At 33.1% G+C, this 71,656-nt stretch overlaps 6 protein-coding genes and 1 long non-coding RNA gene across 10 annotated transcripts; 4 read left to right on the forward strand and 3 right to left on the reverse strand.

The window, feature by feature from the left end:
* Positions 1-23,374: 23,374 nt before the first annotated feature.
* Positions 23,375-27,205, reverse strand: LOC107936606 (thymidylate kinase). Of its 4 annotated transcripts, XM_041117558.1 has the most exons (6): positions 27,136-27,203; positions 26,436-26,496; positions 25,987-26,346; positions 25,720-25,831; positions 25,573-25,632; positions 23,375-23,808 (listed from the first exon to the last, which is right to left on the reverse strand). In XM_041117558.1, the coding sequence occupies exons 3-6, from the start codon at positions 26,259-26,261 to the stop codon at positions 23,602-23,604; spliced, it is 654 nt and encodes a 217-aa protein (XP_040973492.1). In that variant the 5' UTR covers positions 26,262-26,346; positions 26,436-26,496; positions 27,136-27,203; the 3' UTR covers positions 23,375-23,601. The 4 variants fall into 4 exon arrangements, with proteins under 4 accessions (XP_040973492.1, XP_040973491.1, XP_040973493.1 ...); XM_041117557.1 differs by lacking the exon at positions 26,436-26,496 and having other exon boundaries at positions 27,136-27,205; XM_041117559.1 differs by lacking the exon at positions 26,436-26,496 and having other exon boundaries at positions 25,987-26,377; positions 27,136-27,202.
* A 565-nt stretch (positions 27,206-27,770) lies between these two features.
* LOC107936628 (ELL-associated factor 1) lies at positions 27,771-29,483 on the forward strand. The gene is made up of 2 exons (XM_016869385.2): positions 27,771-27,997; positions 28,550-29,483. Exons 1-2 carry the CDS (start codon positions 27,871-27,873, stop codon positions 29,377-29,379), a joined length of 957 nt encoding a protein of 318 aa, XP_016724874.1. The 5' UTR covers positions 27,771-27,870; the 3' UTR covers positions 29,380-29,483.
* Positions 29,440-32,671, reverse strand: LOC107936630 (ATP-dependent Clp protease proteolytic subunit 3, chloroplastic). Its single transcript, XM_016869386.2, has 5 exons — positions 32,301-32,671; positions 31,341-31,455; positions 30,675-30,850; positions 29,941-30,036; positions 29,440-29,856 (listed from the first exon to the last, which is right to left on the reverse strand). Exons 1-5 carry the CDS (start codon positions 32,568-32,570, stop codon positions 29,593-29,595), a joined length of 921 nt encoding a protein of 306 aa, XP_016724875.2. The 5' UTR covers positions 32,571-32,671; the 3' UTR covers positions 29,440-29,592.
* A 1,234-nt stretch (positions 32,672-33,905) lies between these two features.
* Positions 33,906-41,430, forward strand: LOC107936617 (methionyl-tRNA formyltransferase). Its single transcript, XM_041117561.1, has 13 exons — positions 33,906-34,026; positions 37,669-37,893; positions 37,977-38,039; positions 38,673-38,807; positions 39,082-39,184; positions 39,250-39,320; positions 39,409-39,513; positions 39,597-39,630; positions 39,711-39,811; positions 40,401-40,460; positions 40,525-40,731; positions 40,811-40,931; positions 41,028-41,430. The coding sequence occupies exons 2-12, from the start codon at positions 37,759-37,761 to the stop codon at positions 40,898-40,900; spliced, it is 1,104 nt and encodes a 367-aa protein (XP_040973495.1). The 5' UTR covers positions 33,906-34,026; positions 37,669-37,758; the 3' UTR covers positions 40,901-40,931; positions 41,028-41,430.
* A 3,822-nt stretch (positions 41,431-45,252) lies between these two features.
* LOC107936619 (heavy metal-associated isoprenylated plant protein 21) lies at positions 45,253-46,682 on the forward strand. The gene is made up of 3 exons (XM_016869376.2): positions 45,253-45,476; positions 45,587-45,662; positions 46,243-46,682. The coding sequence occupies exons 1-3, from the start codon at positions 45,402-45,404 to the stop codon at positions 46,539-46,541; spliced, it is 450 nt and encodes a 149-aa protein (XP_016724865.1). The 5' UTR covers positions 45,253-45,401; the 3' UTR covers positions 46,542-46,682.
* A 1,560-nt stretch (positions 46,683-48,242) lies between these two features.
* Positions 48,243-49,415, forward strand: LOC107936616 (heavy metal-associated isoprenylated plant protein 21). Its single transcript, XM_016869374.2, has 3 exons — positions 48,243-48,758; positions 48,846-48,921; positions 49,007-49,415. The coding sequence occupies exons 1-3, from the start codon at positions 48,561-48,563 to the stop codon at positions 49,303-49,305; spliced, it is 573 nt and encodes a 190-aa protein (XP_016724863.2). The 5' UTR covers positions 48,243-48,560; the 3' UTR covers positions 49,306-49,415.
* A 15,678-nt stretch (positions 49,416-65,093) lies between these two features.
* On the reverse strand, positions 65,094-66,243 carry LOC107936613 (uncharacterized). The gene is made up of 2 exons (XR_001694435.2): positions 65,626-66,243; positions 65,094-65,361 (listed from the first exon to the last, which is right to left on the reverse strand). It is a non-coding gene; the product is annotated as an uncharacterized lncRNA (long non-coding RNA).
* Between the last annotated feature and the right edge of the window lie 5,413 nt (positions 66,244-71,656).

Genomic DNA, 71,656 nt, shown 5'->3' on the forward strand with positions numbered 1-71,656 from the left:
GATCGCGTGATTTTGTGATAGGTTTTAAATATTTATAATTAATTGTTCTTAAAACTAACTATTATCGCGATGTAGGCAAGTGTACCTATCGAACAGTAGTATAGTTTTAGAAAGACCGGATTGTAGAACCCAAAGAAACTAAAAGTACTAGTAATGACTGTCTTTTTATTATCTAGCCTAAGAATAAATAGGTTTTGTTTTACCTAAATAATTATCTAAACTAATAATTCACAGATAATAGAATTGGGGAATTGCTTTTGGGAAAATCGATTGAATTAAGACAATACCTAAGGAAAAATCCACCTAGACTGTACTTGTTATTCTGGCTCCGAATCGGACGATTTATTCATTTAACTTGTTCTGTAGAGATCCCTAAGTTATTTTATTATCCCTATTCAAGACTAATAACGTCTAATCCCTAGATTGAATAATTGAGACCTTTTTCTAATTAACACCTTAGGGTTGCATTAACTCGATCTATTGGTCCCCTTATTAGGTTTCACCCTAATCCGGCAAAATTTTGTCACCCTATGTCTAGGCGCGCAATCAACTCCGCTTAATTATGAAAAATGTACTCTTAGACAGGGTCTATTCCTCCTCTGAATAAGAGCTTATCTTGAATCAGTATCCTAGGATATCAAAACAAGAATTAAGAACACATAATTAAGAACAAGTTAAATATTTATCATACAATTCAGAAAATAATAACAAGATTCGTCTTAGGTTTCATTCCTCTTAGGTACTTAGGGGATTTAGTTCATAACTAAATAAGAAAACATCTCAGAATAATAAAGAATACAAAACATAAAGAAAACCCAAAACTCCTGAAGGGGAAATTGAGGAGAGATCTTCAGTCTTGATGATGAATCCGGCTTCTGAGATGGATCAATCGGCTTCCTTGGAGTAATTCCTTACTCCCTATTCTGTGTCTCCCCTTTCTTCCTCCTCTAGGGTGTATTTATAGGCTTTGGAATGCCTAAGAGCCCTCAAAATTAGCCTTTTCTGAATTGGAATCAACTTGGGCTCGGTAGGGACACGCCCTTGCGTGATTACTTCAGGCCGTGCTTGATCCTGCCAAATTGACACGACCGTGTGGTATGCCCGTGTGAGGAGGTCCAGGCCATGTTAATTTCGTACTTTGGCCCATTTTCTCCGTTTTTGGCCCGTTTCTCATTCCTTTCGCTCTCCTACGCTCTTTTAAGTATAAAACATGAAATTAAAGCATTAGGAGTATCGAATTCACCAATTCTAATGGGACATCATCCATAAAATGAGTTAAACATGGGGTAAAAATATGTATAATTTACGGTTTATCAAATACCCCTGCACTTAAGCATTTGCTTGTCCTCAAGCAAAATTCTTAACTCATAATCAAAATAAATTCTTCTCAATTTATAATTTCTATCAATAATATATCAAAATAATCCATAGGTAATCATACATTGAGAATTCAACTAAAAGAACATATCATACATTGAGAATTCAACTAAAAGAACATAAAAGTTTCAAGCATTCCAAGTTGAGTATTTAATCATGCAAACATAGGTGTCTCCCTTCATCTAAGTAATTACCATTGATTCAAAATATCACAGAGTTTCACAACCTCACTACAGATTCACTCAAATCACTCGAGGTGTTTAAGGAAAATAAATGAAACAGTCAATAGTCAATAATGAAAAGTCATTACCATAAGCTTGCATGAAAATCAAATCTCCATCACTATAAATTGAGATGAAACATCAATCAAAAGGTCTTTAGAAGGTTGTAACGAGGCTTGGTTAGGGGGTGTGGTCACAAGCTGAAAAAAAGGGTTAGAATCGAGATTGAATTGAAAAATTTCCTAACTAGAAAAAAAAAGGTTAATCATCACTTGCGTACAACAGGGCTTCTTCTCAGTATATGGAATTAGTAATGTGTATATGTGTATACATTGTTTTTTTTAAGAACAAGTTAAATAACATAGACTAAATATTACAAACAAGACATAGCTAAGCAATTTATTCAACTCGAATCTCGACAAAAATAGGGATCACAATAATTGAGTGAATTTCAACAAAAATGGGTTAATGATTAATATTAAGGGTAATACAAGAAATGGCTTGTTAGAATCAAAGGGGTTTATTAGGGGTTAATCGTGGAGGTAGGCTTTTCATGGCATGAGTGGGGTAATCCTAAGTGTCTTAATCATTTTGACATATCAAATCAAATGGTGTGGTCTTGACATGCATAATCAAGCAAGTTCTAGAATAACAGTTCGATATTGACGCACTCAAAGCAATAATAAAAGTGAGCATGAAAGAATTAATAGATGCTCAAAAGGCTCAAAAATCTCACAAAAATTATGGTTTTTTGATGTTTGAAACTTGTGAATTCTAACTCAAAGTAATACCTAACTTTGGGGAAACAACCTAATATTTTAAATTCTTAAAAATCAACTTATCATGCTTGATTCTCTAATGTCTTAAGGTTTAAACAATCAATGCATAAATCCCTATGTTTTAATTCAAGATATATCAATCATCGTCATAAATCAATCAAAATTTATCCTAAATATGATATGAGAGCTTTCCAAGAGAACAAGGCAGTCATTCAAGGATTTTTCTGATAATGAAATAAATATCCCCCTACACTTAAGATGTACATTGCCCTCAATGTACAAAGATAGATATTAGAATATAAAAATAAGATAGGGAGAGAAGTGAAACTTCCTGTGTTGAAAATGGATGAAATTCTTAGATTAGCGAGAGTGAGTTACTGGAAAAACAACTAGAGGACAAACATGATTCTGAAGGATAAAAGTATAATTGGGGGAATAATGTGATAGTAATCATAAAGATAAGTCATTTTAAAAACAAAAGAATCTTCAAAAATAAATAAAATAAAATCGATAATCTAAATTTTTTTTCCAAGTGGCACGGCCGGTTCACACGCCCATGTGGATCGTGTCCCGCCCGTGTTTGTCGCGAAGTGAGATATCGTCATACGGCCTCCGGGCACGCTCGTGTGTCTAGGCCGTGTGGCTACATGATCATGTTACACGACCGTGTGTGATGTGATTCGCTTCTCCCACGGTCGTGTAGCTCTGTGCACGCCCGTGTTATTTTGACAGTGTTGTCCACGGGTGATAGACACGGGCATGTCTCACGCCCGTGCTATTTTAATAGGTTAACCCACGATTTTTCCATACGGGCGTGTCGCACGCTCGTGTTGTTTTGGAAAGTTAAACCACGACCATGTCACACGACCGTGGCGTTTTATCGTAGCCCGTGTAGGGGAAATCTTTTACCCTGTTTTCGCACGACCGTGTGATAGGCTGTGTGGACTTGGGAACCTGTGCGTTGAAGACTCTGTTAGTGACTTAGATGTTTAAAAATTGAAATTTAAATAATTTAAAATAGTTAGTACTCGGGTTGCCTCCCGAGAAGCGCTTGTTTATAGTCTAAGCTCGACTGTTACCTTGTTGGTTTATTCAGGGCGGTTTGTGGAGTTGTAGCTCCTCTCCATCGTCTTTAAAATTCTCATCGTTATAAAGTTTGAGACGATGTCCATTTACTTTAAAAGTACCATGTGATGGGTGACTTACCTCTATTGTGCCATATGGCAGAACAAATTAAATTACGAAAGGTCCTGACCATCGTGATTTAAGTTTCCCAAGAAATAGTTTGAGTCTTGAGTTGTATAGAAGGACAAGATCTCCAACTTCAAATTGTTTTTGTTGCTTTAAACGATTGTCATAGCTTTGCTTTGTTGCTTCTTTGTATATGCGTGAGTTTTTGTATGCATTGGCTCGCCACTCATCAACTTCGTTCAGCTGCATCAACCTATTTTTTTCTACAAGTTCGGGATCAAGGTTTAGAAATTTAATAGCCCAAAAAGCTTTATGCTCTAGTTCGAATGGTAGATGAAAACTTTTTCCATAAACAAGTCTGTACGGTGATGTCCCTATCAGGGTCTTCAAAGCAGTTCTATAAGCCCATAAGGCATCATCTACTTTCATTACCTAATCTTTTCTGTTTGATTCTACTGTTTTTTCAAGGATCCGTTTGATTTCTCGGTTTGCCACTTCAACTTGTCCATTAGTTTGAGGGTGGTATGGGGTGGTTGTTCTATGATGAACTCTATATTTCTTAAGAGTTTTTTCAAATTGGGTATTACAAAAATGAGTGCCCCTGTCACTGATAATTGCTCTAGGCATTTCGAATCTCGAGAAGAGTTTCTTAAGGAAACGTACTACCATTCTAGCATCATTAGTAGGTAGAGCTTGGGCTTCTACCCATTTGGACATATAATCAACTGCTACTAAAATGTATTTATTCCCAAATGAACTGGGGAATGGGCCTATGAAATCGATACCCCAAACGTCAAATATTTCACATGAAAGCATATAATTTTGAGGCATTTCATCACGTTTAGATATGTTACCTGTCCGTTGGCATTTGTCACATGAAGTAACGTACCTGTTAGCGTCTTTGAATAACGAGAGCCAGTAAAAACCTGATTCAAGTATTTTATGTGTGGTCTTAGTTCCACTATAGTGTCCTCCAATTGGCCCTGAGTGGCAATATTCCAGTATTTTTGATGTTTCGAATCTTGTAACGCATCTTCTAATGACTTGATCTGCACATCTGCGAAAAAGAAAGGGTTCGTCCCAAAAGTAGTTTTTCACATCATTAAAGAATCGCTTCTTTTGCTGGTGTGTTAACCCTTTTGAAATAATGTTAACAGCTAAAAAATTTGCGATGTCTACAAACCAAGGTACCTCAGAGTCAGATATAGCGAAAAATTGTTCTTCAGGAAACGAATCATTTATTCAACTTCATCTAGTTCCTTGGTATTAGAGTTCTCAAGCCTGAACAGATGATCAGCCGCGAGATTTTCAGCTCCTTTCTTATCTTGAATTTCCAAGTAAATTCCTGCAAAAGGTAGCGAAGGGCAGAATGGTTAGTGTAAACAACGACTTTAAACAATATGAGATATGATCAAAATTTATCGAATGCAAAAACTACAGCTAGTAATTCTTTCTCTGTAGTAGTATAATTCTTTTGCGCAGCTGTCAAAGTTTTGCTAGCATAATAGATAGGTTGAAAATGCTTATCTCTTTGCTGTCCCAATACTGCACCAACTGCAAAGTCACTCGCATCACACATTAATTCAAATGGTAAGTTCCAATCAGGTGCAATTATAATTGGAGCGTTAATTAATTTATCCTTTAAAGTATTAAAGGCTTCTAAGCACTCCCGATTGAAATTAAAAGGTATATCTTTTTCTAGAAATTTAGTCAAAGGCTTAGCTATTTTAGAAAAATCCTTAATAAATCTTCTATAAAAACCAGCATGTCCTAAAAAGCTTCTAATAGCCTTAACCGAACTAGGAGGGGGTAACTTTTCGATTGTTTCTATTTTAGATTTGTCCACCTCAATCCCTTTACTAGAAATTTTATACCCTAATACAATACATTCTTGAACCATAAAGTGACATTTCTCCCAGTTAAACACAAGATTCGTTTCCTCACATCTTATTAAATCTCATTTTAAATTTTTAAGGCAGAGATGGAAAGAGTTACCAAATACCAAGAAATCTTCCATAAATACTTCCATGATATCTTCCACTAGTTCGTCAAAGATGGCCATCTTACAGAGCTGAAAAGTGGCAAGAGCATTACATAATCCAAAAGGCATTCTATGGTAAGCGAACGTACCATATGGGCATATGAATGTCGTCTTTTTTTTATCTTCAGGAGCTATTGGGATTTGGAAGTAACCAGAGAGTCCGTTTAGAAAGCAGTAGTACATGTGCCCGGATAGTCTTTCCAACATTTGGTCAATGAATGGGAAGGGAAAGTGATCTTTTCTTGTGGCATCATTCAATTTCCTATAGTCAATGCAAACTCTCCATCCTGTGACTGTCCTTGTTGGGATTAATTCATTCTTCTCGTTGGTCACTACCGTCATGCTTCCTTTCTTAGGGACAGCTTACACTGAACTTACCCAAGAACTGTCAGAAATAGGATAAATAATTCTAGCATCTAGAAGTTTAATTACCTCGGCTTTAACAACTTTCTTCATGTTGGGGTTCAGTCATCTTTGAGCTTGCACACACGGTTTATATTCATCTTCCATCAAAATTTTGTGGCCGCAAAAGGAAGGGCTGATTCCTTTAATGTCAGAAATTTTCCAAGCTATGGCCTTTTTATGTTCTTTTAATACTTGGATTAATTCCTCTTTCTCCTTGGGTTGCAAGTTAGAAGCAAAAATAACTGGTAATGTAGAATTATTTCCAATGAATACGTATTCCAAGTGGTTTGGTAATTGTTTAAGTTCCAGTTTGGGAGGTTCCTCAATAGAGTGTTTTTGCTTAAGTTCATCGTTTATCTTAATGCCCTCATATTCTACTTGTCTTGACGAATGCTCATTAGGTTCATCATTTGTCTCCTTTTCTTGAGCTGCATACAGTTTCGTCGTCTCCTTCTATACAATTTCCTGAAAAGAGTCTTGAATAATATGATCAATAGAGTCAATAAAATAACATGAATCATCCTGTTCCCTAGAGAACCTCATAGCATAATAAATTTTAAAGATAATCTTCTCGTCACCTACTATAAGTACCAATTTACCGTCACCTATATCAATTACAGCCCTAGCAGTGGCTAAAAATAGGCACCCTAAAATTAAAGGTACTTCCACATCTTCATCCATGTCAAGCACAACAAAACCAACAAGAAATATAAATTTATCTATTTTCACAAGTACGTCTTCTATAATACCCCTAAGGTATTTAACAGATCTATCGGCTAATTGAATACTCATCCTAGTAGGTTTAGGTTCCCCAGACCAAGTTGTTTGAACATTTTATATGGCATCAAATTAATGCTAGCGCCTAAATCAGCTAGTGCTTTCTCAACATTCAGGCTACCAATTAAGCAAAGGATAGTAAAACTTTCTGGATCTTTCAGTTTGGTTGGCAGCTTATTTTGGAGTATGGCTGAGCATTCCTCGTTGAGTTCTACTGTAGATAAGTCCTCGAACTTCCTTTTATTTGTTAGAAGCTCCTTCAAAAATTTTGCATATGTAGGCATTTGCGAGATGGCTTCAACAAAAGGTAAGTTGATATGTAATTACTTAAAAAGTTCAAGAAACTTACCGAATTGTGCATTAATACGATCTTTTTTCAATTTTTCTGGGTAGGGAACTGGTGGTTTATATTCCTTCGACACTGGTTTGTCACTATTTTCGAGTTTTTCTTCCCTCCTTTCGCTTACCACGACTTCTTGTGCTAGCTTTTTTTTAGATTCCGTTAACACTTTCCCACTCCTTAGTGTAACTACTTTTACATGCTTTTTTGGTTTGGTGTTACTAAGTAAACTTCCGAGTGGTCTTTCTGAAATCAGTTTGGACACCTGGCCTATCTGAGTTTCAAGCCATTAGATTGATGCTTTTTGATTTTTAAGTGTCGTTTCAGTGCTCTGAAAGTAAGTTTCTGATACCGAGATAAATTTTTTGAGCATCTTTTCAAGGTTCGGTTTCTTTTCCTGTTGATAGGGTGGCTATTGGTAGCCCAGAGGTGGTCGCTGATTTCCTTGGCCTCCCATGAGAAATTTTGGTGGTTCCTCCAACCTGAATTATAAGTGTTACTATATGGATTGTTTTGAGGTCGAGGATTATTATCCATGTAATTTAATTACTCGTTATCCATGTTGTGGCTATAAGGCTGGTATTCCAAATGGCTTGTTCCACCTCCACTTGCTTCGTATTGCATTACTGGGTGAACCTGTGAAGAACTAAGAAAACCATCAATTTTCTAATTCAAAAGTTCTACCTGATTAGAGAGCATGGTGACCGGATCGACGTTATAAACACCGGCTATTTTAGTTGGCTTTGTCCTCATGACTTGCCACTGATAGTTATTCAATGACATCTCCTCTATGAACTCATAAGCATCTTCAGGTGTTTTATTATTGATGTTTCCACCAGCAGCTGCGTCAACCATTTGTCGAGTCGAAGGATTCAGGCCATTATGGAACGTTTGAACCTGGAGCCAAAGCGGTATCCCATGGTGAGGGCACCTTCTCAAAAGGTTATTGTATCTCTCACATGCATTGTAGAGTGTTTCTAAATCAATCTGCACAAAAGAAGAGATATCATTACGTAATTTAGCCGTTTTAGTTGACGAAAAATATTTTAGTAAAAATTTTTCGGTCATTTGTTCCCAAGTAGTAATTGACCCTCGTGGTAACGAGTTCAACCACTGTTTAGCTTTGTTCCTCAATGAGAAAGGGAATAACCGAAGATGAATGACATCATCAGAAACGCCATTAATTTTAAATGTATCGCATAGTTCCGAAAAGTTTACTAAGTGAGTGTTGGGATATTCATCCTGCAAACCATCAAACTGAAAAAACTGTTGTATCATTTGAATTGTGTTAGGTTTCAGTTTAAAAGTATTTGCAGCTACTGCAGGTCTAACTATGCTTGATTCAGTTCTTGTTAAAGAAGGTTTAGCATAATCATATATAGTGCGTGGAGCAGGATTTTGATTAGCCGCAATTGCAGGAGGTACCTGATTGTCTTGGTTTTCAGCCATCTCTTTGATTGGGGGTTGAGTATTATCTTCTTGCTCGTTCTTTGTGTATCTTAGGCTTTGCCTTATTTCTCTTTGGTTTCTGCGAACTGTATGATCGTGATAAACGCTAAATTATACATATCTATACCCCAAATACTTAGCATATTTATGGATGTTTATTACTAGATTTGTGGATTTTGGTGCTCTTAATCTGGTTATTTCATGTTTTGTACACAGGAAAGCACCAAGACTCAAAAGGAGCAAAAAACAAGCTAAAAAGAGAAAAAACGGACCAAATCGAGAAAATGACACGGCCTAAGCTTTGCCACACGGGGGTGTCGACCGAGGTTTTCACGATTCAGATGGCCTAACCATTGAGCTCACACAGCCGTGTGCAATTCAACGGATCGAACACGGCCTAGTAATCACGTCACACTGCCGTGGCACACGGGCGTGTCCCTTTTTCCAAAAAGTTGTATTTTACACGGAAAATGATACTTAGGGAGTAAGAAAACTAATCCAAAGCCTATATAAACACCATAAGTATGACCTAGAGACGGGGGCTTCTTCCAGAACTTTTCTGGAACATAGAACCGCACGCCGGGAATTACTTGAAGGAAGCCAAACGATCCATCTCAAAAGCCGGAGCTACTCCAAGACTGAAGATCTCTCTTAGATTCTTTCAGGGGTTTTAGAGTTTTCTTTATGTTTTGTTATTTTCATACTTCTGAAATGTACTCTTATTTTATCTAAGGGGGATAAAACCTATGATGGATCTTGTTATTATTATGTGAACTATATGATAAATACTTGATTTGTTCTTAATTATGTGTTCTTAATGCTTGAGTTAATATTCTGGGTATTAATTCATGATTTGATGTGCTTATGCAGAGGAGGAATAGACCTTGCCTAAGAGTAGATTTGGCATAATTAAGCGGAGTTAATCGGGCGCCTAGAAATAGGGTTACGAGATCTTTTTCGTATTAGGATAAAACCTAATAAGGGGATCTATAGATCGAGTTAATACAACCTTAGAGTGTTAATTAGAGAAAAGTCTCGGTTATTCAATCTAGGGGTTAGATGTTATTAGTCTTGAATAGGGATAATAACTTAACTTAGGGATCTCTACGGAACAAGTCAAGTGAATAAATCGTCCGGTTCAGAGTCAAATAACAAGTGAACTCTAGGTGGATTCTTCCTTGGGTGTCATCTTTATTAATTTCTTCTCTTCAAGTCTTTTTCCAAACTCTCTCTTCGCTTTAATTGAATTAGTTACTTAGTTTTAATAATTAGTTAATTAAAACAACTCCTTTTATTCCTAGGTTAGATAATAAAAAGATAGTTATTACTAGTACTTTTGGTTCCCTTGGGTACGATATCCCAGTCTTGCCATTGCTATACTATTGTTCGATAGGTGCGCTTGCCTTTTCGTCATGATAATAGTTAGTTTAGGTTTGATCTTTATAAATATTTATTACTTGTTACGAATCACTGCGATCAGATCGATTTCTTCGTAAAAAAGTAGTGGTCCTGACGGGTTTCTTCTAGTTATAAACTATAAAAAACCTGCCAGAAGAAAGAAAAAGAAAATTAGTAAATTAGAATAAAATTAAAAATAAAAGTACATCGCAAGAAAAATAATGGCTAAAGTAATAAAAATTGAGTGTTATTAATATTTTAATTTCCCGGCAACGGCGCCAAAAACTTGATCGCGTGATTTCGTGATAGGTTTTAAATATTTATAATTAGTCATTCTTGAAACTAACTATTATCACGATGTAGGCAAGTGTACCTATCGAACAGTAGTATAGTTTTAGCAAGACCGAATTGTCGAACCCAAAAGAACTAAAAGTACTAGTAATGACTGCCTTTTTATTATCTAGCCTAAGAATAAAGAGGTTTTCTTTTAACTAACTAATTATCTAAACTAAGAATTCATAGAGAATAGAGTTGGGGATTACTTTTGGGAAAATCGATTGCATTAAGACAATACCAAAGGAAAAATCCACCTAGACTGTACTTGTTATTCTGGCTCCGAATCGGACGATTTATTCATTTAACTTGTTCCATAGAGATCCCTAAGTTATGTTATTATCCCTATTCAAGACTAATAACATCTAATCCCTAGATTGAATAATTGAGACCTTTCTCTAATTAACACCCTAGGGTTGCATTAACTCGATCCATGGATACCCTTATTAGGTTTCACCCTAATCCGGCAAAATCTTGTCACCCCTATGTCTAGGCGTGCAATCAACTCTGCTTAATTATGACAAGTGTACTCTTAGACAGGGTCTATTCCTCCTCTGAATAAGAGCTTATCTTGAATCAGTATCCTAGGATATCAAAACAAGAATTAAGAACACATAATTAAGAACAAGTTAAATATTTATCATACAATTCAGAAAATAATAACAAGATTCGTCTTAGGTTTCATTCCCCTTAGGTACTTAGGGGATTTAGTTCATAACTAAATAAGAAAACATCTCAGAATAATAAAAAATACAAAACATAAAGAAAACCCAAAACTCCTGAAGGGGAAATTGAGGAGAGATCTTCAGTCTTGATGATGAATCCGGCTTCTGAGATGGATCAATCGGCTTCCTTGGAGTAATTCCTTACTCCCTATTCTGTGTCTCCTCTTTCTTCCTCTTCTAGGGTGTATTTATAGGCTTTGGAATGCCTAAGAGCCCTCAAAATTAGCCTTTTCCGAATTGGACTCAACTTGGGCTCGGTAGAGACACGCCCTTGTGCGATTACTTTAGGCCGTGCTTGATCCTGCCAAATTGACACAACCGTGTGGTATGCCCATGTGAGGAGGTCCAGGCCATGTTAATTTCATACTTTGGCCCATTTTCTCCATTTTTGGCCCGTTTCTCGTTCCTTTCACTCTCCTATGCTCTCCTAAGTATAAAACATGAAATTAAAGCATTAGGAGTATCAAATTAACCAATTCTAATGGGAAATCATCCATAAAATGCGTTAAACATGGGGTAAAAATATGTATAATTTACGGTTTATCGTTATTCTTCATTATATTATTAAATAAAATATTAATCATGTCCTAATCATTATTGTTATTATTATAATCAATCCCTGTCGCATTATTACGATCTCAACTACCTACTTATTATTTTTTCAGGATCATTTCGATTTTTCTTCTCTTTATTCACGTAGCCATTTTATTTTTATTTTAATCATTATGATATTTTTCCTTAGGTTTAGACACATTTATTTGTTTCCTCATTATGCTCAATTGCGTATCATATTAAATGGTGAGCCCGTTTTTTATACGACTTATGAGAAATAATTAAAATTAAGACAATGTTTGTTATTTTCAGAATTAGAAGAGTCGTGTTCCTAACTTACGGAATATGACTTCCTCTTAAAACCGAAATAGTTGAATATCTATTTCAAAAATTAAAAAAAAGGAGATTTAAGTAATAATCAAATAGAGTTTATTCTCGTTTTCAAGAATTCAAAGTATCATGTCCTAACTTACGGGGCAAGGCCTTTCTTCTCGATCAACATGAAATAAGCCCTTTTCGTGAAAATAATTTTAGTTAAGCAAGTGATGCCTTAATACGAAAAGGGATCGTGTTTTAATCTCTCTTCAAATTTTCAATTCTCGATGTTTGGACGTCAAGTAATCAATTAGGTACGAATTTTGGGCGTAACGAGGGTGCTAATCCTTCCTTATGTGTAACTGACTGCCAAACTCATTTTCTGGACTTTTGAAGACAAAAAATCATTGTTTTAGTGAATCAAACCTTTTATTAAAACAATCAAATTACGAGGTGATTCGATCATACCTCATTAAAAAAAAGATTGGTGGCGACTCCTATTTTCGTTTTTTAATAAAAAGTATTTTTAAAAAAAAGGTTTCGATACATAATATACACAAATAGAGCATAAAATATGACCATTAAATTGTTAAAATATTAATACCATAAAAAATTAGGAAGAAGTGTTAAACTACTTAAATTTTACAAGTTTAAATTAACTATTTATAGTTTGAATGAGCTGAATAAAATTTGGCCTAACTTAACTTGAAAGAAGAGCTAGATAGCCTTGGTCGCTTTAAAAATTTAGAAAAATTTTAATTAATTTCTCGAAATTTAATGCTTCTACTTCGTATCTTCAACAATTATATATAATATTTAATGTGATATATAAATCCAACCTAAATCCCACAAAATGAGAGTAGTGTGCAAGTGTGGAATGGGCTTTCAAGACATGCAAGCCTTTAATGTAACACTCCTTCCAAAACAAGCATGGAAACATACATACATACAAAAGCTATTAAATTTTATTGAAGCAAACAGAAAGGTTACAAACTTAAGTGATAGAACCAAGGAAACTACATGCACTAATAAAACAACTTGGATTAAGCCTAAATATGAAGTAATAAACCCTAAGGAGAATAATCTATTTTGGCAAATCAATTTGGATTAAACCCGGACTTGCAAGCCTTTAATGTAACACTCCTTCCAAAGCAAGCATGGATACATACATACATACATACAAAAGCTATTAAATTTTATTGAAGCAGACAAAAAGGTTACAAACTTAAGTGATAGAACCAAGGAACTACATGCACTAATAAAACAACTTGGATTAAGCCTAAATATGAAGTAATAAACCCTAAGAAGAATAATCTATTTTGGCAAATCAATTTGGATTAAACCCAGATATGAACCATTGACCTAACTGCAAAACATGAAACAAGGTGACGCCAGTTGATATTGGAAAGCTTAATAAAACAAGTACCACAATAGCAATACCGAAACTTGGCCTAACATTCACCAACAAGTTTTGCAAAACCCCCATTGCTTCACAAACATCCTCATTATAATGAAGGTAATATTGCTTCTCCCATTCCATCCATTCCGAAGGCAACTCAAAACCCTCCGAAATCTTTGTATCTTTAATCCGCATTCGTAGCACGATCATGTTTTCGTCGACGAGCTTACCGACATAATCCGGTCCATTGCTTTTATTATTGATACCTCCAGTTGAAGCTACGATGAAGGTTCCTGACTTTTCCGGTACTTCGGGCCATGCCGAAGAGGTCTTTGATTGAAGTTAAGAAGGTTATAAGATGAAAAACTTGTTGATTCCATGGTTTCAAGAAGTAGCGCTTAATATGATGGTTTCAGAAGCAGTAATATGATGAAAAAATTTATAGGGTTTTAGCAGGCTTATAGTAGTAGGAAATGACAAGGAACTTCGCAGCAAAACCGTGTTAACCGTGTGGTATTCCACCGTGTGATTTTCAGTTCAATTGACTTTTAACTTTAGCTTACGACAATATGTTGGGATGTAATGACAAAAGAAAAATTGATATCATTTACTGTGAATAGGGAAAATAATTATAAGGGATATGATTAGCGGCAAAATTAGGAAATTTTTATGATGGCTAAAATTAAGTTATAAATTTTTATATGTAATTTTATCATTGAATTAGTTAATAATTTTTAAAAAGTTAAATTAAATTCAGAGCAAATTTATACTCTTATGCATTTTAAAGGGAAAAGATATTTAATTTATTATTATTATTTTTTTGGACCCCACCTGCACCTCCAAATATGGTTGAAAAAAATCCAACTGAATTTTGTTTAAAAGATAAGAAATATAATTGAATATATGATTCCTAGAAAAATTTTAAAAATATAAATTGGTTCATGCATGCATTTAGCTATATTATAGTTGAAAATGTCTCCTCTATGAACATTAAAATTTGCGGCCACTTTGCGTAATCATTATTTTTGATCTAAAACTCGCAAATGTTGATATCCTAACTTTAAATAATGCCTTCTGTTTTCCATTCATTGAATTGCGTCAATTTAATTCACATCTATGCAGCATTTGGAAGTCTACTTTCATTTAATTATTTTATATTGTTTAAATGTACTTTTACATAAATTAAATATGTGTTAAAATAATATTCATTCATTATACACAATTTACAATATAATTCATCTTATATTGCATTGACAAAATATTTCTTAAAATGAGATTATTTACAGATCGAATTATTTATCGAAATCCGAAAATTCATTTGATATTTTACGAGGATTTCACTTTAATCTCTAGTTTCCCTTTTTTTTTTAAGTAATACTAGTCTAGTGGGAGAGAAAAAAAAATCATAAAGTACTTAAAAGAAAAAATACACTTAATCTAAGCACTCGGTTATGAAACAATAATGCTAAAAGGGTATATAAATCCTTGAATTTTAATAAAAACATCAATTAAACCCCTTCATGAAAATATGTATAATTAAGTCTTTAAACTCTCAAATTATTTCAATTAAATTCTTTAACCATCATTTTCTGTTTTTTATTATTATAATGCTGATGTCAAATTAATATTTTCACCAAAGTTAAAAAGGCTTATAGACCTTTTAATAAGAAAATAACGATTGGGCCTAAGTAATATTATTTTCGTGAATTGAAAATTTTGAACGGTGGTGGGCAAATTCTTTGTTAAGATTTTATTATATTCTGATTAAAATCCATTAACAATTAATATTTGGTGATATAAAGTTTTGAAATGATAAAAAGAGGATAGATTCATTGTTTTGATGAGCAAACATTGTTCCAATTACTATTAAAATCATCTTGATAGGACGTTTTTTGATTTATTCAAGGATTAGGGATGTGGTATGGTCCAATTTGATTTTAGCTAAAGTAAAAAAGTTATCTTTTGCTACATATAAAAGCAATTCAATGAACAACCCATCTCCCTTTCCAATCAACTATATCTTAGCATAACAAAACTAGGAATGGTAATTCGGATACCAATATTTTGTTTTATATATTTGAATAATATTTAAATTTCAATTTTAAAATTACTATTTGAATATATTGGGGCCAAACCTAATTTTATTATTATATTAATTTGTAATTTCATAAAAATTTTATTATCTTGGGTGGCTAAAGTACAATTTTACTATTATATTAAGTTGTAATATCATAGAATTTTTAAGGGGCTACAAAGCATATTTACCATTAGGGGGCGAGGCTATTGACTGCCTCTTTCTCTATGCTCTTTGTGGATATCTGAATCCACTGGTTATAAAATACTTATAAATTTTTTTTTGAATATAAAATAAAGAATTTTGGTGTATTTGAATTTGAATTTTTACGGATTTGAATATCTCAAAGTAATTGAAATAGGCTACTTTGCGAATTTGAATGTTGGCAGGCAAAGTTAGAAAACTGCTCTAGGGGCTAAAGTTGAATCCCACATTTGGAGAGGTAAAGTGTAATTTTACCATTATTCTAACTTGTAATTTCATAAGCTTCTAAGAGGTTACAAGACAAATGAGAGCTTAAAATGCAATTTTACCATTATATTAACTTGTAGTTTATACTAGCTGTTAAGAGAGCCTTTAGGAATTAATAAGTGTATTTTAAGTGGTGTTAAAAAATAATAGGTATTTTACCTATAGGGATAATTTAAGTATTAGTATATAATAAGGGCAATTTAGGTATTTTATAAAAAATTAATTAAATAAATTTTAAATTTTATTTAATCTATATCTATATCTATGTAATAATATATAATCTTCAATATATATATATAAAACCAACTCCCTCTTTAGCCATTAAGAATTAACAGGCATTTTAAGTCTTAAACATTAAAAATAAACCCAACTCCCCCTTAGCTATTAGGAATTAATAAGGGCAATTTAAGTATTAGCAGTTTGAAGTATGGGCAATTTATGTATTAAAAAATAAAAGACTTCAAATATTTTTAAAAAAACTATAGTATAATATTAATTTTAAGTTATATATTGAATTATATATTGGAATTTTAAGTATAAAAAGGTATACAATTGGTTAATTTTCTCTCCATAACTTTTTCTTTTTTTTTTAATTTAAGATATGTTCTATTTTTGGCAAATGTATATTTTTTAGATAAAAAGAAACAACATAAAACGATTACCTCAACCTATAAATATTAATCAGGCAACAACACATTACAATCAACAAGCAATAAATCTTGTATCAAAATCGGAGGTTCTTCAAATAGCTGTAAAATTGAAAAACCAATTGTCAGCACACTTAGTCATATGATTTTCAACCCCATTATGCTCCCTTGGGATGTGGCACACTCTTACATCCCATTTCCTATGCAAAAGCTGATGCAAAAGCCTTAACTTCACCAAGCTACTATTAGCACTACTACCTGCTAACAATAATTCTACCAACAAAGTATTATTACATTCCACCTCAATCCTCTTGAACCCCTTTTCCTATGCTATAAAAAGGCCTTTCACCATCGCTCTAGCTTCAACTTTGAAAACGAACTCCTTACCCAATGACATCGAGTAACCACACTGTAACACCTAAACCCGGCCTAGATGTTATGGCCAGATCTAGAGAAGTCACCATGATCAATTATGAAAATTCAGAAATTAATTGAGGTTCGTAAAAAAGCACTAGTTTTTGATAAAAAACAATTCCGATTTATTTTAAAAGAAAATATCTTTCTTACTTAATTTGTTAATTTTGTCGATTAAATTTATACTAATAAATCGCCTATATTTACAAGTGATCTCTTAGTTAAATTCAGTTTGAAAAACAATTTTGAAAATCCAACGTTATGTTGATAGTGTAATTATAATTTTAAAGAAATAAAACAGTTTAAAACAGAAAATAAAAGTCCAAAGCAAAAACAGTCTCAAATGTCCGAAACAGTCCAATAGGACCAGAACAGAGTAAACCAGTTTTAAATAGCACATATTAAATGTGTTTAACCGAGCTCCTGTCACACCAAGCTATCTTATGTCTGAGAATTACTTGAGAATCAAACAAACAGAGAATGAACTTACAAGCTCAGTGTATAACTTACTATAATTCAAAAAGCAAATATAATTCTAGACATACGTTATATCAATCAGATGGATTTTGTAAACAAAAATAGAAACAGATGCGTATAATATACAGATTAAATTCCTACCTCCATTCGCTACACACCATCTTCGACTATCCCTGCACACCAATTAATGTATTAAATACCCACCAGTCCTACACACTAATTAGTGTCTATATGACACTTTTCAGAATATTTGCAACCTAGCTACTAGATCAATAAGCGATATACTGCCAAATACAATTATACATGGCTAGGCTACCAAATTAAGCAAATAAATTAAACTGTCATCACTTCCTCCATAATCATATTTCCCACCCCAATGCATATGCAAAACTAGACAAATATCATATACGTGTATGACATAAATGTTTTTCATATCAGATTCAGATCATACTTAGCATATAATAGATCACGCTATCACATATAACATACTACTCATGCGTTTACTAGTCATATTAAGCAGTAACAGAGTATAAAAAATCATGGTTTATAGGAAAATTTATACCATACGGTCCCTACGGAAGGGCTATATTCGATTCACACGACAACTATGGTCCTAGGAAAAAAATTAGAATTTAGGCCCACATGGCCCCTTTAGCCCAAACCATATGGTTCACACTGTCTGGTACACGGTTTTGTTGCATGTGCTTCAGTACGTCTGGATCACATGAGCTATGTTGACGAAATGTACAAACTAAAACACATATATAATGTATGAAAATCTAAATTCCCACCAGTCCCAAATGAAAGTATGTGGTTGGCTGTATCAAGCACTCCATTCGAGTTGGTATCAAATATTTTATTGCGTTACAAACTAAAAGGTCAACCGAATTCTACTTGGATATGTGATAATATGGATATTCGAAAGACGACGAACAAATTGAGGTTATGCAATTATTGTAGGAACCTAGGGTATACTAAGCCAACAAATCATCATTTGGGAGAAACATTGAGGACAAGAACCAATTAACACATTTATTCATTTTTTTATAGACATACAAAAAAAGAAACAAACAAACAAGCAATTTGTTCATTTTTTCATTGTTTTTATTTTTTTGGTAAATTGTAAATATTGATATAATATTATTGATGTAAAATATAGTAGAATATAATATAAAAAATTCCATTTTTTTCGTAGGTTGTAAATAAATAAGTATATACTACTGATATGAAAATTACAATAGTACAATAATCCAAACTTTTAAATTTTTCTTCTTAGATTGTAAATAAGTATATTATTAATGTAAAATACAGTAGATCAACTTCTTTTGAATAATTAGAATAAGTACATTATGGATGAAAAAAATGTAATAAAATATAAATTAAAAGTTAATAAAGTAAATGATGATTTCCATGAAAAAATTAAAGGCATAATTGAAAAAAAATCCTCAACGTTTGGGGGCTTTTGGTTTTGTGTCCTTGACCTTTTTATTTTTTTGATTGACACCCTCAACATTATGATTTTCTTAAGAAATCAGTCTAATTTTAACAGTCAACATAAGTTGACCGTTAATCAAACTGTAGGTCAACATAATAGCCCATGTGGCATGTCACATAAGTGCACGACATCATAGATGACATCATTTATTTAACAAAATTTTTTCTCTCATTTTCTCTGTTGCCAAACACCACTTGTTTTCTTCAAAACACATGGTTGCTGCCGTTTTTTTTCTCTCATTTTCTCTCTTGGCAAAGACCATTTTTCTTCTTCAAAACATATGGTTGGCTCATTTCATCTACAAGAATCTCCATTACCATGATTATAATCATGCTTTTGTGCAATTTTTGTAAACCCACACCACACTTTCAACTTAAAATCATTGTTTTTTTCCCCACTGTCGGCTACCATTTTTTTCTCTCATTTTCTCTCTTATCAAAGATTGTTTTTTGTAGGTAGCCATGGTCTAACTGTTTCTTAACATGGTTGATTGAACCATGGGAAGTGGCTGAATAAACAAAGAGTCTATTGGGTTCGGTTGAACCGGGGATTGAAAAGAACCACTAGTCAAAAACTGCAAATTTCTTCACGAGAGCAGCGTAAATTGGGACTGAATCGGGTCTAAACCCTTTCATTACCATCTCAGACAGGTTCTTGGACATTGACAATGCTTGTTCCACAAAACCAGACATGGAAGGAATGGTGGAAGAACCAAAAACCTGTTACTCAACAACTTTGAAGAGTGACCTGGATTCGGATCCACGAACTCAGCATCGTTGGTGAAGCAAATGGATTTCAGGTTCAGTTTTTTGTTGAAATTGGGTTGCATTCATCTCCAATTACTCCATTGATTGAAGGGTTGACATGTTGCTTCATCCATCCAAGCATGTGATCAAAAGATCTGTTTTCCATCACCAACACCACTATGGTCTTGATGGGTGACTGCTGTTGAGCTCCCAATAGTGTAAAGAGGCATGCAATTGTGAGAAACTGAAGGAAAATGAAGGTGGTGGATTGGTTTTAGATTCCCCTATTGAAGTCGGCTGAAAAAAGATGGGATTTTTTACTCAATGGAGGGTTTTTAAAGCTGGAACCTCTAAAACTTAAACAAAATCAATTGTAAAAAAAAGGTGAAAACTTGATTGAGAATTTAAAGAAGACAACATCTAGTTACTTCTTTAATTTTGGGTTCAAGCAAAGCTAAACCCTATTCAACATTCACGTGTAAGCTTTTTTTTTCTCTTTAACCCATTTGCTGTCATCAAAATGGTGTTTGGCAAGAGAGAAAATGAAAGAAAAAAATGGCAGCCGACGTGGGGAAAAAAACAATGATTTTAAGTTGAAAGTGTGGTGTGGGTTTACAAAAATTGTACAAAAGCATGATTATAATCACGGTAATGGAGATTTTTGTAGATGAAATGAGCCAACTATATTTTTTGGAGAAGAAAAATGGTGTTTGGCAAGAGAGAAAATGAGAGAAAAAAATGGCAACAACCATGTGTTTTGAAGAAAAAAAGTAGTGTTTGGCTAGAGAGAAAATGAGAGAAAAAAATTTGTTAAATAGATGACAACATCAATGACGTTGTGCGCTTATGTGGCATGCCATATGGGCTATTATGTTGACCTACAGTTTGATTAACAGTCAACCTACGTTGACCATTAAAACTGGATTGATTTCTTAAAAAATCATAATGTTGAGGGTGTCAACCAAAAAATAAAAAAGTCAAGGGCATAAAACCAAAAGCCCCCAAACGTTAAGGGATTTTTTTTGCAATTATGACAAGATTAAAAGAAAATCATTCGCATCATTGGGCCGAATGTCTTCCACAACCTGGTGGGTGTTGGTTCCAAGAAGGATTTATTAATAGTTGGGGTTCTGACTCCTCATCTTTTTCATTTTCATATTCATCTTCACCTCGACCTCGACCTCCATCTTCATCTTCTTATTGTTCTTCCATGCTTGAGCGTCTTGTCGTCCTAGGTTTCCATCATATATCATTTGTTTGAGTAACATGTAGTTACGAAGATGAACCACCTTGGTAGAACAATAACGCCGAAGGTGTTTGTGATACTATTGATGGATAAGTGTATGGTGTCACATAACTTGACTGCAAATAGAATGTTGGAATTGTCAAAAATGGTGGATACATCGGTGTTGTTGTCGACATTGGCGCTCTATATGGTACTTGGGATAGAGGTGGTACAAAAAATACACCTGCAAAAGGTGTTGATACATTGTACAGTAGTGCATAATATGGTGCTTGTGTATAAAAAACGGGACTAGTGAAAGCACCAAAATAATATGAACCATTCTGATTGGGAGGTGGTGCAACCATCAGTGCTACATATGGGGTTAAAGCTGATGATGACCCCATCGAGACATGTACTCCTAACCTAGGATTTATGTGGGTTCGTCTCGACCTCTTATGACGATGTTGTCTAGTCCTTTCATTCTCCAAGAGTAGATATCACTTACCATGATGTCTAAACCATGTCATGTAATCTGGAGAGGTTGTCAATTCCTGTGTGAGAATTGGTTCACACATAGATATGAAATCATACCTATGCTCCCAAATATAGATATATTTGTCATGACATTTCACCCAATCTTCATCAGTTCTCTTCCGTAATTCGATTTGTGCAGTTCTTCGATGTCTTGAGGTGATGGTGGAATGATTTCCCTAAACCCAAACTGGCGCATCACTCGATGAGATTCGTGCATCTCCACCATCGCGAACTATCAATACCTTGACATGCCAAATATTGTGCTTGGCCAAAAATTTGACCAGGATGAATTCTTGAATTCTCGGATCAGCATATGACATCAGTTTAAACTATAGTACAAAATTATAAATTTGATTATCTACCCAATATTAAATTTCAAATCCTTACGTAAATATTATATAATTTAATATTTCAAAAACAAATCTCGACTTCCAATTGTTGATCTAACACTAACCGAATATCTTCAATGTTGTCCGCTATACCCACATGACTCGCCTCATTGTTCCACATATTCAAATAATATGTTCTTTAAAAAATGTAATAATGAAAAAAATATTATGGTAACTATATTATCAAATGAATTTTACCTTAATACAAGTGGGAAAGAATAAAGGGCGTTTGCTCGGGAACGTAAAAATAGTAGTCGGTGCCATGCCCATGATCACTGAAGGAGTATGCAACCACCGATTCTAACTTTTTGTAGTTGTGTCGCCCAACACATCTCTCGGTACAATAAGGCCAACACAGTTACTTCCCAATTGAGTCGCCCCACTTCTTTCAAATCGACGAGTTGTAGTAGCCACCTAAAATATATTATATTTCGAGATTTATTAGGTATTAGAAGACCCTTGATTAACCTCAAGATGAATGCTCTGGCGTATTGTTCTTTTTCAATGGCAGCGCGGAGTTGTCGATACAATTAAAATTTTCTTCCAACCATTTCATTTTTATCCGGTTACGAAAAAAATTATCTGACACGTTGCTCGTAAATTGCGCTCCAATTGCCAATGACCACTGCCCCCATAACGACTGACCCATCCACCAGTAAATCGAGTTGTAAAACTATGTCCTCAAGTGCAATTGTACACTTACCGCATGAAAGATGTAATGTGTGTGTCTCGAGTCTCCACCTTTTCACCAAAGCGCTGATAAGTGTAGAATCCAATTTAATCCCCCCGAGCATACAAGATATGTGCAAGAATCCTGCCTCTTGCAAGTGTTGTTCAATAAGATGCGGTGCCCTAATAGTTAAATTGTATATGTATGTCTCTAAAATCTGATTTTCAGCCTGATTAAATAAACATAAAAAAAATTATAAAATTAGTAATCTTAGCAACTTAATAATGAACTTAATTAAAATTAAAAAATGTAATAATATTTTTTTACCATTTACAAATGGATGATAGAAGTATACTTGTCATGGAAACGAATAAACAGAATTGTCATTATAAAAATTAATTAAAAATAAAGAAATTACGAAATATAAAATTAAAACAATAAGACTTGGAGAGAAATTGAAAGAAAAATTTAGAACTGAAAAGTTGAAAAATTGAAAGAATGAATGAATTGAGAGAATTAGGAAAAAGGGATTTCAATGCAAAAGGAATAAAATGGCTTGAGTTTATAAAACATATAAACTAGCCGTTTTTAGCTGTTGGAAAAAAATTTTGCAATTGAATTTTTTTTTTATCATTGAGAAAAGTTACCGTTGGCTAAAAATGCATCCCACTAGACGTGCTTTCATCTGACTTGCAAGAAAATGCGTCTAGTAAGATGCGTTTTCTATTTCTCTCTCCGGTTTATTTTCTTAAATATGAAAAAATTCCTAAAACCCTAATTATTCCTAAAAACTACATATATATCAAATTTACCCTAAAGCCTATCCAAGGGATAATTTAATAGTACTCAAATATAATACTTATAATAAATAAATTCTGATGTTGAAAAAAATTTGCAAATTTTGTTTCGAAATTTACAAAAACATACAAATATCCAACCCACTACCATACATATTTCAGAAAGAAATCATTGGTTCAACTGTTCAATAAACCATAAAAAACTGAAAAAACCACTACACTAACAGAGTCTCAACATCTCACATAGTTCATCTTGAACCTACAATAAACAGATGCATTATCACAAGTTTTCTTCCTTTTTTTCCTACAAAATGTGAATGAAATGTAGTTCCAATAATAAATACATACAAAGTTAAATGTTTATAAAGAAACCGACGCGGCATCAGTCTTTGGAGACAGCGGCGAACCGGCATTAGTCGTCGTAAGAAGCATGAGGAGCAGCAGTACATCCAGGATCAAATGGATCTTCAGAGCCACAACAATGCCAGTATTGAAATACTTTACCAGATTCAGGTGTATCCATGGTGCCCCCTGCATATACACTCTCGAATTTCCTCTTTGTTTCCCCTGTAAACAAAAATGTTCTTAAAAATGTGAATATGAGAAACTTAATTAAAAGAAAAATAACAATGTTGAGAGTGATCTATCAAAAAGCATATATTGGAAGCTGAAACAAGTGCAAAAAAGGTTTAAAACATGCTCAAACCATGAACACTTTCACCGGACGTGAGGAACATGCAAGTCAACCAGTTCTGACAACCAGACCACTCAGATAAGACATCATCCACATATCATGTTACCCACTTAACAAAGATCTTGGAAGGGATCAGCCAACCAACCAAAGGCAGCCATGTGTCCACAAGATCAACCTATATTAGCAAGTGTTGTTTGAACTGAATCGAACCGACTAGGGTAGGTCTAAAGAGTGGTTTAAACCAGTTAGATAGAGAACTGGTTGAACTGGCAAATAAACTGACTAAAAATCGATTGAACCAAAATTTTTTTAATTATTTTTGAACTTTTAATAATTTTTTATTTAGATCGATTGAACCAGTCAAACCAATTGAATTGGCGATTTGGTATTCTAACTGACTCAACCAATGGTCCAGTTTAGAAAACATTGATATAAGCTCTCTCTCACCTCAAGGAGGTGCCATGTTCATTGATCCCTTACTCTACAAACAGTCCATCCTTTCCCTTCCTTCCCTTCGTTCCTCTCCACCACCTACACAATACAACTCTCCACCCTAATAGGTTGAACCGTTCTTGATCTCCATCCCATCTTCCTCCACGTCACTTTCCAATATCGACATATCCTATGTTACTCTTTAAGTTTTTTAGTACTCGTATTCGACACATATCTATGATTTGCCAAATACATTGAAAAACTAATTTTTGAACACCTACGTGGTGCACATATCCAACGCTCAAACTCGAGAGTTACAGACTATATCCCAATTATGGCTCCCACAAAGCCAATTGTGGAATGAACTTATCATTACAAATTATTACTGTTAATTCAACAATTAACTTTGCAAACTGATTATGCAAGATTGTCACCACTCTCATTCAGCTAGAACTTAAACCATTCAACACCCAAAATCATTTATAAAAAAACTAATAATAATAAAATTCAATCAACAATTCTTAAACATAAGAACCCATTTTTCTTTTAATTATCTAAAGCTTAAAAACCCCAAATTTTGACAGAAATACTTTGCCTATGCGGCTATGTTTACAGTTCAGGCATTCAACGCTGAAATCAGTGCAAACGAAGTAATAATGCAGGAAAAAAAATGGTTACCTCCGAAATGGGCAGTGTGAAAATGGCAAGCTCGAGGGTGATTGAGCAATGGGTCGAATTGGGATTTGCAATTCTTGCATGTTTTCAGGTTCTTGGTGCTGGGTTTCGATGTGCAGAAGATTGGAAATAGACCTGATTTGGATTGTATTTGGTGGGTCTTAATGGAAGATAAACAAGGGTTCCTTAATTTGTGGTGAAAATTAGACGGGTTTTTGTGAATATATGGCAAAGAAAAGGGAGAGATTGTTAGAGCCATGTAACAATTAATCTCTTTTGTAGATTTCTTCAAGCTACAACACCCTTTTCGGCTTTATATTTAACGTCCAGTTTTGGCCTTTTCATATTAATCACCTTTTATAGGGTTAAATTTCACTCAATATCACTAAATCATTAGTAAGTTTACATATTGATCACCCCTGTGTCCTCCTCTTTCTGCAGCTTTCTGATAGTATGAAACGATATTTCAGTCATATAGGGATATTTAACATTAAAAAAAAAAAAAAAGAGCAGTTGTGTGCATGACTAACCTCGGGTGTTATGTCGAGATAAACGACCAAATCTGGGGCTATTAAACCGGTCTCTGGTGCCTGTAAGGAAAGACCTCATTTTGATATGAATGACCATATGCTAAATAATACTTATAACAGTTTGGTTTTCCTGCAGCATGCTTTCACCTTACACCATTCGAAATCAAGTCCTTTAGCAGTTGAGAAAGCAACCCCGGAATAAGAGTAACGGTCCACTATAAGAGTGGTTCCAGCTTTCATTTTGGTTTCCATCATTGATCTGCAAACAAATAGTTGATCTTACAACTTTGTGTTAGGTTCTGATACTACTATCGGAACCACGTGTTTGCGGATATTTTGGTCTAGTTTTCAATGTAGTTTCCAACCAGACAAGATTATTATAGGACAACGTATGTAATAAGTTTCGACACTTACCTCTTCTCCCACCGATTTGCGCTGAAAAGGAGATGAATCGTGTGGTCATCCAACTGCGATTTATTTGTAAGATATGCAGATATCATCTGTCCGACACTAGTAGTTCTGTCTGGAAATCGCCATATTTCAACTGAATGACCCAATCCCTCCAAATACGAAACCAACCTCCCACATTGTGAAGTTTTTCCACTACGATCCAACCCTTCGAAAACAACCAACGTGCCTCTAGATTCATTGTTTGCACTCAAAGGGGTACAATTATCACTGATTTCCATTCTAATGGATCTAAGTGGAAACTTGCAGGAAAGATTCAATCTCAAATTCAATGATCTCCTCCTCACTAAAAAATCGTCGAAATTTCTGAAATCCAACGATTTCGAAGTTACAAGTTCTGTTTTATGGAGTACATAAGACGATTAAACTAACAATTCAAACATGAAAGTACTTACAACGCCTTAGAAATCAAAAAAGAAGAGCAAGCATATGTTATGTCCCTACTAATGCTACAAACTGCAATTAAGATCGAAATACAAACAGATCCAAGAATTAAGCAATTGAACAGACAAATTTGAAGTTGCAACTATATATATATATGTTTATCATATAATAAACAAATCCAAATAAAAAAGAAAAGGTAAAAGACTCATGGAGACCGCTGTACTAGGAGTAAAATTGCATTTTACTCTTTTGCTAAAAAATGGTCAAATTAGTTTCTATAGTTAGATTAAAGAGCAAACTGGTCATTTCTATTAAAGGTTTCCAACATTTCTATTGTTAAAATTCCATGCTGACATAAAAGCCCGATTTTTAATGGTAGAAATGGATATCATTTTTAATAGTACCAATATGCTCTTTGATCTAACATATAGAAACTAGTTTGCTATTTTTTAAACTAAGGTCTTAATACCAATTGCCTTTGAAATCCAAATTCTCACCACAAACCCACCTTTATAGATTAATCAAAAATCATAATTAAACAATCGAAGAAAATCCCAACATAAAGAAACGATCTTTGTTCTAAAAGGGGGAAAATATAATAACATAAGACTCAATTTACAGTTTATGGGCAAAAAAGTTGTAATGGGATTAAGAAAAATCATTTATAAAAACAAAAAAACCCAGAAAATGAAAATGGAAGAGGGTAAGTACCTGAGAGGAACTGCAGCCATTAGAGAGGAAAAAGGAGAGACTTTTCGAGGGAAAAAAAAAATATGGGGACTTCTATAAAATAAAAGAGTTAACCTTTGCCCGCGTAAGCTAAATATATGGTTAAATATTTCTTTTAGTCCCTAAACTTTGTGAAAGTTGTGAATTTAGTCTTATATTTTAATTTTATCAATTTTAATCATTGAACTTTTTGAATTAATCAATTTTAATCTTATTACTTTTCAAATTTTAAAATTTTAGTACTAATTCAAATAGTAAGAGTTAAATTTATTTGATTAAATTTAATTATAAATCTTGTACTATTTGTACAATTATAAATTTAATAAATTCTTCAATTATATTATTCAAAGTTTGTATAAATTTTTGCCTTGACATAAGTGGTTGTCGTTAATTCATTATCTAGATTTTTGGTTAGTAATATTGTGAAAATAATAAATTGATATGACATTACACTTATAATAGTACATTTGTCGCTTCAAATTTTGAAAATAACATAATTTAAATGAATTTAAGAGTACTTTAAATTTTAAAATGTAGGGTAACTTAATTAAAGTATGGTATTAAATTCACAACTTTTTAAAGTACATAGGTAAATTTATCAACTTTAGTACTGAGCTAAAAAGACCAAACCACCCTTTTTTTACCCCCAATTCGCTAATTTTCTTACTCGTCTTTTTCTTTTACCCCTTTCAAAAATTCCTTCTAGGGTTTTCGAAAATGGCAAGTAACAGCAATCAAGAAGAACCAAGTACTGCTCCTAAGCCTAATCGATGGTACAATATAAGTTTAGGGTCTTCCTTCAAGGACCAACACCAACCTAATTCCAAATTCTGTACTTTACGCTGTAAGTACTCATTTCCTCCTTTTAATTTTTTCTGGGTTTTGTTTGGTAACCCAGAAAGAAAAACAGTTTTTCATGTTAAGTATCGCTTTTTTTTTTCTGGGTTCTTTATGGTTTTCGAGAAAACGAATGAAATTTGTTAACTAGCCATCTTTAATTTCAATGGGATAACTTCATATATTCTTGTTCTATCAGTATTCAGAATTGCAAATCATTGAATTTTAGGCTTTGATGCTCAATGTCATTAACTTGTTAAAAGTACTATAGAGATCCCATATTAGCAGTAAAATTGCATTTTGACCTATATGAAACTGGTTTAAAATTTTCTTTCATTTCTATTAAAAACTGGTGCTACTAGATGGACTAATTTTTAACAATAAAAATAAATAGAAATTGTATTAGAAAGATTAATTTATTCTTTGATTTAACTTACGGAGGTTAATTTACTTATGAAAATCGTTGAATTTTGAATTGAATATTGTTTAACCAATCATTCACATATGAAAATCGTTGAATTTTGAATTGAATATTGTTTTTGTTTGGTTCTGTTTTCAGATGAATTTAAGCCAGCATCAATTGATAAGAACCAACCAGGATTATTACATAAGTCTAAGGATAACAGGGTTAAGGTAGAATTTGAAAACAACCAACATGGAAAACCCAAGGTGACATTTGATGGTGTTTGTGAAGATTACAAGGATAATGATGCTGTTTTGTTCTTTGATGGCGAGACTTTCCGGTTGGAACGGTTACACCGAGCTGTCAAGCGGTTGAGGCATGTACGTCAACTTGGCGAGTCCATGGCTGCAGCTACCTGCACCACAGCCATGGCTCCTTCAGTTGGTCCTGCTGCTGAGTCTTATTCCCCTCCACTTGGTAAAGGGCCAAAACCCGAGTCCTCAAACAAAAGTCCAGTTCCTCCTTTACTGGAACATATTGACACTGGTGACTTCAATACCGGAGGTGAGCACGCATCTTCAATTCCTAATAAACCAACAGTTTCACCGGATCCGAAAAGTTATGAATCAGAAGAACAGGTGGATATAGTCGACGATGATGATGACAATGATGGGTTGGAAACCTATAAACAAGATGACAACGCTTCTGAAAAGATATCCACTGGTATTGGCATCGATATAAACTTACCAGTTGACACGGATGAGGAGGTTGATTTAAGTGAGGATGAAGAACATAAAGCAGGACGTAGTGCGGCTGAAGCTCTTAGAGCTCAAGTGAATGCTGAAGAGAAAGAAGAGCAGAGTTCAAGCTCGAGTAGTAGTAGTGGAAGTGAGAGTAGTGGAAGCGGTAGCGGTAGTGAAAGTAGCGGAAGTGGTAGCGGAAGTGGAAGTGAAAGCAGTGATGGCAATTCAGAAGTATCTATTTAAGTAGTTGATGATCATACATGTATGTATGTATATGCTAATGCTACAATCATGACAATGTAATGATGCAACCACAATCTGAATTCTATTAAGTTTCAATTCATTGAGATTGTGTTCTTTTTTGTCTTTTTTGAAAAAATAATTGTTACAATCTAACATGTCAAAAGCTTAAAGAGAGAAACAACAATGGAGGTAAACAGTTATCTCACAAAATCTTCATAAAGGAGCAGCTTCTTTCTTTTCCTGGCCACCTGTATGACCATTCTGTAACATTTTATGTTCTGTAGGCAAATTCTTCTTTGCTTTCTTGCTCCCTTCGACTTTCCACAAATCCCAAACCCGGGTTTTCGGTGGCGGTGCTGCATCTGCAATTGGAGCAACTAACCCTGGCTTGCCATCGTCTATAACTCCATCGATTAGACCATATTCCTTGGCTTCCCAAGGATTCATGAAATTATCCCGGTCTGTATCTACTTCGATCTACAACATAATGGATAGTAAAAAACAAAAACCGAGTGTGATAAAAAAAAAAAGTAGATGATAAAGGCTACAGAAGGCATTAACCTGTTCTTCGGGCTTTCCTGTAACTCTTGATAAAATCTTGTTCAACTTAACCTTATGGTACACCATTTCCCTTATCCGTATGCTCATCTCTGTTGCCTGTAATCATATGCGGCAGTCAGAGTGCGAATAACGAACCACCAGAAATCAACTAGCTACATTATATATTATCGAATACACTCTCAACACGCATAAGCAGAAAACAAATCTACGCAGAATTAGCAGAAAAACTTTGTATTGACAAAACAGCCAAGCACTCAAAGTTGGTATAGTATGGAGACCCTGTATTGAAGTTAGATTGCATTTTGCCTCATCTATTAAAAAATAGACAAATTAGTCCTTGTATATTAGTTCAAAGAACAAATTAGTCCTTTTTGTTAAAAAATTTATTCATTTGTATTGTTAAAAACTACCATGGCTGATGGAATAACCAGATAGTGATACATGACGTGCCACATATATCTCATATTGACGTACAGGGGCCAATTTTTAACAGAAGGACCAATGTGCTTTTTTATCTAATTTATAAAGACTAGTTTGCCCATTTTTGAGTAGTAGGGGCAAAATACAACCCGACTACTAGTACAGAGGCTTTTGTGATACTTTTACCTCTAAGACAGTCAACTCTAGCAAATATAATGCAATCAAATCTCTCGTCGGTTTAAGCCACACAATGAAGTTAATAGTGCCCAAGAATCCTTGAAATGAGGAAATAAGGCGGACCATCATAGACTTACTTTGCCTCCAGCAGTTCCAAGTGGTTGATGAATCATCACTCTCGAATTAGGCATGCAAAACCTCTTCCCTTTCGTACCGGTAGCCAAGAGAAACGCACCCATCGATGCAGCTAGCCCTAGACAAATAGTCGAAACATCTGCTTTGCACATCTTCATGGCATCGTATATTCCCATTCCTACAAGCAACAATCAATGAGAGAAGGTTAATGTACACCTAAGTGAATGCTTCTCGATGTTGAGTATTAAACAACATACACAGGACCAAAGCAAATCAAGCATGTTAGCAAACAAAAGAAAATGAAATTGCATGTTTTGTAAACACTTCTTTGAGTTCATTACCATAATTATATATCTTATGCTTATTGTATATACATACACACTTATACATTTTGCGCCTTACTTCACTTAAGGTTCTTTTTTGCGCTGTGCATCCTTAACAAACACTGATCAAAGACCATTTGCAAACCATATGATTACTTTAAAACTAACCAAGCTCGGAACTCTAGGAGTTTACCTTATTGTAAACTACAAAGAATACCCTAAACAAAAAACTGCATTAAACAGTTTATCAAGTTCCAAAGCCTATTCTAATGCTTATGAAGAAAGGCAACAAAAAACAGAGAGAAGCAAGGAGTCGAGCATATGGAAGAAAACGTATAGACATACCAGCAGTGACAGAGCCACCCGGTGAATTGATGAACAATTTTATGTCTTTCTCAGAGTCTTCAGCATCGAGAAGTAACAGTTGACTTATAATCAAGTCTGCTGTCATGTCATCCACCTATTTAACATCAATGAAAAAAAAACAGTTTAAACCAAAATAATCATCGAGACCTTAAATTCGAAGCCATAATACGGTAAATTTCAAAAAGTCTATCTTTAAACCAACTAAATGCTGAAGAAAGATAATCCCATTTCCTCTATATGCCATAAAAAAAATAAAAATAAAAATAAAAACAAACAAACAAACAAACAAACACACACACAAATAGATGTTAATAAACAAAACAATTTCCAAATTGAATTATAAAACTATGAGATAAATCTTCAAAATTACACATGAACTTCAAGGTGTTGTGCAATGTAATCCATTGATTTGGTGCAAAACGGTATAAGAAATGCGTATCAAAATCTTAACAGTACAATAGGAAAAAAAAAACACTGAATGATTGCACGAAAAGTTCACCAATCAAGTTGCATATTTGATCAATAAGTAATATTTCTACCCTTTAAAAACCAAACCCATTATCCAATAAAAAAAAAGAGAGAAAAAAGAACGGCAATAAACAAATCGATTTCCAAATTGAATTATAGAAACTATGGGATAAATCTTTAAAATTACACATGAACTTCAATATAGTGGGCAATGTAATCCATTGATTTGGTGCAAAACGGTATTAGAATTGAGTATCAAAATCAACACTTTACCAGTAAAATAGCAAAAAAACTGAATAATTGCACTAAAAGTTCACAAATCAAGTTGCATATTTGATCAATAAATAACATTCCACCCTTTAAAAACCAAACCCACTTTCCCAATTGAAAATATAAACCAAACCCATATTCAAGATTGAGTAAAAAGCAATAAAGAAGCAAAGAACTTTAAATAAAAATAAAAACCCAAACCTGAGAACCCAAAAATATAATCCTTTGACGAAGAAGCATGTTGGTAGTGTCAAGCTCTTCAAATCTGGGAAACCAAGTTGGAGTTGTTGAAGATGAAGAAAGAGGGGATAAATTAGAGACATTCCAATTACTGGATAGTGTTGCTCTTTTTGGATATGAATTCCTTAGAGCTTCTACAGTGGTTTTTACTCTTTTTTTGTTTGTAAAAAGAGAATTTTTGTTAACAAGACATGGTGGTGGCTTGGCTATTTGGGTTAAACTCATCTCCATGTTTGTAAAGATTGCGTTTTTCGTTTTGTGTTCTTTGGTTTCGTCTGCCGTTTGCGTTTGGGTTTTGCAAGACACAGGTTTGGGATATGTTATATGACTATTTCAATGCCAAAACGGTGTCGTTTCAGTTACAAATAGATATCTTCATTTGCCTTTGTCCTTGGTTAAAAGGCTTAATGCATCGTTTACTCTCTAAAGTATATCGCTTATCTTGTTTAGGTCCTTAAAATGATTTTTTTCACCCAAATTTAAAGTTTTCGACTTTTCATTGATTCAATCTTTTGCAAGATTTTCAAAACCAAATTCGCCACTATTACTTCTCGATTTGTTTGATTTAATTGAATAAATTTTAAAAATTAATATATATATATATTTAAAAATAGGGAAAACATATTCAATAATCGCTTCAACTATTTTAATTGATCAATTTAATCAATCCGATTGGATGGTTCAACTAGTTTATAGGTCAACCAATCCAATTCCTTATTCTAGCTCAGTACTTTGGTCGATCCACTTCAATTCTAAAATGAGTGATCCTTTGCCCGTTAAATAAAACTTTTGTGATACCCAACCAATTAGAAACTGAACAATTGTGATATCCAATGAGTTAGAAATTGCCACATGTTTAATGATGATATTCGACAGAGTTAGTTGTGGTAAATTTGTTAAATTAATACCAGACTGATAGGGTGTGTAAAATTTATCAGTTGTCTTGAATTTATTTAAGAATTAATATCAAATTAATAGAATATATAAAGATTGAGGGCTAAGTTTATTATTATACAAATAAAAAAGTAGGATAAATTGACGGAAATTGTTATTAATGGTAGGGGAGAGCAATCAATTTAATCAATTAAGTTTTTCTTGAATTGACTTTAGCATGAAAAAATCCACATGATCCACGATAGTTAAAAAACCCAATCAAATTCAACCAATTTTGATTTGGTTGATTTGATTGATTTTTCCCATTAACCGACTTTGAGTTATTGAGTTAGATTTATATGATTATTTATTATATATTAAAAATATAAATATATTTTAAATAATTTAAAAATAATATAAAATAAGTTATTTTTTAAGTCAGTTTGGTTTTAGGATTCAAAAATCAATAATCAACGAAATTAATTGATTAAAACAAAGTTAAAACCAACCAACCCGCCTCAACCGACTAAATCGAAACTGAAAAATCGAATGGATCAGTTTTTTCAATTTTTCGGTTAAAATATAAATTACTCTTCCCTAATTAATTAATTAATTAATGTTCCTTAGTTGCTCAACCTAGTAAAAAATTGTTGTGGCATTTTTAGGGAGAACGAATTTCAGAGGGATTGGATAGGCATTTTCACCTTTTTCCTTTTACGTTGGATAAAAGCCAGCCCAGTCCTCTTCTGGCAGTAGATAGAATTGATATACAAAACATGAAACAGAAGCTGAGAAACAGCAGCGGATGACAAAAATCTGTTGCGGAAGCGACGATAATATTAATAACAATATTATCAGAAATATTTAGATAATTATTATGCCAACAATTATACTAAGAAAATTCCCAGTTAAATTGGAGGGGTCACAATGGTCCCGCTTAAAACCCAACAACTAGACAGAACTCACTTAGATATTTATAGCAATAATAACTAAATAAATATAACCAACATAAAGCTATTAAATATAAGCAAACAAATAAGAAATAATATACCAGAGATTTAACGAGGTTCGGCCAATTTAGCTTACGTCCTCGGACACTACCAAATTAATATTTCTTCTAGAAATATTACAAAGGAGAAGATTTTGGGATCATACAACCAAAGGGGGAGGGGTTCTATATATAACAAACCAAACCCCCTCCCTTTCTATCTTTTCCTAATGTGGGATATTGCCAATATTCAACAAATCTCCACCTTGGCGATATTCCACATCTTCGAACATCTTCTCATAACACAAACTTCAATAGTGTCTTCAAATTTGCAACCAATCGCCTTCTTCCCTTTTGGTAGTTGTGCCAGCTTCCACGTCTTGTTTTTCTCTAGAGATTGCATTTCCTCTTCCATTGCACCTAACCATCTATTATTCTCTAAACTCTGAATGGCTTCGGTGTAAGTGGATGGAATATTATCAACAACTGGAAGTGCATAAGCTACCATGTCAGTGAAACGAGCAGGTTTCTGAATTTCTCGTCTCTGCCTTCTGACTGCAATTGGCTCTGATTGCTGTTGAGGTTCTTGGGTAGAAACCTCTTCCTCATCTGACTCTGCATCTGCCAATGAAGAATCACTAGTGGTACCTTTTGCTGGAATTACCACACTCTGCTCAAACTCCACCTGCTGCGGAGTACACTCCACCTGCTGTGAAGTACTACTCACTCCTTCTGGATTTACCTTATTCAACATGGCAGATTCATGAAAGGTAACATCCCTACTGATTATCGTCTTCTTTGCCTCTAGACACCACAAACGATATCCCTTAACACCAGCATTGAAGCCCATGAATAGAGCCTTCTTTGCTCTTGGATCTAACTTTGATTCTTTCACATGATAATATGCAATAGAACCAAAAATGCGCAAGGTGTCATAATCAGTAGCAGGTTTTCCATACCATTTCTCCAAAGGAGTCTTGCCATTTATAGCAGATGATGGCAAATGATTGATGAGATGTTGAGCGTACGTCACAGCCTCAGCCCAAAACTTTCTATCTAATCCAGCATTAGATAACATACATCGAACTTTCTCCACAAGCGTTCGATTCATACGCTCTGCCACCCCATTCTGTTGCGGTGTTCCACCTACGGTGAAGTGCCTTACTATGCCACAATCTTGGCATATCTTCAGGAAAGGATCGCTTTTATATTCTCCACCGTTGTCTGATCGGAGAACCTTAATCTTCCTTCCTGTCTGATTTTCAACTTTAGTTTTCCACTTAAGGAAAACTTCAAGCACCTCATCTTTGTTCTTCATAGGGAACACCCAAACTCGTCTGGAAAATCATCAATAAAGGTGACAAAATAACGTCTTCCTCCAAGTGATGGAGTCTTGGACGGTCCCCATACATCAGAATGCACATAATCCAGAATACCTTTAGTATTGTGAATCCCAGTGCCAAATTTCACCCTTCGTTGTTTTCCCAGAACACAATGCTCGCAAAATTCAAGTTTGCAAGTCTTTGTACCTTTCAATAATCCTTGCTTGACTAGAGTTTGCAAGGATTTTTCACCAGCATGGCCCAAACGCATATGCCACAGCTGTGTTGCCTCAGCGTCCTTCTTGGTACTCGTAATTGCTGCTGCTGTTGTCCCGACCACTGTACTACCTTGGTAGTAATACAGATTATTCTTTCTTATGCCTTTCAACATCACCAATGCTCCTGAAGTTGCTTTAAGAACTCCATCTCGTATTGTCACAACTAGGCCTTTAGATTCTAACGACCCCAAAGAGATGAGATTCTTCTTCAACTTTGGGACATATCGTACATCCCGCAAAATTCTAGTAGATCCATCATGACTCCTCAGTTTAATTGAACCTATCCCGGCTATTTTACATGTGTTATCATTACCCATGTAAACAACCCCTTCATCTAGTTTTTGAAATTCAAAGAACCATTCCCGAATGGGACACATATGATAGGAACAACCAGAATCCATGATCCACTCATCTGCATATAATGTTGAAGATGTCATACTAAGAGAAAAGTCTGACTCTGCTTCACTATTGCATTCTGCAACATTTGCATCTTGCGGAGTCTTCCCTTTTTTCTTCAATTTTGGACAATCTTTCTTCCAATGTCCTTTTTCTTTGCAAAAAGAACATTCATCTTTGGCAACAGCTCGACCTTTGGACTTTCTTCTCTTCCCCTTAGACTGACTTTGCTGACGACCTCTTGTTACCAATGCTTCCACTGCTGCTTCACCTGAACCTTTCAACTTATCCTTTCGGCGTAGTTCATAGCTATACAATGCAGCAGTTACTTCATTGAAAGTTACTTCCGATTTTCCATGAAGTAGAGTAGTTTCAAGGTACTCAAACTCCTCAGGAAGCGATCCCAACAACATTAACGCCAAGTCTTCGTCTTCAAAAGTCACATCCAAATTCAACAAATCAGCCACCAGCTGATTAAAATTGGTAATGTGCTCGTTCATCGTGGTACCAGGAACATAACTGAAACGAAACAGTCTTTTCTTCATATGTAACTTATTTTGACTGTTCTTCTTCAAGAATTTCTCCTCCAATGCTTTCCACAATTTACTTGCAGAAGTCTCTTTACTGAATGTATACTTCTGCTCTCTGGAAAGACATGATCGAATTGTACCACATGCCAATCGGTTGATGGTCTTCCATTCTTTATCATCAACCCCTTCTGGTTTTTCTTCCTCAATGGCAATATCTAGACCCTGTTGAAAGAGGGCATCTAGAAGCTCACTTTGCCACATGCCGAAATGACCTGTTCCATCAAAATTTCCACTACAAATCTCGTATTTGCAGTTCCAATCCTCGGCAAAATGTACGAAGTGGAAGTTGTTGATATGGATGGTTTTTCTTCTGTCATTTTTGCCATAGCTTCTACTTAATAGCCACCAAATGCAGAATACCCACAAGCTTTAGGAAATGTTTCTGATGTGTAAGATCAGACTAAGCTGCAAACACAGAGCATACTACAAAACCTTGGCTCTGATACCAATTGTTGCGGAAGCGACGATAATATTAATAACAATATTATCAGAAATATTTAGATAATTATTATGCCAACAATTATACTAAGAAAATTCCCAGTTAAATTGGAGGGGTCACAATGGTCCCGCTTAAAACCCAACAACTAGACAGAACTCACTTAGATATTTATAGCAATAATAACTAAATAAATATAACCAACATAAAGCTATTAAATATAAGCAAACAAATAAGAAATAATATACCAGAGATTTAACGAGGTTCGGCCAATTTAGCTTACGTCCTCGGACACTACCAAATTAATATTTCTTCTAGAAATATTACAAAGGAGAAGATTTTGGGATCATACAACCAAAGGGGGAGGGGTTCTATATATAACAAACCAAACCCCCTCCCTTTCTATCTTTTCCTAATGTGGGATATTGCCAATATTCAACAAAAAAATCAAGTTCCCAAAAACACAATTTAGCCACTGAAGTAACAGAGAGGAAAAAGAAACAAAAGAGAAAATAAGAAGAATAGAGATATAAATTATGTATTCACCCTCAATGCTACGTCGTTTCTTCTGCTTCAATGCAGCAGCATCATCGTCTTCAATAACACCTTCTTCTTCTACTACTACTATTACTTCCAAGAAAAAATCACTTGTCTTCTTGGGTTCCCCTCAGGTAAAAAAGTATCATTTTCTATATATTTTTCTATGTTGTTCTGTATTGTTTTTCTAAACAATTGGTTTCCTTTTTTTTAAAAGGTCTCTGCAACAGTTCTTGATGCTCTCTTCAATGCTTCTGCTGCACCAAGTTCTTCTTTTGAGGTACTAGGGAGAAAAAAAAGTTCGAGACTTTTGTTGTAATTTGGTCCTTTATAAGTTCATTGATAATGGGTTATTGTTAGTTCTTGAAAGTATGGTCTCGTTTGGTGATAATGTTCATTGAGATTAGCTAAAAATTGATGGTTTTAGGGTTTATAATGGGAGTCAGCCTATCAATTGGTGTTCCCAATTGTATATGGAACTGTCAATTGAAACTTTACTGGTTTTCTTGGCATTATACCTTGCATTTTGCACCCTCTAATTAGTTCATATAGCAAATTGGTCCTTTTGTTAAATATTTCATCAATTTCTACTTTTAAAAACATGAGGTACATATGGCACTGTATTGTAATTCTTTGGTTATTTCATCAGTTACCGAGTTTTTTACTGTAGAAAAGGATGAAAATTTTAATTGAAATGATGAATTTGCTCTTTGTTTCAATATATAGGAACTAATTTGCTCATTTTTTTGAGTAAATGGGACAAAATGCAATCTGACTCCTAGGACAAGGGCCTATATGATACTTTTACCTCATTATATGCATTTGCTGAAGGAAGAGCTTAAAATACTTGTGCTATTTTGCGACAGTTTTTTTTTTTCGTTGATAGTCATTGCTATATTTACAATTCATTTAGGTCACAGCAATTGTTACTCAGCCACCTTCTAGAAGAGATAGGGGCAGAAAGGTGATGCTGTCACCAGTGGCACAATATGCTCTTGATAGAGGCTTTCCTTCTGATCTCATCTTCACACCCGAAAGTGCTGGAGAGGTAGTTTTTCTTTCATTGTTCCGATTAGTATAGTTTGGAATATTAAGTCATTCATCGGTTCTTATTAACAATCTACAACTACATGATAATGTGCTAGACGGTTAGAGCCTATATGTTGTGTCTTTATGATATGTTCTGTTTTATGTCAACATATATGTAATTATCTGGTTCTTTTAGCTTTCTTAACTTGGATGATGAAAGCTGGTTTTATTTAGCTATGCCTTGGTTTCGCATGCTCGGTTTTTATTTACATGCTTCTTTGTACTTTATATAGGAGACCTTCTTGTCCAATTTACGAGCTTTGCAGCCTGAACTTTGCATCACAGCAGCCTATGGGAATATTTTACCCACCAAGTTTCTCAACATTCCACCATTAGGTTAGTCCGTGATTTTTTTCGTTAACAAATTGCTTTTATCTTCTTCATTTTTTCCATGTATACAGGAACGGTCAACATTCACCCGAGTCTACTACCATTGTACCGTGGTGCTGCTCCTGTTCAAAGAGCACTTCAGGTTCTTCCTCGCTATATAAATTTGATTGCAATTAATAAAATGTTTATGATTCTCGTATGATCTTCAACCATTTAGTCCTCTTTATTAGGATGGTGTTAAAGAGACCGGAGTCTCATTAGCATTTACTGTACGCGCCTTAGATGCTGGACCTGTCATTGCCCGTGAAAGAATAGAAGTTGATGACCAAATCAAGGTAAAGATATTCATTTCCCGAAAGTAATTTGTCAATTAATAATCACTGATAGAATGATGAATGCTTATATGATTTACCTGCAGGCACCGGATCTGCTAGCATTACTATTTTCTGAAGGTGTTCCTATTATGTTATTTGATGATCGTACAATTAAATCTAATATACTATTTAAATTTATCTTATCGTAAGTTATGCAGGGTCTAAACTTCTTATCTGTAAACTTCCCTCCATATTTGATGGATCCGCTAAAGTGAATGCCGAACCTCAAGATGATTCTAAAGTTACATTGGCTCCAAAGGCAAGGGTTCCATTTTCTTTTATTTCTTTCTCTCTTTTTTAAGTATCATTCACAGGAATTATTTGAATCGTGTCGCATCTTTGATGCATCCATGTTATATATTTCCACACGATTTACTCAAGTAAAAGCACTACGGAGGCCCTTGTACTAAGAATCAGATTGCATTTTGTCCCTTCTACTAAAAAATTGAACATATTAGTCCCTGTACATTAGATTTAAGTGCAAACTGGCTCTTCTATTAAAAATTCCATCCATTTCTGCAGTTAAAGCTGGTCCTTGTATGCCAGCACAAGATACACATGGCACGCTACTTATCACTGTTTAGTTATTCTGTTAGTCATGTTAGTTACAATAAAATGGATGAAATTTTTAACAGAAATGACTGATTTACTCTCTAATTTAATGTACAGGGACTAATTTGCCTATTTTTTTAGTAGAGAGGGCAAAATGCAATTTGAATCCTAATACAAGGGCCTCAATGGTACTTTTACCTTGATATGTTCAATCATGCATTTGGATGATCTGTCAATGACCTTTAATGAGTACTTAATGTTTGCTTAAATTAACCCTTTTTCTTCAATTTATGCAGATAAGTCCTGAAGAATCATGGTTATCCTTTGATGAAGAAGCTTTAATTCTACATAATAAGGTTGGTTTCTCTTCTGTTTTCTTTGAAATTCGACAATGCAGTCATGACGTGCAACTTCTTTTAGGTTCGTGCATTTGCAGGTTGGCCTGGAACCCGAGCTAAAGTTTTAGTCATTGATGATGAAAGTAGCAACAACCATAATATCCTCGAACTTAAAATCATCACCACAAGAGTAGGGTCTAATGATAAAATCCGGGACAATGATGTACATGACGTTGCTTTCGTCAAGGATGCATTGGTATTTCCCTGTGGAGGATGTACAGATCTTGAGGTGGGTGAAAATTCGTTGCTTTACTGGTATTGTTGTTTTTGATTTCTTATTATTTTCTGGTTTGCTGGTCTTGAAACAGGTATTGGAAGTTCAACTTCCTGGTAAGAAGGTGACATCTGCAGCTGCGTTTTGGAACGGTTTACGTGGTCAAAAGCTAAAGACATTATAATGAACAAGGCATTTTACATTAGACTGATAATGTAAAATTTTAATATTCGATTCCAACAAATAGTCTGCCATGTTTAGGCTACGGCAAGAATGTAACATCTGACAGCTCTAGTGTTTCGGTTTTGCAGAGCATTGAACCAACTTCCCTCTTTCATCGGGGCAAAGCTGCAGAAGACATATAAGACAGTAAAACTACCTGAGTTTTGTCCTGGTTCGTGTGTTCCAGCTTCATACCATTTGCTTAATTCATAAACCGGAATCTGCCACATGACATCAGCTATGGACTCTGATTGTTGACTCTTTTAAGAGCATACAATTCTTTTTGGTAACCATGAAATGTAGGTTTAGACATAATTGTTTATTTCAAACATGACATACTGCAAGATGTTCAATCATTTTCACCATGTCGGTTTTTCAAACCCGAGGTTTAGGAACCTATAAACTTCTGCTATTGATTGTTCAATAATCTCGTCATGTACCTCTTTTCATCGTCTTCGTTTATCATCTCGGTTTAATCTTTTTTCTGCTGAAGCATCTTGCTGAATATCTTTGATCATATTAATGATGCATTAGTGAAAAATAACTAGAACAAGCTACATAATGGATATGTCAAAACTGTATATAATATAAATTATGAACATATATTGAATTTTTTATATATATATATATGATATTTTTAACACGATTATAATAAAAGAAAATAGGATAAATTATATTGATAGTTATTTAACTATTAATAAATTTCTTTTTTAATTATCTAACCGTGAAAAATCAACTATTCTGACTTTTACTTTTTTGGTCATCAGCTATTAAATTCCTAATAAAAAGATAATTTGACAACTTTTAAAATTGACATTTATATATTGTATTAATTTAGTCTTGATTACAAAAATTAAACTCTCAGCATTTACACATTGTGTAATCTAGTTCTTTTTGCACTTTTATTATTTTGTAACATTGAGAGTTAATTTTAAAAAAAATGAGAAAAGATGAAAAATGTTATTTTGGATTTTTGGATGTTTTTATTTTTTATATATTTTTTATCAATTTTTTTTTTAGTTTTTTTAGTGAAAGGATCACAGAAAAAAATAAATTTATAAAAAAAAAATAAATTGCATAATTTATAAATATTAAGGTTAAATCTATTAAAATGAAGATTAAATTAACATATTGAAGATTAAATTTGGCCTAAGAACACAAAAGGACAAGAATACATAAGAGAATCATGGGGAGGAAATAAAGAAAAGTAGTTGAAAGGAAATAGTGTTTATTTTCTTCCTTTTTTTTAGAAAGGAATAAAAGTACTCAAAATTAAAGGGGTTCTTTTTTCTTTTTTCTTTTTTTTTATTTCTCCATTTCCTTTCCTCTCCTTTCATATCTTATCCTTTTTATATATATTTTTTTTCATTTTATACCCAAAACACAAAAGGAATTTCATTCTCAAATAATATTTACGTTTAACCATAAAAATGATTTTTTTAGGTTACATATATAATTGCAAGTTCAATTATTACAATGCATAATTATATGAATTAATCTATCATTTAGTATTTGATTTTTTTTCACTACTATTGATGATGAATATTTTAGTTTCGACCAAAAAAAATAAATTAAAATAAATTTTAAAAGAGTATGTACATAATTTATACATGATAAGATTTGATTTTATAATTACCTAAAAAAAAGTTGAAAATAGGATTTAGTCGATCTAGATTCAAATGTAAATATATAAAAGTTGTTGCTTTTGGCATGAACACGCAGAGGACATAGCAAAACGCCCTACAAAATAGCATCTCTGCCAAATTAAAGCATTCGCCACTCGCCCCATCCAGCTATGGTAAACTGTAAATAAAGTTTCATACTTTACAAAATTCACGATCAAAGATACGAAACAAAGGAATATACAACATTCCACTACTAATTTTCAACGTCATATAATTTGCACAATGTTAACCATAAAAAAAGTGCTTAATATTATAAGAAAAAAAAATATAATCACATGGATGTTGTTAAATTTATATAAATATAAATATCGTACGATTGGTGATGTATAATAATATTGGATAGATTTATATTTTGATCACTCAATTTTAATAAATTATAAAATGATCATTAAATTATTTGAAAATTTTTATTTAAGTTATCGGACTATTCATTTTTTTTATTTTATAAAAAGTCTCGCTAGCGAATTTCAAGAGACAATTCAACGATCAGTATGGTAAATCAGCACCTATCGACCAGTAGAACATACCTTAGATCCAATTCGGTCTGATGATCAATATCAGATATCAGAGAAGAAAGCTGTTGGGATTGTAGTTCGTAAATTCATGATGTTGAAAGTTGCTCCATGAAAAAATTGAATTGTAGAAAAAAAAGAGGAATGAAAGCTTTTGATTGGTGCAAACGGTGCGTACTAAAAGGGCTATACGACAACGATTTTAACTGTCTAGTGATTTAAATAAAAACTTTCGAATATTTTGGTGACCATTTGTAACCTTTGAAGTTAAGTGACCAAAACATAAATTTACTAATAATTTAGTGATATTGGGTGTAGTTTATCCAACAATATTTATCATTGTATGGTGCAAGTGGTAGATGTAATGATAAGACGCATTACATTTTTAAAGAGAGATGTAAATTTGAACTTGAGGAAAAAGAGAGAGCTAGTAACATGTATAAAAAGAACAGACATGAAAGCAAAATAAATTGATTCATGAATCAGGTGATGAGCTGAAGTTGAATTGAAGGGGATGTAGACTTTAAAAAGTTATTTAAAACTGGGCTGCATCCCAAGCCGACCCAGCTTCGTGGTTAAGAAAGAGAGTTGGATATGAACATGGGATTGGGTGGCAAAGGCAGTCTATGATTCTCTACTGTTCCAAGTTAGGCTTTGGGCATCTAATAAAGTGCAACTTTTTGTATTCTCCCCACTTTTTTCTCTTCATCTACAAATTGGTTCACGACTCTTATTGTTCGCAAAATTGTTTATTCTTTGTCAAAATTGACTTTTGCACCGACGAAGCCAAAGGGGTAAGCAGAAACTCGAACAATCATTTTAGGTTTTTTTTTTTTAAAAAAAAGAAAAATTATAATTCGTAAAATGATTCGTTTTTAGATTTTGTAATCTTAAATAAAAGTGTTGGAGACATGACCAAAATTTTAACCCATCAATGATTGAGAGCAACCAAAGCAAGAGGACCCCTAGAATATGACCCCCAAAAGTTAAATGGAACAATTTGCCTTTGTTAAATTTCAAAAGAAAATAAAAATACTAATGGAATCAACCAATAAAAGACAATATTCTCACCATTTTAATAATTATTTAATGAAAAAATAAATAAAGAAAGGGAAATCAAATTCAAGCCACACCCATAGAACAAAATTCAATAAAATGGGACACCATACAGAAAGCACAATAAATTTAATATAAAAAAATCAATACTAATGGTACAAATGCTTTGACCCTATATTTCTTTTTTATTTTTTTTAAAAATTAATAACTTAAGTTACACTTTTTTAACTGATATTTTGAACTCTTAAAAATTTATTATTTTATCGTAATTTTTTAATACAAAATTTCTAATTTCTCCTCGAATTTACTAGAATCATGTTTTTTGGTCCATGGTTTGTGGGCATACACCTTTTGCTCCTTTTTGTATTCATTTCTTTCATGCTAAGGAGCATTTTATCTTCTAGAGCCTACCTTTTCAATTTTAGAAAAATCATGCAAGTTTAAATTTTGTTGTTAGTCCTTGTATATTGCGAAAGTTGTGAATTTAGACTTTATAATTTAATTTAGTCATTTTTAGTTCTTTATTTTTTAAAATTTTAAACTTTTAGTCCTCACCAAATAATAATTACTGAATTTGTTTAGTTAAGTTATGTTCTTTTTCCAAAATATGATGCTACAAACATATTATCATATGCGTAATGCCATGTTGGCTTATTATTTCCATGTATTACTCACTAAAAATTCAGTTAATGAATTAACGATGGTCTCTTGCATCAAGTTGAAATTTCAAAATTCGAAAAATAAAGGGACTTAAAATGATCCAACTAGAGAATATTGATTAAATCTACAACTATACACATAGTACGGGGCCAATGATTGAATTTAACCAAACATATTTAACTGCTACTATTTGGGTCAAAACTAAAGTTTCAAAATTAAAAAAATACAGGGATTAAAATTGACCAATTCAAAAAGTACAATGACTAAGTTTGATTAAATGAAAGTACAAGGACTAAATCGATAACTTTTATAAGGCAGAGGGACTAAGAGAAAATTTAACCATGATACAGTATTACAATGAGATGAAGGGTTTTAAATATCCATATCTTTCCTTTGTTTAGTTTTCTTTAAAAAAGTTAAATAAATTCCATTTCCATATAAATACCAAGTCTCATAATCCCATCATTATATCAACATTCATTTTTTGTTCATTTGTAAATTTTCTCTCCAGGCTCTATTTTGTTCTGTTTTGCTCTGCTTTTTTCTGCAAATGGGGGCTTTCGATTATATTTCGAGCTTTTGTAGTGTTACCAGCACTAAAACAAGCAAACGCAAGCCAATGCAGGTTTATGTTCTGTTTTTATTATTTTTTTAATTAATAATTAAAGAAATAAAATCACCTTTAAATGCTAACAATGGAATTTGTTGTTGTTGTTTTCTTTTTTGAATGTTCAGACAGTTGAAATCAAGGTTAAAATGGACTGCGATGGATGTGAAAGAAGAGTGAGAAATTCTGTTATCAACATGAGAGGTCCAACCTCTCTTTCTGTGCTTTAATTATGGTTTTAGTCCCTCTACGGTGCTCAAATTTTATCTCCGAAAATTGTGTCAACATGTTTAATTAAAATGAGTAATTTTAAGAAAAATCAATAACATTATAATTGGAAGTGGCAGGAACTAAGTATGTGGCCTAATTAAAATTTTCAAAAATTTAGTAGTTAAATGAGAATTTTTAAAAAATATGGAGATCTGATTAAATTTTTTTAAAATCTTGTGAGATTTATGAGAATTTCCCAAAAATTAGGAGAGCTTAATTAAAATTAAAAATATAAAAGGCAGCTTGGCCCGTCTTGGGCACCATTACTGTTTGCACCTGATAATTCGATTAATTAATAATAGTGGGACTAAGTAATGATATTATAAAATTGAAAATAAATTAAATTATGCAAAACTAAATTATAGGGGACTAAATTAGGAATTTGATCATGATAGAGGGATCAAAACTATAACTTAATCATTTTCATCAATTCCACTTTTAAGTTTTCAATCACACTAGCAAATAACATTAGGAACTTCCTATGTTGTTAACATCCTCCTCTATGCACACACAGGTGTAAACACAGTTGACATAAACCGGAAACAAAGTCGATTAACAGTGACCGGGAATGTCGACCCGAATAGGGTGTTAAAGAGAGTGAAGAACACTGGCAAGAGAGCGGAGTTCTGGCCGTACATCCCGCAACATGTCGTGTATTATCCGTACGCATCGGGGGCATACGACAAAAGGGCACCGGCCGGACTTGTTCGGAACGTTGCGCAAGCTTATCCAACAGCTTCTTCCAATGCACCTGAAGAGAAATTCGCATCCTTATTCAGCGATGATAATGTTCATGCATGTTCAATCATGTAGGATTTTATTTTTGGTATAAACTATTCTTGGAGAAAGTAAACATTTTAGTAATACGTTACAAATTGAGGATTTCAACCAGGCTTTATACCATATATATGTATATTATTTAATAATAAAAAAGATTGTAACAGTTTTGGTATACTTTTAAGCTTTACAATTGTTCACCCAAAAATATTAATAAAATCTCTTTTATATATTCATAACATTTTTAAGGAAGGTATCCACTTGCACACTATAAAAGCTAAAGTAATTTTACAAACTGTTTATATGATTAATATTTTAGCAATTTAATTGTTATATTTAATGGTCTATTCATGTAAATCATATATATTAAATTTACTGTAAATTTAAAATTTCTAACTATTTATTTTATGTAAAAAAAATTCGACCATTGAATATATATATTAATATATAGAATATTTTCGATCAAAATGATGAAGATATCAAATCGGTTCAAAAATTTACATGCATGATAAGTACAATTATATTGATAAATTTAATGATTGGATCACTGAAATATTAATTATATAAATCGGTACAGAAGTGTGCAAAACTATTTTAATTTTTACATTGTGGAAGTAGTTCCCTCCTTATTTTTTATATTTTTTAATACGTGACATATTGATACAAATATAAATGCATATATTAAGGAATTACAATTTTATACATATTATTTTGAGAATCGATACAACTGATGAAAAAAAATCCAAAATTGAAAAAAAGTTAAAATTGGTAGAATTATTTTTTCAATTAAAGGGTAAATTACCCCATTAGTTATTCTAAACTAATCACTCCACCCTTCTTAGTTAGAAATCCTAGCCATCGTCTCCCTTAAAGATGTTGCAACTTCCTCCATCAAACCACTATCAATGAGTATTGTCCTATCAGTTAGTGACATCAAGAGATGCTTCTTCTTTCTCCTTATTTCCTTGTTCTCTTCCTTTCTTCTCTTTACTCATGGTTGTTGCTTCTCACCATTGCTACTGTGATCATTTGATGTCTTCTCCTACGTCAAATTGTCAATCCAAAACCACTAAAGTGAAGTCTTAAGCCTCATCTTTAAATCTATAGGATTATATCTCTCAAAAAGAAAACCTGCAAAAAATTGTAAGGTCACTTCCAAAGTTTTAGAATTTTCGACGCACCAATCTCCTAATTCTACTATCGTTATGGCTTGATTTTAAGATATCTTTCTACTTTTGAGCTCACAAAGAGTGGTTTAACAAAATCAGTGAAGACATCTTTAAAAGAGGTAGCAACTACGGTTTTTAGGTTAGAAGAGAAAAGATGAAAAAATAAGGAAAAAAAAAGATTTAAAAAATAGATTTAATGGTGGAAGAGATGATTTAACAGTTGAGTAACTAGTTTGATCAATTTCTTTAATGGTGATACCCAAATTAACAAAAAAAAATATTAAGAGACCAAAATAAAAATAAGGAATTACAAAATAATTTACCTTTAATTAAAAATCATTAGTTTTTAATTCATTTTTATCATTATCCTTAATCTTTTGTAAATATATAAGTTAATAATTTTAGTTTACTATCTCTAACTTCCGATAATGTAATCTGGATTGTTTAACACAAAATTTCTAATTTCATTCATATATATATATATATTATATTCGGGTTCACCAGGAACATGCTTTTTTAGTCACATAAAGCATGGTTTGTGGGCATACCTTTTGTTCCTTTTTGTATTCATCTTTTTTTATGCTAAGGAGCATTATCTTCTACTCCCTACCTTTCTCCAACTTAGATGAGATAAAGGTTTTATGTATCCATTTTTCCCTTAAATTATAAATTTAACTCCCAAACTAGTAATTAAAATTTTACTTAAAACCATTAGCTTCATTTTATTTTATTTAATAAAATACACAACATTCAATAAGAAGACAGATATTATCATATTTTAAGATAAAATAAGATGATTACTATTTTTGAAGTCAGTGAGGGACAATTATTCATTTGAGTGTCTTTTTTAAAACAAACTTAATAATTCCCTTTCCATATAAATACCATGTCTCATTATCCCATTATCACATTTAACATTCCTTTTACTTCTGTTTTTTTTCTATCAAGACTCTGTTTTTGCCCTGTTTTTTTGTCTTACCATCCAACTTTCTCCAACCAAAAACAAAACAACATGGGGGCTCTCGATTATATTTCAAACTTTTGTACTGTCTCTAGAAGAAGAACCAAACGCAAACCAATGCAGGTGTGCACATACTTACATATATATTCCCTTTTTCCTTTGATTTTATGCTCTGTTTTTTTTTCACTTACCGATGTAACATGTTTTCAGACAGTTGAAATCAAAGTTAAAATGGACTGTGATGGCTGTGAAAGAAGAGTGAAAAATGCTGTAACCAACATGAAAGGTCCAACCCCAACCTCCCTTTCCAATTTCATTACATAAATTGAAAGAAAAAGACAGATTTAACTTCATGTTGTTAACATATGTAGGTGTAAAAAGTGTTGAAGTGAACCGGAAACAGAGCAGGGTAACGGTGACGGGGAACGTGGAACCCAACAGAGTGTTGAAGAGAGTGAAGAGCACGGGGAAAAGAGCGGAGTTTTGGCCGTACATACCGCAACATGTGGTGTATTATCCGTACGCATCCGGGGCGTACGATAAAAAGGCACCGGCGGGATTTGTTCGGAACGTGGTTCAAGCTTATCCGGGTAGTTCTTCCAACGCGCCCGAAGAGAACTTCGTATCTTTCTTCAGTGACGATAATGTTCATGCATGTTCAATCATGTAGGCTTAAGCTTAAGCTTAAGCTGTTAGGGTTACCAAATATAAATATATATGTATCTATGTATGTATCATTTTAGTAGGGGGAAATAATAAAGTTAGATGATGGATTTTTGACGACGGTGTTATATATCTTCAGTGGTTGTGGTACATTTTTATGCTTTACAACTGTTTATTGGAGAAGGTTAATTAAGCCTCTCTTTTATATGTACTTGAATAGCCAAAAACTTTAGCTTTTAACTCAAAATTTGAGGTTTGATGTTGTTTGAGGTTTGATTGAATTTTAATTTTTAAGTTTTGAGTTTGACTTGAAATTTAATCGAGCTATTCGAATTCAAGTTTATCAATTTTCAAGTTCGAGTTTGATTAAATTTTTTATTATTATTAATTTTCGTATTCAAGTTTGAATTCAAGTTCGATTTAGTTCATTCATACTTAAGGTTTTATTTATAAAATATAAGGGTAAAAATATAATTTTATAATATTAAAATATATTAAAATGATAAATTCGATTAGGCTCATAATCCATTCGAATCAAGTATTATGATGCTCGAATTCAGCTCGGTTGAAACTTGAGCTGCTAAGCTTAAGATTGGCTCAATAATTTTCAATTTGAATTCAAATTTTTTGAAGCTGAACTCAAATAACTTGCAATCATTAATGTCTCATTTACACCCCTAATACCTATCTCATCAATAAATTAATGAATAATTTTAAAATATTAAAAATAAATATAATTATATGTTTTTTAATACATGAGTCTTGTTAATATTCATCTAATAGATGAAAATACTTAGTAGATCACTCGATTGGATCAAGTTTGTCCCTCTACTATTAAATAGATAAGTACTTATCCATAATCAAAATTTCAAATTAGTTAAAATTGTAATTATTAAACCTCCTTTTTTTTTGAGTTGAAATTTAAAAAAAATAGTAGATATTAATTATGTTACAATTTATTTTTATTTTATTTTTTAATAATATAAAAACTGAAATTTATTCATTTAATATTAAAAGGATTAGTGTGATCTAATCAATGAATAACACAATTTCTTATTTAATTTTAAAAAATTTAGAAGTGTATAGATATATTTTTTGGATATTTTACATGTTCATTTTACTGTTCATATTTGGAGTTTATAATTATCCCTCTAGATAATATTGATTGAAACTTATAAAAACAAAATATTGAGCTTTTTCATCATATTTTAGTTCATTTTCATCCTTGATATTTTTTGTAAACATAAAATTTTGAAATCGTTTTTTTTTTGTATTTTCTCTTTTTCTTTGAAATTTTTTTATAAAATTCTATTAGTTATTATGAATTCATATATATATATATATATATAAAAACAATTCAACCAGAAAGTTGAATATTTTTTTACCGTCAACCTTAGTAGGAGAATGAGATTCATTAATCACCCTATCTGGTCGTTGCATTAATGATTATCGTTTAATTTGGAATATCAAATGTTTATATGCTTTTCCTTAACGCGAATTAAAAAAGGAAAAAGAAATTAAGACTATAACTATTGGGAGATCCAATATTTGATTGGTCTTAATCATCAAAAAGCTAAATTTTAGATTGAATTGTGAAACAAAAAAGGAATGAGATTATTGCAATTAGTGAGAGATAGTAAATTAGGAAACAAAATGTAGAAATGAATGTACTTATTTTGTAAGGTGATTGGAACTTTGATCACAATTTTAATTATGGAATTAAAATTACGAAATCAATAAAAAAGAATATTACTTGACCACTATCTTTCTCATAGTATAACCAAATATTTAAGTCCTAACACTGGTTTAAACTCACAAATTTAGCGACCTCACTGTTGCACAAAGATTAGATTATTTTTCCATTAAGCTTCCCTCTCGAAAACTTAGCTTTCCAACTCAATAGACTCTCTTAATTGCTTATAGAAATAATGTGCATACACACACATGTTCCTCACTTGCACAGATTGTGCTCTATCAAACTCTAAAGATCTCAAGTTATCCTTAACCTAGGCAAAACTTAAGTTTTGTTTATATAAGAATAATAATCTAATCACTTTTCTATAAATAGGGATAAAAACCAGCACAAGATACTACTTGCATAAGAATTTCGATTTAATCTGATGCCTTCAACTATAGAAACTGTCTTAACGTATTTCGCAAGAAACCAATATTTAAGTCTTCAATTTCAACTCAATTGGTTTTAAGTTGTGAGTTTTACTCGTCCAAATGTCTTCAAATTATCAGTCCAATACTTTTATTTTAAAATATGCCAACTCTTAAAATAGACAAATAAGAAAATAAAACAATGCTTGAAGATGTAACTACTGTTTCTGCCATAGAAGTAACCACGTAAATAAATTTACCTTCAAATATGTCTAACACAAAATATAAATTTTAGAAAGCATTTGAGAGAAATGGAAGCTTGAGAATGAAAATAGAGGAAACAAATCAAGTCACAAAATAAGTTTTTAAAAATAATTTTTTAATTGTTGATTTAAGTGGAGAAACTTTAAAATAATCAAATTTGAACATGATTTGAAATTTTATAAATCGAGTGGATAAAAAAATATAAATATAGTTGAGTTGAAAATTTTGTTTAAGTTAAAATAAATTTTAATTATGTTCAAGCATTGTAATTGTTAGAATTAAGTGACCCAAATTCTTATTTAAATAAAATACGATGGAAAATAAAATAAAAGTAAAATCCATATAGAACTAGACTTCTTTTATTTTATTTTAGAATAAGGTTTTTTAAATCTTATTAAACTCCATCTATTTTATATTGATTAGGATAAGGTGTTTCAATCTTACTAGAATATGGCTTTACAAGCCTATAAATAAACATAGTCTATTCCTCTTGTATTGGATTCAAATTTTCGATATAGTGAATTTTGTTCTTCTCTGCCCATGGTTTTTTTCCGAAAGGGTTTCCATGTAAAATTTGTCTGTTATTTTATTTTATTTTATTTTTCACAATAATAATTATTCAAAATGTTAAAATAAATACAATTACAAGTAATTATTATCAAAATAAAAATCACCAAACTTAAAGAGTTAGCTTAAAAAGTTTTGTTGTCCACTATCATAATGAGTACATTACTTTTAATTATTGTAAGTGACCTAAAAAATAAGGAGAGAAAGTTGGAGATATTTACCCCAAAAACTAAAACTTGCTTAGGCTATAAATAACAAAATTATTCCATCGTTTTTGAGTCTTATGGTCATTGTAAATTAAATTTAGCTCAAACCAACCATGAATGACTTTTTAACCATTGATTTCATCAAAATTATACCTAGAATGAAGGTTTAAACTCTAATTAATTATTTGAGTTGTTGAAAGCAAAATAAAACACAAGCAGTAACTTTGATGGCTATATTATAATATTTAACTTAGAAATATTTATTCAGATTAATTTGAAAATCACAAATAATTCATATTATTTTGACTTAAATTATGAATTGATATTTTAAAATCGAGTTAAATTTTACTCATTGTTAATACAAAATACAATAAGGAAGGAGGACAAAGAAGAGATCAAGGTGGTGCAATAGAGTCGGAACAAAGACAAGAGAACATGTTGACCAAGAAGACAACTGCTCAAAGTAGTTCTAGGATGCTAAACGATCGACCCCTTCTTCATCATTAGAGTATTTATAGTAACATGGTTGTATAAACATTCAATCCCTCTAAATGCATAAAGGGTATTCATAGGCATATATCATGAGACCTTATTAATAAGAGGTCATTATACTTAAATGGACTTTTTATTATATCAAAAATGTATTCACACTTAAAAGCAGGTGAATAATTTTACCAAAAAATATTAGCAGCGAATGACTTACCTAAAATAAAGTCAATACAAAAATTAACGATGTTTCCGATGCATATATATATATATATTTGAATAGAAGAGAGTATAATGCTCATCATTTTAAAAATTTTCACTATCATATATTAAAAAGGATTGATTGGTAAGTAAAATTATTCGAAGAAAGAGACAGATTTTCAAGATTGAAGAGTTTGGAGTTAGTGAAGCATATGATTCTTTGCTTCCCACAACAAACGGTTGCAATTTTTTGCTGGTGTTGGACTATTTTCCAATTTTTTTTAACTAAAAAAAGTAAAAAAAATGAATAGATTTATTTTCATAAAAATAATTACACATATAGTTAAAGAGGAATTTAGAAAGTTGTTTTAGTTGGGGTTAAAATACAATTTTATTATTATACTACTATATAATTTCATAAAAAGTTTAAAAAAATTACACGACAAATCTGATCATTTTTGGGAGTGCTTCCCTTTTATTTTCGTCCTTATTATATTAATATTTTTATATTTTATAATTAAATTTAAATAAATATGTTATTTTCATCATTAAAATAATAATCCGAATGAAAATTGAACTCATTTGAATTTTGATAAAAGCGAATTTTTGCAATAATTCAAATTAATTTTGAAATAATTTAATAATTTAGTCTATTTGAACTTTCCATCTCAAAGTTGAATATTCTGCTTGAGATTTCAGATACAATTTCCCATTTTTTTGGTTGCTTATATGAGTCCATACCGAGTAAGAGAGGGATCTATTAATATTAGGGTAAAATTAAAGAATTTTTTTTGTGATTTTATAATTTTTATATAATTAATATTTTAATAATTAAACTATTATATTTTGTATTCTATTCATATTAATTATGTATATTAAGTTTTGAGTAAATTTAAAATGTCTAGTTACTTTTTTATGCAAAAACTTTCAGCATTCATTATAAACTATTGAAATATATATTGATTCAGAAAATTATTAAAATGTGTAAGATTATTTTAATTTTATACTAAGTGAATTTCTTCTTGTATATAAAATCAGAAAATATTTGGTATATATATAAATACATTCACTCCACTTTTGGCCTCCCATCTTTATACTATGCTTATTATATATATATATATTCCCATTCTAAATAAAAGGTAGGAACTTTCATATGATGTTATTAGATTAGATAATACTTTAAACCAAGGTTTAATTTATTAGCAGTGTGGAGTTTGCTTTGCTTGCACAAAAAGCTAAATATTGAGAGTAATTTAGCACCGGAAAGTTAAGTAAACAATTACTCAATTAGTTTTTTTTTTAATGTTAAATGTGATGTTAACACAATAAGCATAAATTTTTTTTCGAAATTAGGATTTTCAAGAAAATTGTATTCCAACATTGGCATGAAAATAATAATATATAATATGGTTCGACCTAATTATCTATATATGAAAAGTTAGGCATTGAGTTCTACAATAAACTTTGGAAATTTTTTCAATGTTACTAATTTATGGACATCAAGGAAAAAAAAACCCAAAAGAAAATGATTAATAAAATAATTATAAGTCGGTTTGAACCCTCCAAAAATACATTTCTTTAAAAAAAATTGGCTGCCCTAATGGCAAGCATAGTTTTCATAATTTCAACGACATTTCCCTAATTTATGGCTTTAAATCTAATGGAGGGACGGATATACAAAAAGAATATTAATAAATGAAATAGCAGGTATGATCTTATCTAAAATATATTTCTTCTTAATTATATATACAAAGAGACAACAAAATTAATACAAACTTTTGATCTTCACTATCATTATATAATAATAGTGGTGAATAAAAGTTAAATCATCATTACTTTCGCCGCTAAGCATGTGAGTGAAATAATTTTCAAAATAATATAAAGCAAAGAAAAGATTTGGTATAATCTTTAGTGAAGCTTCTTCTTCTCCTAAAAAGACATTTTTTGACATAGTTGTTGAAAAGACAAATTAAAAGGGGTGTTGAAAAGTCAAAAAAATGGGAGGTGCAAGTGGCACCGAAAGAAAAAAATGGTAGGCAAGTTGTTTAAAGTTGAATGGGATAATTGCAATTTTGGATACCAATCTCCACCTTGAAGATTTGATTAGGATAATCACATCTTCACATACTTCCTTCAACTCCCCAAATTCGATAAAGCTATCTTTTGTAGTGCCTCCAAATGCGCTCTCGAGCGCCATACACCTATAGGTGCTCAAATTCTCAGGATGTTAATCAAGTTCAAACAATGATTAAACTTGATTGTTGTTACCACCTTGGTCATCATATCTGCGAGATTATTTGCTGTCGGAATCTTCTGAAGTAGAATTTTTCCTTTTTCAAAGACTTCCCGCACAAAGTGATATCTTACGTCGATATGCTTGGTTCTTGAATGATAGACTTGATTTTTCGCTAAATGAATAGCGCTGACTGTCACAATATAAACTTATGTGACTTTGAACAACTCCCAAGTCTTTCAATAATCCATTAAGCCAAATAGCCTCCTTAACAGCTTCTGTAACTGCCATATATTCTGCCTCTGTAGTAGACACAGCTACTGTAGACTGTAAGGTAGACTTCCAACTCACTAGGGCTTTCGCAAGAGTAAACAGATACCCCGTAGTTGAACGACGTTTATCTAAATCACCAGCAAAGTCGGAATCAACATATCCAACTACAAACTGACCAAGTGCTTCATCCTGTTCAAAAATTAAACCAACATCTACGGTTTTTCGAAGATACCGTAGAATCCATTTCACAGCTTGCCAATGTCCTTTTCCAGGATCATGCATATACCTGCTCACAACTCCAACAGCTTGTGAAATGTCAGGCCTCGTACACACTATCGCATACATCAAACTCCCAACTGCATTAGCATATGGGACTTTCGCCATATATTCTCTTTCATCTTCAGTCTTCAGAGATAATTGAGCACTAAGTTTCAAATGAGAAGCAAGTGGGGTACTTACATGTTTTGTGTTTTCATTTACACCAAAACATTGTAATACCTTTTTCAGATATTGCTTCTGATTTAAACAGAGCTTGCCTCTCGGTCTATCTCTACTTATCTCCATGCCGAGAATCTTCTTGGCCTCACCTAGATCTTTCATCTCGAACTCTTGATTCAACTGAGCCTTCAGCTTATCTATCTCATTTTGGCTCTTCGAAGCGATTAACATATCATCAACATACAAGAGTAGATAAATGAAAGATCCGTCATGCAGCTTCTGCAAATATACACAATTGTCATATTTGCTTCTTGTGTACTTCTGCCTTCTCATAAAGCTATCAAATCGCTTGTACCACTGCCTCGGGGATTGTTTCAATCCATATAGCGATTTGTTCAGCTTACAAACCCAATTTCTACCACCAGCATCTGTGTATCCTTCGGGCTGAGTCATATAGATCTCCTCTTCTAACTCACCATGCAAGAAAGCCGTCTTAACATCAAGTTGAGCTAGCTCCAAATTCAACTGTGCTACCAAGGCCAACAAAATTCTAATGGAGGAATGTTTCACAACAGGGGAAAATACATCATTGTAGTCAATTCCCTCCTTCTGAGCGTAGCCTTTAGCTACCAATCTTGCCTTGTAGTGAATATCCTTCTTGCTAGGAGATCCATCTTTCTTTGCGAATACCCACTTGCATCCGATTGCCCTTTTACCTTTCGGTAATTACGCCAACTCCCAAGTATTATTCTTCCGGAGAGACTGCATTTCTTCATCCATGGCGCTTTTCCATTTATCACTTTCTAAGCTTTGCATTGCTTCTTGATAAGTGATAGGAATATCATCAACAACGGGAAGGGCATAGGCCACCATATCAGTAAATCGAGCAGGTTTACGAATTTCTCTCCGTGGCCTTGCAACTGCAACTGGTTCTGGTGTACTTAGTGGTTCTTGGGTCAGAACCTCTTCAACCTCTAATTCCTCCATTGTGGCTGGAGAATTAGACTTATTAACTGGGCAAATCCCCATCTGCTCAAACTCCACCTGTTTTGGAGTACACTCCACCTGCTGTGGAGTATTGCTCGTCTGAATATCTTTATCTGCTACCTTTTTCAATGTGATAGATTCATCAAAGGTAACATCTCTGCTACAGATCATTTTCTTTGTGCTTAAGCACCAAAGACGAAATCCCTTCACTCCAGAAGTGATTCCCATAAAGAGAGCTTTCTTTGCCCTCGGATCTAACTTTGACTCCTTTACATGGTAATATGCAGTGGTTCCAAACACATGTAAGGAATCATAATCTGTAGCCGGTTTTCCAGACCATACCTCCATAGGAGTTTTTCTTTCTAATGCAGATGATGGCAAACGATTAACAAGATGGCTAGCGTATGTCACAGCCTCAGCCCAAAATTGCTTGCCCAACCCAGCATTGGACAACATACATCGAACTTTCTCCAGCAATGTTCGATTCATACGCTCTGCCAATCCATTCTGCTGTGGTGTATCCCTAACTGTGAAGTGTCGAACAATACCATACTCTTGGCACACATCGAAGAACGGATCACTTTTATATTCCCCTCCATTGTCCGTCCTAAGCCGCTTGATTTTCTTGCCAGTCTGGTTTTCGATCATAGTTTTCCATTTAAGAAAAACTCTAAGCACTTCATCCTTAGTTCTCATGGTATACACCCAAACTCTTCTGGAAAAGTCATCAACAAAAGTAACAAAGTAGTGTTTTCCTCCCAATGAAGGTGTCTTGGAAGGCCCCCACACATCTGAGTGAACATATTCCAAAATACCTTTTGTATTATGATAGCAGTACCGAATTTCACTCTCTTTTGCTTTCCCAGAACACAATGCTCGCAAAATTTTAATTTGTAAGCCTTTGCACCTTTCAACAATCCTTGCTTTGCCAGAATTTGCAAGGATTTTTCGCTGGCATGTCCCAACTTCATATGCCACAACTGCATTGAGTCCAATTCTTTGTTACCGGAAGCTGTAGCGACTGCTCCAATAACTGTACTACCTTGGTAGTAATACAAGTTATTTTTCCTGATGCCCTTCAATATCACAAGTGCGCCAGATGTCACTTTCAAAATCCCATCTCTCATAGTAACAACTGAACCATTGGATTCCAATGCTCCCAATGAGATGAGATTTTTCTTCAAACTGGGCACGTACTGAACATCAGTCAGAACTCTGGTTGATCCATCTTGATTCTTTAATTGGATTGAACCTATCCCAACAGTTTTACAGGCATTGTCATTGCCCATATAAACAACTCCTCCATTTAGTTCTACTAAATCAGAGAACCACTCCCGGTTAGGGGACATATGATAGGTACAACCCGAATCCAATATCCACTCATCTGAATGGAACGACGATGATGATGCAACCAGTGATAGTTCAGAGTCACTAGTATCATGCTTAGCAACACAAGCATCTACAACAGCTTTTCCCTTATTCTTCAGCTTTGGACAATTTTTCTTCTAGTGGCCTTTCTCATGAAAAAAAGCACATTCATCTTTCCCGAGTCTGGACTTTGACTTTGATCTCCCCTTTTGAGTTTTCTTCCGAGTGTATGAACGACCTCGGAATACTAAAGCTTCTGTATCTCTGATTGAGTTTTTCTGTTTATCCTTCTTTCTCTGTTCATAACTGTATAAGGCCGCACAGACTTCGCTCAGAGATATATCACTCCTGCCATGAAGTAGAGTGGTTTCTAGGAACTCAAACTCCTCAGGAAGTGACCCCAACAGCATCAAAGCCAAACCTTCATCTTTGAATGTCTCATCCATATTCAGCAAATCAGTGATTAACTGATTAAATTTGGTGATGTGATCATTCATTGTGGTACTTGGGATGTATGTGAAGCGAAACAGTCTTTTCTTCAAGTGGAGCTTATTTTGACTATTTTTCTTCAAAAATTTTTCTTCAAGTGCCACCCACAACTTATTTGCAGAAGTCTCCTTTGAAAAAGCATACCTCTGCTCTCGAGAAAGGCATGATCGAATTGTGCCACATGCCAACCGATTGATCGCCTTCCACTCTTTCTCCTGTACATCATCTGGTTTCTCTTCATCAATGGCAATGTCTAGACCCTGCTGAAAAAGGGCATCTAGAACCTCACTTTGCCACATACCAAAATGGCCCGTGCCATCAAAGATCTCCACGGCCAATCTTGCATTTGCAATTGTCGGTCTTGTCCACATGGACGATGTTGAAGCTCCTACACCGACCGTTTTCTCCATAATCTTTCAATATACCTAAGGAAATCTTTTCTGATGTGGAAGATCAGTTTAAACTGCAACCACAGAGCATACTACGATTAACTTTCGGCTCTGATACCACTTGTTGTTCCAATAGGGTCGGAAGCGTGTAAATTATTGTACTAAAAAATCACACAAAGTTCAATTCCCAGGGAAGAGAGGTGGATCACAAGGATCTCTTAAATACCAAGTCTTTCCTTAGTCAGAATATTCCTTCTAACGTAATTTAATAGCACAATTAAATACTACTATTATACCCTCAAATATTGAAAGAAAAATAGGACAAAAAGAACATAAGAGTTTTAACGAGGTTCGGTAAATTATACCTACGTCCTCGGGCACTAACACCAGATGATAACTTTACTATCTCCAAAATATTACAAACAAATAGAATTCCTTAAGAATTCTCAAATGGGAGAAGAGAGAAAACTAAGAGAGAAAGATTGGTTGGGATGGTGTAAATGAGAAATGGTTAGGCCTATTTATAGTTGAGGTTCAGGGACTAACTTGCAAATGGCCTAAAAAATTAGGGACCAAAATTACAATTATCCCATTCAACTTTAAACAACTTGCCTACCATTTCTCATTTACACCATCCCAACCAATCTTTCTCTCTTAGTTTTCTCTCTTCTCCCATTTGAGAATTCTTAAGGAATTCTATTTGTTTGTAATATTTTGGAGATAGTAAAGTTATCATCTGGTGTTAGTGCCCGAGGACGTAGGTATAATTTACCGAACCTCGTTAAAACTCTTATGTTCTTTTTGTCCTATTTTTCTTTCAATATTTGAGGGTATAATAGTAGTATTTAATTGTGCTATTAAATTACGTTAGAAGGAATATTCTGACTAAGGAAAGACTTGGTATTTAAGAGATCCTTGTGATCCACCTCTCTTCCCTGGGAATTGAACTTTGTGTGATTTTTTAGTACAATAATTTACACGCTTCCGACCCTATTGGAACAACAATAGTTTCTAAGGATTAATTAACAAAAAGAATTAATCCACTTAGTTTCCCAATAATTAAAGAAATATTTGTACTTTGGGTGAGGATTTGATAATGATAAATATTGATCCCCTCGACACCTCATCCACTTATTATTACTAAATTTGTATTTTATCTTCATGAACAATATTAAAAGAATAAATAAAAATGTTTTCAAAATTATAAACCAAATTTTTTAATTTTATTTTCAACTCTTTCCATTAATTTTATTTTCAATCTTGTGAACCATTTGAGTTTTTTTTTTATTCCATTTTTTATAAAGATAGTAAAATCTTCAAAAGGTTATTTTTATTTATATGACGATAAGTGTATTGGAAAATTATCAATAAAAAAATGCCTTTTACCACCCTAAATTAAATCTAATTAAAGTTTGGCGTTGCTAACAAAAGTCTTGAGTCTTTGAGCAATCAAGTTCAAGTTTCATCATATATAATTGTAACTTATAGGTCTGAGTTTTGTCTAATAGATAACTAATTGTAAATCCTAAACTTTTTTTTAAGGAAGGCAGAATTAAATAATAAATTTTTGAGAGATCAAAGCATAATTTTATAGTGTATTAATTTATTATTTCATCATTTTTTATGGGACTTCATCACTTAATTTTTACTTTAATTATTTTATAGGTACTTAAATAATAATTTTTCTATTCGAAGAAAAACCAAAGTTTATGCCTTTCCTCATATTTGTCCCTGTAAATAGATTTTATTTGAATTATTTTTGATTCTCCGTGTATTCGTACATTGTAATGGTTTAATAATATATATATATATGCATTTTCTAAAAAAAAAAAATTGATCTGCCCGAGGTAAAAATGAGTTGAACATGAGCATGCACGAGTAAACTAACCTTAATAGGAAAGGAAGATGCAAAAACACATAGCATTGTACCTCACAATGAATCCTACCCATTTCATGCAATAATGTATTTAATCGACCCCACCATATACATAATTGCAATTTCAACTTTTGTAACATTGCTAAAGAAGTCGGCTTTTTTTAAACCTTATTTGTTCACGGGCTACCCATTGCTTATTTTGAACTCCAGCTTTCAAGGATTAATTTGAGACACTATAAATTATTCAAGGCTCTCTACTTCCCTTCTTACTTCACATATCCAGTATTGACTATTTTTGTTTATGAATAATTTAAAGTATGTGGTTTTGTTGGGTAACAAAGAATGACGTGTTTGTCAGACGCTCTGGTTCAAGAGATTCATTCTGGTAGGACAAAGCTTGAAATTCTTTTTAAAGTGCTGAAATTAAATTTTAAATTTTGATAAAACTTAAATTGTAATTTCATTATTGCATTAGCTAATAGTTTTATAAATTTTTAAAGGGTTAAATTAATATCTTATCATTTGAAGAGGTAAAGTGTAATTTTATCATGTTGAGGATAAATTCGGTTTAAGTAACAAACAAGTAAAATAACAAATAAATTGAAAAGATCAGACACAAATATTTTACGTAAAAAAGCCTTTCCGAAGAGAATAAAAAACTACGACCAAAGATAATTTCACTAAAATGACAAAAACAAAAGCACAAAAGATGGAGATAAAACTAAACCTCGAAACCCAAAATAAGAACCCTCAAAACATAAAAATAATATTATTTAAAAGCTTGTAAAAGCTAATACCTAAATGTATAATGAGTTGCCTTTTTAGGCTGGAAAAAGGACCTATTTATAGGTTAAATTTGTAGGTCAAATAATATTAAAATAGCTTACACTAATCAGAGTTTAAGTGAGAAACTAATATTAAAATAACATACACTAATCATAGTTTAAGTGGGAAACTAAAAACAAAGTTTAATTAGGAGAAGAAAAGCTGAAAAATACAATACATAACTCTACAAATCTCCATAGTGACTCATATTTCCACAACACCTTTGCCAAAGCCCGCCACGAGCTTATCTCGAACTATGCAAGATATAAACTGAGTCGAAATTGTACTTAGAAGTTGGAAGATTTCTAGTCTTTTACTTGTGCACTGTCAAATCAAAATTGACTCGGGTCTAATTTCCACGAACTCAGTGACCTATCTTTTCAAAATCTGCACCTAAAAGAGAACATTTGTTATACGAACGATCATACATTTTTCCATCTTATGACCAAGTTGCCTCCGCTTCAAACGAGTCGACTTCGACTCCTCAATAGACGAGGAACATCTTATTTCACCAGTAATTGTTGATCCTTCCAGAACATAAAGACTGCCACTCTTTTTGCCTTTTATCAAAATAAGAGCCCCATGGGACACCTTAATGCTTCTTGACTCGATGTTAACTTTACAACCCTTCAAGTCTAAATTTCCCAAGGAGATGAGATTTTTCTTTAAGTTAGGCATATGCCTGATATCTGACAATGTCCTGGTTATCTCGTCATGCATCCTAATCTGAACAGTACCAACACCAGTTACTTTACTGGGTGAGTCATTCCTCATGGGCACAACTCAACCTTCAATTAAATTGTATGTAGAGAACCAGTCTCTATTGGGACATATGTGAAAAAAGCACCCTGAATCCAAGATCCACTCGGACGTAAGCTCGGAGCTTTCACTTGTTGACACCAACAAGATATCATCACCCTTATCATTGGCCAAATTAGCACCAGCTAAATCTTTCTTGTTGCTCTTAGTAACCCTTTTATTTTGCAATTTGTAACAATATGCCTTAACGTGACCTAACTTCTTATAATAGCGACATCTCTTGTCCCACTTCCTTAATGCTACCATAACCGAGGCTTGCCTATCTGATTTGCTATCTGAACCAAAATCATTGTCGAGTTTGTCTTTACTCAACATATAACCCTTCACATCCTCGAATGAGAGGTTATCTCTACTATAAATCAAGGTCTCCCCGAAAGACTTGTATGAAAGGGGTAAAGAGCACAACAATAGCATAGTCTGATCTTCATCGTCAATCTGAACCTCAACGTTCTTTAAATCATTTAAAAGAGTAATAAATTGACTAATATGATCTCTAAGGTGCCCACATTCGTTCATGCAAAACGTGTACAACCGTTGTTTTAGCACTAATAGGTTAGCCATAGACTTAGTCCCGTAGAAGGTTGCTAACCTTTTCCATAAGGTGAATGCCATTTTCTCCATTAAAGCCTCTTGAAACACATTATTTGTTAGACATAATTAAATCGTGGATAAAACATTTTTTTTCTAGCCCATCCCATTTTGATTTATCCATATCTGCAAGCTTCTTCTTTGTAAGGACCTTCTCAAGATCGCCTTGAATTAGAATTTTCACCACTCGGACTTGCCACAGATTGAAATTTATGATGACATCAAACTTATCAATATCAAACCTTTTGTTGCCATATTTGTACGGATTGATTGTAGAAATCGAACTAGCTCTAATACCAGTTTGTTGGAGATAAACCTGATTTAAGAAACAAACAGGTAAAATAATGAAAAAAAATTGAAAAAATCAAATACAAATATTTTTTTGTGAAAAACCCTCCCGAAAAGGGTGAAAACCCCCCGAAAAGGATAAAAAATCACGGGAAAAGATAATTTCACTAAAACGACAAAAAAAATACAAAAGATGGAGATAAAGCTAAACCCCGAAACCCAAAATAAGAACCCTCAAAACATAAACACAAAATTCTCTAAAAGCTTGTAAAAGCTAATACATAAATGTGTAATGAATTATCTTTCTAGGGTGGAAAAATGACCTATTTATAAGCTAAATTTGTATGTCAAATAATATTAAAATAACCTACACTAATTAAGGTTTAATTGGGAGAAGAAAAGCTAAAAAATATGAGGCATAACTTCACATACCATTATTAATTTATAGTTTTATATATTTTAAAGGGTAAAAATATAATTTTTCAATTTTAGGGGGCAGGGCCTTGCTTCCCCACTCTCACCTCCCCTAGCAAGCTGACGTCTAATGATGTGGCTTGTACCTATGGTATTCATGTGTTTTTTTAACATTATTTCCAAGGAATAAATGTTTTACCCATATGGCTTGACTTTTAATTAAGCATTCATGCCATTTTATTTAATGTATTTCTTTAAATTTTAATTTTAATGTACTAAAATATTTGTAACTCAGTTTTTTATTGCAATGATTTTCATATCAATGAAAATTTCTCTTTAAAAGAAATCTAAGTTTAAGATTTAATAAATGAAAATATTAAAATTTGCCATATATTAATTTCAAAAAGTAAATTAAAAGTGTGAGCTTGCATAAAGAAAAATAAGTTAAACCATTTTCAAATATGAATTAATTTTGAACAAAATTTGAATGTGATATTTTATGCTAAATTTAAGCAAATGTAAATAAATATTGAAACAAAATTACTTCCTTACCTCATGAGACTACTCTCATTAAAGAAGTTTATTGTAGGTTATACTATTTGTAAAATTGGAAATGCAACTAATCTTAGATTAAAATATCTCTCTAATATACAAATATTTCTATCTTAATAGTAAGGTTGAAGTCTCTTATATATCAATTAGAGTTTAATTTTTGAGCTTTACCAATAAATTTCTAAAAATTCATTAGGTCAATATGAAAAAACAAAGTGATATTAAAATTATCCCAAGAAAAAAGATTATTTGAGCTAGAGGTGTTCATAGTTCGATTAAAACTGAATTAATCGGCCGAATCGATCTAATTCGGTTAATTAATCAATTGCTAAATTCCATTTCGACTCAACTGATTGTACCATTTAGCTGCTACCCCCACCAAACTGTTGTAATGGGCCATTTTTGCCCGGGCCCGAAGAAGAACCAAAATACAAAGTCAAAATAATACATAAATAAAAATCCAAATATTAACAGTCCATCATCAAAGTCCAAAGTCCAAAATCATTACAATGGCCTATAGCTCAAACCTACTACAAGCCCAAATGGCCCAAAACATGTTAGAAATAAAAAACCCTAAGGTTTCTACTTCTTTGCGTCGCAACCGAACAGCAGCCTTCAGCCTCATGGCACCACAGCCACGCCCGCGCCTCTGTACGCCAACATACAGTCTCGTACATGCGTCACGCATACCCCATACCTGCAAGAAGAGACAAACGCAACAGCAAATACAAAATGGAAAAAATTTGTATTTTTCTTTATTGTTTCATCGGCTATAAAGCCCAAGACAGAAAGAATGTATTTTTTTTACACAATAGATAGCAACCAAATAGAAAGAAAACAAAAAAGGTGATTTTTGCTTAACTTTCTTGAAGTTTTTTTTTTGCGTTTCCTGGGTTCATTTTCCTTCGATCTATTCATCATTGTAATAGAAAACAAAGAAAAAGTGAAAGAGGAGCCTTACCTTACGAATAGGCCACATATTTCTTCTTTCGCTTTGTTGAAATCGAAGCTGAAAGGGATCTCAAGGCTGAAAAGCCATCCTTCCAAGGTTCGAACATACCGGTCGCCGATGGTGGTGGTAGATCGGCGTTTAAGCAAAAGGGAATTAGAGTTCAACCGAGTGGAAAATGGGGTGCTTAGTTTTTTTTTTTTGTTTTTGGTTCCAAAATAGTTAAGAGTATTAGTTCTAGGGGTTTTTCTTAGTTTTAATGACAGACACAAAACGACACCGTTTAGGGCCTATTTTGGTGGCTCTAAAACGGTGCCGTTTAGGCCAACCAGTTTCGACCCGACCCGATGGCCCCCTAGGATCCGCGCGCTTCTGGCGGAGAGGGGATAATTTCGTGATAAGCCCTTCCCCTTTTGCATTGTATTTCAGTCAGCTTATATTTGTATTTCTTTTGTTTTTTTAATTTTCCCTGTAATTTGCGCGTGTTTGCACTTTGGTTCGTGCTTCAGCGCTGCGTTTGGGGTCTGGATTATTTCCAGATTTGGTCCCTGCGCATTCACACATGTCGCACGCTGGTCCCTTTTTATTTTAATAGTTCATTTCATTTATAATTTGTCCCTTCCATTTTTATTCTATTTTAATTGAGTTTCCTTTTTATTTATTTTATGGTTCATTATTATTTTTTAAGATACATTCAACATTTTTTAATCCTTGCTCACTTAGTTTTTACATTTTAAGTTACTTTAATGATTTTATTTTGTTTTTTAAAATCACTATTATGATAGCTTTTTTTTACACTATCATACATATATATACATATATATATACATATATATATATACTTTATAATAAAGTTAATGTTATTTCATACATATAATGGTTTTTGACTCCATCCATATATTTTAACATATATTTTTTTGTTATTTTAATATGTTTTGTATACATGTTTTACATATTGCTTAAATTATTTTTATACTTATATATATTGGTACATACATTTGATCTATATACATTACTAATTCCATGTATTTTATACCTATAGTTTTTATTGTACATAAGAGTATGTTTTTAAGTCTATTATATATATAATTTATAATAAAATTAATTTAATTCTATGTACACATTAAGTCCCATGCTAATTTATTTTATAAATTCTTTTAAATTTATGCGTATATATTTTTATGAATATGAGTCATTTTTTGAACATATTTTATTACATATTGTTTTGATTTAAAGTCTCACATTTAAATACTATTTATATATATACATTTGTCAACTTTAAATGGATACGTTATCTTTAAAATGTTTATGTCCATTATTTGACTCAAATTTCCTCTTTTATAATATCTATTTCAATAATAAGTTATGTATATACTTAGTTTATATATATAAATTATTTCAAATTTTGCATGTGTTATTCACTTATGATTTTATATATATATATAGTTTTTATATCGATTGGCCTCATAGTAGCTCTTAATTACTATATTGTTTTGTATTTTGATTGTTTTTTTTATATATTATTCCATAGATTGTTGTTGCATATCATTTATTCGTTTTTTGTATTATTATGTCAATTATTCTCCATACATGCTTGAACATTGAGTTATACTTTTAGATTAATTATATTTAATTGTTTTGTTAGTTGATTAAATAAGTTATATTATCTTCATTCATCCATTGTTGTATTTTATGCATACATGTTATCCTATGTCTTCATTTTTTTCTCTTGGTTTACAAATGTTGCTTTATAACTTCCAACTCTTTAAAACTAAGTATTCCGTTTTATTCCAAGTCGAATTAATGCGTTTTAAGCTAGTTTTATAACTATTCATTCAAAAATTCTTTAAAACGAAAGCAATGTTCGATGTTTGGAAATTCGGGGAATCGTACCCTATCGTGCTGGGTTGCAATTTCCCGTTTGTTCAAAATAATTGAATATTCCTTTGGAATTTTACTCATGTGTTTAAAAATTCTTCAAAACGAAGGTAATGTTCGATGTTTGGCAATTCGGGGAATCGTGCCCTATCGTGCTGGGTTGCAATTTCCCATTTGTTCAAAATAGTCGAATATCCCTTTAGAATTTCACTCATGTTCTCTAAATTCTAAAAAAGGCAATGTTCGATGTCTAGAAATTCGAGGAATCATGCCCTACTGTGCTGGGTTTCGATTTTTTCGTTGGACTAAATAATTGGGCATCCTTTTGTGATTTTCAACATATAAACTTTTGGAAGTCGAAATTTATCGTGTTTTCAAGGGTATAAAAGATCGTGTCCTATCGTGCTGGATGTGATGCTGTATTCCTCTGAAACAAGAGAATTTTGACGACCAACTTGGGCTATTCAAATGTTTATAAAAGGAACCACATTTCAAAAAAACTCTTTTAAATCTCAGACATAAGGACAATATTTAATCAATTTGGTACCAATTTTGGGCGTAATGAGGATGCTAATCCTTCCTCATACGTAACCGACTCCCGAACCCGTTTTCTCAAATTTCGTAGACCAAAATCGTTGTTTTAGTAAACCCAAATGTTTTATTAAAATGACCAAACTTCTTGGTGATCTAATCACACCTAAACAAAAAAGATTGGTGGCGACTCCATATTTCATTTTCAAAGTCGGTCCATGTTTTGGTTTTCAAAATAAAAAAAATGGTTTCGACAATTTGGCGACTCCACTAGGGACTAAACAAGAGAGTCAAGCCATAAAATTGATTATTTATCGTCCTTTTGTCAAAAATTGAAAATTTGTTTTAAAAATCATGTTTCTTTCGATTGCATTTGATTGTATGATCGTTATGGTTCGGGTCTTGTAGAATAATATTGCATTGCATTGTATGACCGTTGCGGTCACACCTTCTAAGTGGGAGTAAAAAACTATGCTTTCGTGAGGTTTTCACCTCCGTATAGGCTAGTGGATTGCTTCCGGGATACATCTATACTTATGATTTCGTGAGATTTTCATCTCCGCATGGTCATAGAGAAATGTATTCCCCTGAATCGAACTCGATCCATATGAGCCTATAATGGGTGAGGATTGAGGAATCTGTTGGTTCAAGTACCTTCTCTCTAGAACCGAACCACATATAATGAACCTTAAGAGCTATCCTGGGGTAAAGTCGCATCAAGCCTTAGTATTTGCCCATATGTGTGTTATAATTATCTTTTTTGTGTTTGTATTTTATCACTTATATTTGATACTAACTTGTGTTTTGTTTTGATTGTGTTTTGCATGAAATTGTATACTAAAGGGGGTGTTGATTCGTATTCGATTACTAAGTTAGAAAGTTTGACATGAAGAATGAATTTCTTAATAAATTTGAGGATAATGCGGCTATCCGCGCATGGTCAGAGAAGTTACAATCGGAGAAAAAGGATAGCTTGGCAGAAAGATATACATCAGAGTTGAAGGAATTCACTCGTGTTAATGTAGCACAGAATAAGTTGCAAGAGTTAAGAGATATATGGGCTTGTTAGGATGAAGAAACCAAACAATTGTTTTATCAAAGCTATGGTGATGTATCCTACTTGCTAGATATTAGGGTGGACAAGCATTTGTTCCGAGTTATGGTTCAATTTTGGAATTTTGCTTACAAGTGTTTCACTTTGGGGAAGTGGATTTAGTGCCTACCGTGGAGGAATATATTACCCTGCTCAGGTGTCCGAAAGTTCAAGTTAGAAGAGCCTATGCCAAGGTTTTTAATGGTCAGACTTTCGTGAAGAAATTGATGAACATTTCAGGGATGAGCGAGCCTTAGGTTACTGCTCGGATTTAACAAAAGGGAGATAGTAAATGTATCCCTTGGGAGAATTTGAGAGAGTTGGTTTTAACACATTCGGATGAAAGAAAGAGGGTCGATATCTTTACTTTAAGCATCTATGGATTGGTAATTTTTCCTAAGGCTTTAAGGCACGTGGATGAGGCGGTCACTGACTTATTCGATCATCTCGACAAGGGAATCACATCTGTACCTACAATATTAGCTGAGATGTTCAGATTCTTGAGCATGTGTCGGAAGATAGGCGAGGGGCGGTTTATCGGGTGGGCACAGCTGTTGATGGTGTAGTTCTATGGGCGCTTTTGGAAGGTGAGCAAGGTTTCTTACTGGGTCTTTTCTAAAAGTTATTTCACATTAAACGAGGAGGCAACCATACAAAGGAGAGAGGATATTTCAGAGGAGAAGTGGACGAAAATCATTCAAAACCTCAAGGAGGGGGATATAGAGTGGAGAGCTTATTGGATGGTTCCTGGTGAGATACTGTATCGATGTGGGACCTTTGATTGGGTATCGTTGCTAGGGATTTGGGGAGCTATTGTGTATACTTCGTTGCTTGCATTAAGACAGTATAAATCGAGGCATTTTGTACCCGCGACTTATGGGCTGGCTCAGTGTGATTTCCCATATAAAAGTGACCACTATAAGAAGAAAGTTCGAGAACTATCGGATACTTGGAAGCAAACTCGCTGGATAAAGAGGTTGGCTGTTGGCTCCATGGTGACACCTGAATATGATGGATGGTTTAGGAAGAGGGTCTGTACAAGCCCAAATTTACCCGGGGCCCAATATGGTCCAAATAAAAACCATTACAAACCAACCCACCTAAACACTAACCCACAACCAGCAGAGCCCAAATTACAACCAAACCTAATTAACCCAAACCTAATTGGCAGAGCCCAAACGGCCTAATAAGCCCAACCGGCCCCAAACCCAGTCAGACTAGGGCGGAAACCCTAGCCAAGCCTAGCGCCGTGCCCATCCCTCTGCCATCGCTTTGTCCCATCGCCACCCACCGCTACTAACGCCATCAACACCTGCGAAAATGGCAGGAAAGAAAGTAGGAGCACGCAACAGTTAGTGGAAGACATCAAAATACAATCAAATACAATGTAAATTGGCTATAAAAAGCCAAACAATACCTCTGTACAATATTGGACACTGCATTTCAAATTCAAAAAAGAAAAACAGATCAAAAAGGTTGACTCCCGTTTTTTTCTCCGTTCTTGTTTCTTATTCACTTTAATCTTTATTTATTGCTTTTTTTTTCTCTGCAATTGTTCAACAAAATAAAAGGAACTGAAAGGGAAAGAAACTACCTTATTGCTTTGATGGGCTAGTGTCGGAACCCCACCCTTGCCGCCGTCAGAGTTGGGCCGAAAGAGGCGTTTCATCCCTTTTCCTTTTGATATCGCGGTTGAGAAGGCTTAGCCTTCGAGGACGCCGCAAAGAGAGAGACCGTTCTCGCGCGACTCCGGCCACTGGCCATGGAGGCGGAGACGGAGGTCTAAGCCTAAAGACCGAGAGAGGCGCAAAAAGGAGAGCATTCGGGCTCTCTGTTCTATTATTGTTTCTTTTTTTTTCTTTTTTGTTAAAATAAATGGGTGGCTGCCAGATTAGGGTTCTTTTGACCCTTATGTGATGTGTGAAACGACGCCGTTTGGAGTCTGATCAGTGGCTCCGAAACGGCGCCGTATTGAGCATGACCCGCGTGTTGACCCGTCGGGCCCCAAGAACCCGCGTGTTTTGGACTGAGGGTCTATTTGCCCTTTCAGTCCTTCCGATTCTGGGATTCCCTCCAATCTGATCCCTTTTTTTTTAAACTTACCTCCCCAGGGGTTTTGCTCTGTTTTTAATTTAGTCCCGTTTCTTTATTATTAATTGTTTTTTATCTTAAAATTAATTAGTTATTATCATTAGTATTATTATTGCTTTTATTTTTCTTATTTGCCTTGTCATTCATCCATTCATACTGTTTTGTGGATTATGTTATATATATGTATACTTATACACATATCCTTACGTTTTCATACATTTTATAATTACATATATATATACATACATATTTTTATAACACGTATACACATATAACTTTTCAAGTTTACCTACATGTGTATAGCTACTTAAATATATACTTTTTTATACTTTATACCTTAATACACGAATACACATATTCTATTTTTATGGATGTATATGTATTTATCTTTTATTATTTTATGTATGCAGCCGCCTGTCTATATATATTTTTAAAATACATACTTATATA

The sequence above is a fragment of the Gossypium hirsutum genome, chromosome A07 (genome assembly GCF_007990345.1).
Source record: "Gossypium hirsutum isolate 1008001.06 chromosome A07, Gossypium_hirsutum_v2.1, whole genome shotgun sequence".
NCBI lineage: Eukaryota > Viridiplantae > Streptophyta > Magnoliopsida > Malvales > Malvaceae > Gossypium > Gossypium hirsutum.

Coding starts and splice junctions, on each gene's coding strand:
- LOC107936628 (XM_016869385.2), top strand. CDS start 27,871: ATGGCAAGTAACAGCAATCAAGAAGAACCAAGTACTGCTCCTAAGCCT. Junction 27,998..28,549: donor CAAATTCTGTACTTTACGCT/GTAAGTACTCAT, acceptor TTCTGTTTTCAG/ATGAATTTAAGCCAGCATCA.
- LOC107936606 (XM_041117557.1), bottom strand. CDS start 27,155: ATGGCTGCAGTTCCTCTCAG. Junction 26,347..27,135: donor ATGGCTGCAGTTCCTCTCAG/GTACTTACCCTC, acceptor GTTGGATTTCAG/AAATTTCGACGATTTTTTAG. Junction 25,832..25,986: donor GCAAATCGGTGGGAGAAGAG/GTAAGTGTCGAA, acceptor ATTTGTTTGCAG/ATCAATGATGGAAACCAAAA.
- LOC107936619 (XM_016869376.2), top strand. CDS start 45,402: ATGGGGGCTTTCGATTATATTTCGAGCTTTTGTAGTGTTACCAGCACT. Junction 45,477..45,586: donor GCAAACGCAAGCCAATGCAG/GTTTATGTTCTG, acceptor TTGAATGTTCAG/ACAGTTGAAATCAAGGTTAA. Junction 45,663..46,242: donor TTCTGTTATCAACATGAGAG/GTCCAACCTCTC, acceptor ATGCACACACAG/GTGTAAACACAGTTGACATA.
- LOC107936616 (XM_016869374.2), top strand. CDS start 48,561: ATGTCTCATTATCCCATTATCACATTTAACATTCCTTTTACTTCTGTT. Junction 48,759..48,845: donor CCAAACGCAAACCAATGCAG/GTGTGCACATAC, acceptor ACATGTTTTCAG/ACAGTTGAAATCAAAGTTAA. Junction 48,922..49,006: donor TGCTGTAACCAACATGAAAG/GTCCAACCCCAA, acceptor TAACATATGTAG/GTGTAAAAAGTGTTGAAGTG.
- LOC107936630 (XM_016869386.2), bottom strand. CDS start 32,570: ATGGAGATGAGTTTAACCCAAATAGCCAAGCCACCACCATGTCTTGTT. Junction 31,456..32,300: donor TTATATTTTTGGGTTCTCAG/GTTTGGGTTTTT, acceptor GATGTTAAATAG/GTGGATGACATGACAGCAGA. Junction 30,851..31,340: donor GGGTGGCTCTGTCACTGCTG/GTATGTCTATAC, acceptor TGTTGCTTGTAG/GAATGGGAATATACGATGCC.
- LOC107936617 (XM_041117561.1), top strand. CDS start 37,759: ATGTATTCACCCTCAATGCTACGTCGTTTCTTCTGCTTCAATGCAGCA. Junction 38,040..38,672: donor CACCAAGTTCTTCTTTTGAG/GTACTAGGGAGA, acceptor CAATTCATTTAG/GTCACAGCAATTGTTACTCA. Junction 39,812..40,400: donor AAGTTACATTGGCTCCAAAG/GCAAGGGTTCCA, acceptor CAATTTATGCAG/ATAAGTCCTGAAGAATCATG.